This window comes from Podarcis liolepis (assembly GCF_965112155.1).
Source record: "Podarcis liolepis genome assembly, chromosome: 9".
NCBI lineage: Eukaryota > Metazoa > Chordata > Lepidosauria > Squamata > Lacertidae > Podarcis > Podarcis liolepis.
This window is the reverse complement of record NC_139564.1, coordinates 73,561,175-73,632,860: the sequence shown is the minus strand read 5'-3', so window position 1 is coordinate 73,632,860 and position 71,686 is coordinate 73,561,175. Positions and strand designations below refer to the sequence as shown.

General features: G+C 43.1%; 2 protein-coding genes across 18 annotated transcripts in view; one reads left to right on the top strand and one right to left on the bottom strand.

Annotated features, from left to right (window-relative positions):
- Positions 1-21,320, top strand: part of MFSD10 (major facilitator superfamily domain containing 10) — a 26,884-nt gene extending 5,564 nt beyond the window's left edge. For 4 of the 8 annotated variants that reach the window (XR_014516046.1, XR_014516047.1, XR_014516048.1 and 1 more), the window contains exons 6-15: positions 947-1,105; positions 3,733-3,921; positions 6,965-7,073; positions 8,706-8,808; positions 11,179-11,287; positions 12,268-12,358; positions 14,335-14,382; positions 16,729-16,818; positions 17,999-20,230; positions 20,385-21,320. Coding sequence is in view for 4 of the 8 variants with exons in the window: in XM_083460673.1 (XP_083316799.1) it covers positions 947-1,105; positions 3,733-3,921; positions 6,965-7,073; positions 8,706-8,808; positions 11,179-11,287; positions 12,268-12,358; positions 14,335-14,382; positions 16,729-16,818; positions 17,999-18,102 (1,002 nt within the window). In the remaining 4 variants the exon portion in view is untranslated. Of the gene's footprint in view, positions 1-946; positions 1,106-3,732; positions 3,922-6,964; positions 7,074-8,705; positions 8,809-11,178; positions 11,288-12,267; positions 12,359-14,334; positions 14,383-16,728; positions 16,819-17,998 lie in introns of all 8 variants that reach the window. The other 4 variants (XM_083460673.1, XM_083460674.1, XM_083460672.1 and 1 more) reach the window with 1 other exon arrangement.
- A 1,350-nt stretch (positions 21,321-22,670) lies between these two features.
- On the bottom strand, positions 22,671-71,045 carry ADD1 (adducin 1). Of its 10 annotated transcripts, none has more exons than XM_083460669.1 (17): positions 70,865-71,039; positions 59,548-59,757; positions 57,968-58,130; positions 57,384-57,535; positions 53,518-53,598; positions 49,221-49,370; positions 47,494-47,637; positions 47,292-47,390; positions 46,729-46,905; positions 45,298-45,642; positions 42,180-42,281; positions 40,930-41,019; positions 39,920-40,012; positions 33,251-33,404; positions 30,293-30,388; positions 28,184-28,217; positions 22,671-24,884 (listed from the first exon to the last, which is right to left on the bottom strand). In XM_083460669.1, coding segments are annotated over exons 2-17 (2,073 nt in total). In that variant the 5' UTR covers positions 59,740-59,757; positions 70,865-71,039; the 3' UTR covers positions 22,671-24,883. The 10 variants fall into 10 exon arrangements, with proteins under 10 accessions (XP_083316795.1, XP_083316796.1, XP_083316788.1 ...); XM_083460670.1 differs by having other exon boundaries at positions 45,391-45,642; XM_083460662.1 differs by lacking the exon at positions 28,184-28,217.
- Positions 71,046-71,686: the final 641 nt, after the last annotated feature.

Genomic DNA, 71,686 nt, shown 5'->3' with positions numbered 1-71,686 from the left:
AGCTTTGGATTCAAACATAAATCAAACATTGCTGTGACTCTCCCTCCACTTTGCTGCTTTGCTTCTAGCTCACATCACTCCAAAACTCTCTGCTGTCAATTCTGGGTTTGTGTTTCTATCTAACCGTGACTTGGGAGAGGAGGCCCCACCCATTTGCCATCTCACACAGATCCCGCCCCAAACTTATAACCATATATATTTCTGGGGCAGAATCCTACAAGACCTCGTCATCTTCTCCTCCCCGCTGCAGCCCTCTGCACATGCCACCAGAATCTGTGCTTTACTCTTCATTTAAAGAAAGGAGAAGGAATATATTTGTTCACACACAAGCGCGCACATGCACCCCCCCCCCAGTACATAGCAACTTTCCTGATTCCTTTTAATGAAGTGAAGAAAATGACTAATTTATCAAGTAGCAGGAAGGAAGGAGATGGGGATGAGAGCAAGTATTGGGGGTAGGATGAGTGAGTGGTCCAAAGGGCGGGGGGGGGGGCTCTCAAAGGCATCTTTCCCTGGGCTCCCTTCAGCCTGGCAGTGCTGTTGATTCCATCTTACAATAAACAGCCGTGTATCGCCTTGCCTTTAGGCTAGAAGAGAAAAGTTTCCATGCCAGCTGAAAAAGCTGCAATTCTTTGCAGCATCAGAGATGTTTTAGATAACCTTCATGATTTCTGCTGCTTGAAGATTGCTGAATACACAAGCTTGGACAACCCCAATATGTGTGAAAATTCTCTTCAATACTGCTTTTATGTGCTTATGAATTGGTCTGCATATGGCCAGTAATTGTACTAGGGGTTTTTACCTCATCAAACTTTTATTCTGAATAAGTAACCTGGAATTTCTCTTTAGCTTCCCAAATAAAGAATCCAATAACAGTATTATTTTGAGAAAGAATCCAATAACAGTATTATTTTGAGAAAACGTATGTACCTTTTTATTTCTGTAGATTGGTATGATAGCATCATATTCCTTGTGGGCCATTTCCAGGAGCTTTGAGCTATTCATTTTCTCCAGAATTCTCGGTGGAATAAGCAAAGGGAATGTCAGCCTCTCCACTGCAGTAATTGCTGACTTGCAGAGTCCAAAAGCTCGAAGCAAAGGCATGGTGAGTTAACGGCCTGGTGTGAGCCTTTGATCAGGATCTTTGCTGTTTAATTTTTGATCAGCCACATGGATGTGAATGTGTTCCGCATACAGTGGGATGGGATGAGAAGCAACAGTGACATGAACATGGCCATTCCCCAGTTTTGTTTGCCCAATACTAGGCTAGGAATATTAGGTGCCATTTCCCCCAGAATCCCAAGGGGTGGTGGTGGTTAGAATTCTCCAGTCGCAGTCCAACCTGACTTCAGCCTAAACTTCATGCTTCTTTCTATCCAGTAGAAAAATTGCAGATTCCAGGTGGTATCCAGTGCAGTGCAAGGACTTCTGCCTGCACAACGGAACGCCCTCTCCCTCTTCTCCCTCTGCCTAAATGTGTTCTGGAGTTTTGCCCCCGACCCTCTGGAGCAAGTTTGGGGACTGTGGGAGGGGAGTATGGGGAGGCACAGGTAGTGGCCGTGGTGGCAGCCCTGGCTCTGTCTCAGGGAAGAAGACGCAGCTCCCCTTCACGCCCCACACCAAGAAACTGGGCCCAGCTCGGCATTCGGCCTCCTCCGCTCCCCCAATATTAGGGGAGCTGAGCCCCCTGCTAAACAATGTTGAGGGGGCTGAAGTGTCTTCAGCCCTAAGGAGCTGGTGCCTTTGCTCTCAAGACAGCTTACACAATATACAGTGGCATCGTAGGTTACAGATGCTTCAGGTTACAGACTCTGCTAACCCAGAAATATTACCTCAGGTTAAGAACTTTGCTTCAGGATGAGAACAGAAATTGTGCTCTGGCGGCGCGGTGGCAGCGGGAGGCCCCATTAGCTAAAGTGGTACCTCAGGTTAAGAACAGTTTCAGGTTAAGAACGGACCTCCAGAACAAATTAAGTTCTTAATCCAAGGTACCACTTTATAAGCTTTACAGTACAACTTAAAACATCTTAATATGTGTTGCATTTGTGCAAAGTGCATACTTTCCCCAATGAAACCAGCAAAATATTAAGAACAAATTCCTCAGGAAAGTGCTCTTGTTCCCCAACGGGACCCCAGCTGCTCTTCTTCGTGCTGAAGCTGACGTGACATCAATGCAGGCTAGAATTGATTACCTGTGCCTAAATTATGTGAAAAGACTTCAATCTCTTTCGAAGGAGAGATGCCCCGCTATGTCTTACACCAGGGGTGGCCAACTCCTGAGGGACTGCAATCTACTTTCAGAATTAAAATCTGACAGTTATCTACCCCCCTTTTTAGGAGCTCAGGTCAAAGTTGTTGAACTTTGTTTAGGGAGGTGAAATGCTCCATTTTAAGCCCGTTTTTGGGGTCCCATTTTTGGGGGGGACTTTTAAGGGGGGATGGACGCGGGTGGCGCTGTGGGTAAAACCTCAGTGCCTAGGGCTTGCCGATCGTATGGTCGGCGGTTCGAATCCCCGCGGCAGGGTGAGCTCCCGTCGTTCGGTCCCAGCTCCTGCCCACCTAGCAGTTCGAAAGCACCCCTAAGTGCAAGTAGATAAATAGGTACCGCTTTCTAGCGGGAAGGTAAACGGCGTTTCCGTGTGCTGCGCTGGTGCTGGATCGCCAGAGCAGCTTCGTCACGCTGGCCACGTGACCCGGAAGTGTCTCCGGACAGCGCTGGCTCCCTGCCTCTTAAGTGAGATCAGCGCACAACCCTAGAGTTGGACACAACTGGCCCGTATGGGCAGGGGTACCTTTACCTTTAAGGGGGGAGGGGATTAGTCACTCTCCATCTTCCATTACAGATATCAGGAGAAAATACAGGCAAGAGGAAGGGGGTGGGGGCTGGGTGCTCTTGGGCAAAAGCAAAGGAGAATGAGCCCGCGATCAACAGCGATCGACTGCAACCTCCCGGGGATCAACCAGTCGATCCCGATTGACCTGTTGGACACCCCTGTCTTACACAGAACGGGAACAGACCAAATGCTGGAAGGCTGGCGTCCAACGCCTCTTGTCCCAATATCAATTACAAGATCTTCAGGTGACCCTGAAGATGGATAAGAGGCACTTAAGAGACTGTCTCTTTAGGTCTGATGCAGAAAGGGATCTAGCCATGGTTGCTTCTACCAAGAGCTCACCATGGTTCCTGCTTATCAAAACGGAGCATGCCTGAGCCAGATACCTGACAAAGCTCCCACTTGCCATACTAAGAATTGCTTTTACAGAACTACGATTCCAGTCGATGCCCTCGGCGGTGTTTGATGGACAGTACGGCAAAGTACATTATGAAGAGAGACTCTGTCTGTGTGGACAACCCTGCGTCGAGGACCTGTGCCATTTATTGCAGTGCCCGTTATATATAGACTCAACAGACCGATTTATAAATGCAACAAATAATTTTAGTAGCTGTGACCGTGGTTTTATTGTATGTCTGTGCCCAGTGATTTTTATGGTTATTGTTGTTGTTGTTTTTTGTTCTCCTTCTGAATGATGCCATGGCCTATGGCTAGGGCAATAAAAAGTTTAATTGGTATTGGTAACAAAATATTAAGTTATTATTGAGAAAGATGAATGTGTAATTATGGGTATCTATGTTTCAAATAGTAAATGTGCGTATTTGCTGCTCTGGAAGCTCTAGTAGAGTTGAAGGAGGAGAGAAATGCTACTAAATAAGTATTCCCCTTGTTTCCCTAGGCAATGATTGGCGTTGCTTTCTCCCTGGGCTTTACCTTTGGGCCTATGCTTGGAGCATACCTCTCCATGGAAAAAGAGAAGGGAGAAATCTTCTATGTTCGGTCTGCTATGTTTGCTGTCATGTTTGCAGTGATTGACCTGGCTTTCGTCTTCATGTTGTTGCCAGAGACACTCCCCAAAGAAAAACGGGTAACATGTTCTAGAGATAGATAGTCGCCATCTTGCTCTTAACAGAACATCAGGAAACCAGTTCCTCCATTTTTAAGCAGAATCTGGCCCAAATAAATTGTCTCACTCTGCTCTGTAGTTTCAAAACAGGTCTGGAGCTCCATGTATGCTTGTTACTGGCAAGTGGCAAGTTATCTTCCTTATGTTCCATTAAGTGGAATTGCACAAGAAATGCAGAAGAACACATAGTCCTCAAGGGCAGAATTTATGTACTGCATTCAAGTCCCATCTCCCCTCCAAAGAGTACAGTCCCCCCCCTTCCCATTTAATCACCACAACAAAACTTGAGATAGGTTAGGCTAAGAGAGAGCAAGCCCACGGTCACCCCATGAGCTTCATGGCAGAGAAGGGATCCAAACTCTGTTCTCCCAAGTTCTAGTCTAGCAGCCAAACCACCACGTAATGCTATCTTTATTGCCCTAGTTGGAGCATGGGATATGGATGGCAAAGGCGGACTGGGTTAAGTGGTCCAAGTCACTAAAGTCAAAGTAGCAAATACGATTTTAATGGTTCTCCATTAATTTTGCAAATGCTTAAGATAGTTTTTTCATTAATCTTGATCCTTCCAAGAGCTGCCTTGAGCTACTTGGCTTTTTAGTGCTAATAAATTATCAAGTGTCATGTTACTTTAATTCTGGACAGAAAAGCCGCACGTTGAGAGAAATGATTAACAAACATGGTTTAGGCCTTGGAAGTGCGCGAGTGGCTGTGTGTGAGTGTGTGTTTGTGTGGTGTCAGATGGCGGGCGTCAGCTCTAACCATTAGCAAAGTGAAGCAGCTGCCAGATGGATGGTGTATTGCCTACTGTTAGGGAGGAAGACAGAGGACTGTGGGATTTTTCTGCTTCAGGTGTCAAAGTTGGTTGACCTTGGTCACTATGCACCTTCTTTTGCCGAGGGACCCTTTGCTGCTCTGACATTTCGTCAGCCCTGGTGTAGATACAGGAAAAGGAAAGCTAGACTAATTCCAAAAAGCCATTGCTAGAGAAGTACAGTCACTTGAATCTGGAATCTCTGAGCCACCACAACCCCTGAATCTGGGATATTAACAGCACATTTACATGGTCCACTCCGGAACAAGTCCCTCAAATCCAGTGGGGCTTATTCCCAGGTAAGAGGGTATAACATTGTACCCTAAAGACTCCTTAAACCTGCTTTATAGCACAATTTTGTGCAGGGATACTTTGACATAAGTCCCATTGGGTTCAGTGGACTCAGAATTGCACCGGAGGCCCAGAGAACTCTACATGCATAGTTGTTTGTTTCAGATCTCTTGGCTATCATGCAGAAGCTGGAAGAGTCTCTCTCCCTTGCTATTCCTTTCCTCTACATATGATGAAAATAACTGGATGTAGCTATAGTGTCATTTTAAAACAAATACCGTATTTTTCGCACCATAGGATGCACTTTCCCCCCTTCAAAAATGAAGGGGGAATGTGTGTGCGTCCCATGGAGCGAAGACAGCATAGCCCCGCGACCCTCTCCCAGCTGGAGAGGTGACACGCAGCTATTGCAGCAGCCTCTTTAGCTGCGCGCCATCTCTCCAGCCGGGAGAGCGCGCACGGGGCTAAAGAAGCCATAGCCCCGCGACCCTCTCCCGGCTGGAGAGGTGACATGCGGCTATGGCAGGAACCTCTATAGCCGCGCACCTTTGCGCTGCTCCCCGACCTGCTCTTTGGGGTTGGTGGTGGGCTTCCCCCCGCCAGCCCCAAAGAGCAGGTCGAAAGGAACCTGAAGCCTGGAGAGTGAGAGGGGTCGGTGCGCACCGACCCCTCTCGCTCTCCAGGCTTCCAAGGTAGCCTCCTGAAGGTGGCTGAACGCACCTTAAACGGCACCTTGTTTTAGAGGGGGGGGGACAAGAGGGGGGAAATTCTCCCCCTCTCTGCGCAGCGCCTCCTGCCACTTCGCTGAAGGGGCACTGGGCAGAGAGAGAGAGAATTTTTTTTTTCTTGTTCTCCCCCCTCTAAAACAAGGTGCATCCTATTGTCCGGTGCGTCCTATGGTGCGAAAAATACGGTACTTAGAGTGCATTGTACAAGCAGAATTGGGAAATGGTTGTTTGAGATCACCAACTGAACTTAGAACAATGTGGGTAACAGATAAAATTCTGATTTGGTCTATGCAACTTTAAAAGAAAAATGTGTGAAAATAAATATCAAATGTTATACTATCACAAACTAGATCTATAAACCAGGACAAAATGGGAGAGAGATTTTTCAAAATAAAAATGAAGCTTTCTGCACCGTTGGTGGGGTTGTCCCAAAGTGGAAAACTATTAAAGGACATAAAATAAAATTTAAAAGTAAAAATTGCTTTAAGACCCAAGCTTTTAAAAAATCTTTTTATTGTTTCATTAACCAGTACACTCAAAACAATAAATGATAGCAAGAATTATATAGCATAATAGAATACCAAGGAATAAATGAAACGAAACTGGTTATCTAAATTAGTCCCTATATAACTCTCAATTAGTATGAGGCAGCCTTCTCTCTTTCCCAGTACTCTTTATGTGTTAGATAAATTTCCTTTTATTTATACCTGTACAACCCAGGACTTTCAAAATTTGGCCCCCAAGATTCCCAGCCAGAGCACACTCCCGCAGTCTGCGTTTGCAGCAACATGGGGTGGAAGTGTCGGTCTTGCTCAGGGGTCAGCAACCTTTTTCAGCTGTGGGCCGGTCCACTGTCCCTCAGACCATGTGGTGGGCAGGACTATATTTTGAGGGGGGGGGGGAATGAACGAATTCCTATGCCCCACAAATAACCCAGAGATGCATTTTAAATAAAAGGACACATTCTCCTTATGTAAAAACATGCTGATTTCCAGACTGTCCATGGGCCGAATTGCGAAGGCGATTGGGCCACATCCGGCCCCTGGGCTTTAGGTTGCCTACCCCTGGTCTTGCTCATGCAGGTAGCACTAAAGTCCTGGTTGTGTGTGGCATGCAAAGCAGCTCAGTCACGGCCCCTTCAGACTCAATTCTTTCCTTCTCCTTGTTTTGTTAGGTGTCCTCCATTATGTCGGGATTCCAGTCAGCAGCTGGCCTGATTAGTCCTCGGGCTCTGTTCCAGTTCTCTGCCGTCAGCCAAAATATGGAAACCTCTTCGAAAGAGAGCAAGTCCTTGAGCTTTTTGTTCTTCCTTTTATTATGAAGTTGCCTGCGCATGTCAAAATCCACTACCTTTTTCTCCTTTGCGCCACCCCTGATGTTGCAAAATGTTGTGTTGTCTTTCTTCACAATGAGGCTTAGCCCTTTCCTGAATATATTTGCATATCTGCACTTTTGCTTGAGATTTGGCAGTCCTCCCAGTGAGCAAACTGACTTGAGTTTATGCAGCACATAGCATGAAAGAATGATTGCAGAGATATGCTTTGAGTGCGTAAGGCCTCTGCGTGCATCAGCTTCTGTTAGTAACATGAAAATATACTCTCTGACATGTGGAATGAAACATGGAGTGCAATAGAAATAGTTTTTTTTCAAAAAAAAAAACACACACAACACAATTCCAGGAAAAAGCACATTTACTCTGAACTAGTAATCACACCGGTATTTTTCTTACCACACCTGCATAGTAGGATTAGTCAAGTACTGAAGCTTTCAATACTTTTGCAGATAAAGCATCTTATCTCACCATCTTTTAAAATGTATTTGTTTAAAACATATTTATGCCATTTCTAAGACATATCAAGGTACAGCATCTAATGAATATCCTCTTACGCAGGGGTTATGTTCCAGGGATAGTGCATGACACCAAAATCACATATAGTCAAAACGCAGGAGTGGGTGCCTGTCCAGTGGGCCAGCAGAGATGACCTAAGGCAGTGTTTTTCAACCACTGTTCCGCGGCACTAGTGTGCCGCGAGATGTTGCCTGGTGTGCCGTGGGAAAAATTAAAAAATTCGAAAGACTTTTTTTTTTTTAAGTCAAATTTTCGTTTGGGGCGCCGTCCCCGGAGGGAGGCGGGCGAGTCGGGAGGCGGGGCGGCGGCGGCAAGGAGAGGCCGCCCAGCGCGGGGCTCTTGCCGTCTGCCTGCCTGGCTGCCTGCGAGCTCGGCGGGCAGCGCCTCCGTCCGCCTCCGTCCGCAGCACCCACCTCGCGGCTCTCATTCCCTGCCCCTGCCAAAGCTCACCCAGCCAAGCCGCGCTCTCCTTCCTGCCTTGCTTTGCTGCCTCCTCCCCTCCCCACCCCCAAAGCTTGGAGGTTCCCCGGCGCCGACCCGCAGGTTTGACCCCCTTCTCACACCTGTTCACACCTGTTCGCGCTCCTTGCACGGAATGGGGCGGAATGGGGCTCGCCGCTGCCTCCGCTCGCCCTCCCCCCCTCTGGGAGGGAAAAAATTGAAACTTACACTTTCGTGCGTCCCTCCCGGCGTGACGCTGCGCGCTGACGTCACGGGGCTGTAATGGTGGTGTGCCTCGAGATTTTTTTCATGAAACAAGTGTGCCTTTGCCCAAAAAAGGTTGGGAAACACTGACCTAAGGCATGGAAAGGTCAGGAAGGGGACAGAGGAGGAAGGGGCTGGAAACTGTGTATATGCAAGGAGCCAGTATTACATCTGCACTGGATTTGGGTGTTGTAACAGCTTTTAGTCTTCCACAGCTGGAGCCAGAGCCCCATCTGAGATTTGCAAAGTCTAGAGCTGCTTTTTTGAAGGCTTTGATTCTATTGGTATGGCCATTCTGTTGGTATGTTTACTTTTGTACTTGTTCTTAAGAATGGAATTTGATGGTAGTGTTTTGTAACAGATCTCAAGATCCTCGGCCTGGTATATTTCCTGTATCTTTTCCTGTTTTCTGGTCTGGAATACACTCTGAGCTTTCTTGTCCATCAACACTTCCAATTCAGCAGGTATTTCGCATGATATTTATTTTATTTGTCAAAATAGTGAGCCTCACGAGACATCAGTATAAAAAAAGTTCTGTCATGGTGTTTACTCAGATGACCTCTGTGTTTAATTACAGTATAAGATGTCATTCGCACTCCAGTCCACCCCCATAATGTAGGCTCTGGTTGAGAAAACTCATCTAGTGTTGCAGGCCATTTTCTCTGGAAATATTTGTCCCGTTAGCTTGCATAAATCACCCAAAGTGGGAACTCAGTCGGCAGTCCTCTCTCATATGAGTGAACATTCCTATAACCATTTTACTTACCTATTTCCTTGATTTAAATCATGCTCTTCCATCAAGGATATGTCTGACAATTTAGCTCAGGCATAGGCAAGCTTGGCCCTCCAGATGTTTTGGGACTACAACTCCCATCATCCCTAGCTAACAGGACCAGTGGTCAGGGATGATGGGAATTGTAGTCTCAAAACATCTGGAGGGCCGAGTTTGCCTGTGCCTGATTTAGCCTCTCTGCACCTCTGTTAGGCTGAGAGAGTTGCTCCCAAAGGCCAGTCACCAAGTTTCGTGACTGAGCAGGGATTTGAACTCAGGCTTGCGCTCTTTTGGAACGTAGAGACGTCATTCACCAGGTCTGAGAGATCTCCTGTCCAGGTGCTCTGCTGTGGACCCAGGTGTATGTGGCAGCTAAGTCTGGGAGGCTGTCTGCCTCTCCAATTCCCTACAGTGTGCTAGTGCAACACTGCGTCATGCATTGTGTTAAATTATAACATGGCAGGCACTTTCCCAACACAGGCCCTGATCCCAGATAAGTCCACTCCTGGCGGGGCGGGGGGGGGGCAGGCAGCTGCCGGTGCTCATGGGCCCTGCTAGGGAACGTGGGGCCTGGCAACTGCTCAGTTCTAACACTGGTTCTCTCATATCTTTTGTTTCCCTCCATTTCTATCATATGATTACAATTTTTTATTTTTATTTTTTATAATATTTATTAAAAATTTTAAACATTAAGTTCACATATAACGTCCTCACCCAAATACAACACACAAAAAAACAACAGAAAAAAAACAACAAAGGTAACATATAATAACAAACACACCGCAAAATCAAATGTCCAACATCCATCTTTTCTTAAGCTTTTGGACTTCCTCACATCTCCCATTTCTGCGTTCCCAGTTATAAAGTTATAAACAGCAATTTATCACCTTATTTCAACACTTATTTTGTAGTTTTCAAATATTATGTCCCCGACTTTAAGCATTGTTTTCAAAATAGTTAAATACTTAATTTAGACATAATGTTATTCCAAAGTTTATCTTATTTCTCAAATCTTACTTATTCTCATGTTTCTTTCAACTAAGTTGCTGGTGCCATGTTGTTTTCAGTCCTGCATCTTTCTTAACACTCATACAGTTTACAATGTTTATGGTTATGATTACAATTTTTTAATTGATTTTTGCATATTTTAACAATGTCAGCAAACATATGAACATACAAACGGAACCCCCTCCCAAAGACAAGAATATTCCCAGACTGTCCTCATCACTGTATGATTTTTGAGAGCTTAGTTTTTTAGGATTCATTGTTGGTAACTGATTCCGTGTCGTTAGTGGTAAGGCTGCCCAAGAAGCCTTCCCTTTTGCAGGGACACCAGGAGCTGGAGGCAGCTTTTCATTTCTGAATGTGGAGATGTTTTGGTGACCAGAGGTCATTCCTGAGAGGCAATTTGGTTTGTAATGATCAAGAGTTGCCCAGACACTTAAATGTTTTTCATTATAAAAATGTGAATGGAGTCAGATTTCATCCACCATCACCCCTGGCAACACATAGGTGTTGCCAGGTACTTAAGGACTCAGCCCATTAAATAAATTTGCATTTGCTCATTTATATGTAGAAATGCCCCTGAGAAATTAAGATGGTGCCTGGTTGGCCAGGTGTGTGACTTAGCAGCAGTACACCTTGCAGGGCAGCTGGCTATCCTAATATATTTAAGATTACAAAGGAGAGGAAGGGCAAAAGAACTGAGGTATGCTGTCAAAGTCCTGGGAATTGGACCCCCTGGGCCACCCCTCCAACATCCCTTTATGTTCCTGTAATAATTTTAGAAGCCTCCTGTAGAGGGGAGATTGAATGCTTTATGTCAAAGTTTCTTCTAGTTACTGACTGGGTAGAACTAACTATTACTAACAAACATAATTGCAAATCAAGCTAAACTACTTTGCCCCTAAGAGGGCTGTGTCAGAACTACTAAACTGGTTAGTTAAGGAACATGCCCAAATATCCACAGTATATATTCCTTAAAATATAACAGCTGCCAACCATGTTAATTTTTGGAGTTTAGACATGGAGAAGAAAGTAACTTTTTCCTGTTTTCTCTTAGTCTGGAACAAGGGAAGATGTTTTTCTTCATTGGAATTACGATGGCTGTGATCCAAGGAGGTTACACTCGCCAAATTGAGCCAGGAAACGAAGTGAAGACTGTAAAAAGGGTGGGGCTTGTTTTCCATTTGAAGTAGTCTTTTTTGTACTTTCTTTTGCTTCATGCATATTTGAAGAATTTTCAGGAAATGTGTCTTCTGTCATTTAACTTGTAATAGATCCTGTTGATATCTCTCCTTTTGTGAGAGAGTACACAAAGCATTTGTTCATGTTGGAGAAGGTCAGTGTTCAGTAGACCATAATAATGAGAGAGAAAGAGAGAGAGGGAGATTGGCTTTGGGGCTATGAAGTGGATAGAAAATTGTCTTTAAAGTGCAGTTTCTGTTGGTGATGGTGCCCAATTCCACCATCAAACAAATCATTCCAAACCAACTATTTTGTTCCTAGCATAAAATTTCTTGTCAGTTCGCCAAATGAGAAAAGAAAACCAATAAAATAAAGGCTCGTTATCCTATTCTCTATTTGCTTGCAGAGATCTTTAGGGGAGGGGAAACCTAGAGAAATTCTGAGTCATCTTGCATGCCACACTTCTGGTCATTTTACTCACATGTAAAATGCCATTTTGAAAAACTGTTAAACTTGAGGAAATTATCTTTGAAATGATATAGAGCACGTTAGCTATATATGAAAATGAAAAATGGGTCTATAGGTTGACATTGTCATGGAATCATCCTTACTACATAGCTCTTTGGTTTTCCTTCCCCTTAAGGCAGGAGAGCTCTTGAATTTCTCAGTGCAAGGGGCTTTTGTGGCAGGCAGGGGGGGCAAGAAAGGAGAAGGGAAAGGATGAAGGTGGCCATTGACTCCCCACTTGCCTCATCCGAATGTTGCCATGTTCCAGGGAACCAGCCAGGGCTGTTTCAAGGTGAGCAGATGCCTGCATCTCAATAGTTGAAGCAGAAGACAGAGCGGGAGCCCAACTGCTCTCAAAGTAGGGCAGGCCCAGGAGAAGAAGATTTGGGTTTTCACTAGAGTTTGTGTACTGTAAAACCATGAACCTTCTCACTTTGCCCCCTTTTCTTTTCGACAGGCAATAATGGTGTCGGCTCTTGGTTTCCTTTTTGTTGGCTGGAGTTCTAATATGATCCTCCTGGGCACGGGACTGTTGTTTTACTCCTTTGGTGAGCTTCTCAAACAAATCTTTTCAGGCGCTAAAGCAAAGCGAAATTGGCTCCATAGATTTCTTGAGTTCATTAATGCAGAATGGATTTAGGTTTCCAAACTGCCTTTGTTGCTTATCAATCTTGAAGGAGCTGTCCTTCCGAGTTTATTTTAATGCTAATGACATGATAGAAGTTGCCATGGTGATGTTTAAACACGTCATTAACTTGTGTTGCCTCAGCTTATGGTTGATCTTTCCAGCCTCCCTCTAGGGGCTGAAGAGGATATCTAAATTGTCAATAATCCTGCCTTAGCATGCTTTTCCAAAAAAGAAATGTGATGTCCCCGACTGCTGTTTAAATACAAAATAGACATCTACAGGCAGAGGAAAGTTGCATAGTCCAGGCTGTCCAATCAGAGTTCAGTTAAGCGCAGGGGTCAGCATACTTTTTCAGCAGGGGGCCGGTCCACTGTCCCTCAGACCTTGTGGAGGGCCGGACTATATTTTGAAAAAAATTAGAAATGAACGAATTCCTATGCCCCACAAATAGCCCACAGATGCATTTTAAATAAAATGACACATTCCACTCAGGTGAAAACACGCTGATTCCTGGACCGTCCGCAGGCAGGATTTAGAAGGCGATTGGGCTGGATCCGGCCCCCGGGCCTTAGTTTGCCTACCCATGAGTTAAGGCAAGGACTCTTGAACCTAGAGGATGCTCAGTTTCCCAGTTGACTGCTGAGGAGATGGACCAGTCCTTTCTTTGCAACTTAATCCCTGAATTGCAAATACTGCAAAGCTCTGCAAAAGACCAGCAAGGTATTTTCCAAAAGAAAGGCCTTACTGGAAATTTCTGTTCTCTGACTGGAAGGGATTCCATCACCTTTTGATGGCTCCTTCCTCTGGATCCTCATCTTTGGCTTCTTCTCCAGAGGAAGGCGGTGTGCTGACCTCATAGATCAGCCTGGAAAGCTTGAGGAGCCCCTCTGTTCCTTTGCTGCAAATACAGAAAGGCCATCTGGCAACAGGAGCTCTTTTATCGTGCTTGTGGAAAAATATTGCTGAGGGGAAGGTTTGAGCACTGGAAGTGCCCCAACAAACTCCTCCCCGTGTTCACTTAAAGGCAGAAGCCTGAAGGACCAGCCACCTCCCATTTCCTGCACCTCAGGGGGGGGGGTTGGACTGGATGACCCTCAGGGCCCCTTCCATTTGGACAATTCTGTGATTCCGTGATGCCAGTCCTGAAAAAGAGCAAGAGTTAGAATGCCCTCCGGGAGGCTTGCAGACAGAAAGCCACAGTATGGACATTCCTGTTTTCTCCTGAGGCTCCTGGAAGGCATTTCTTCGGGATCTACCAGCATGATCAACTAAGGCAGGCATCCCCAGACTCAGCCCTCCAGATGTTTTGGGACTACAATTCCCATCATCCCTGACCACTGGTCCTGCTAGCTAGGGGTGATGGGAGTTGTAGTCCCAAAACATCTGGAGGGCCAGGTTTGGGGATGCCTGAACTAAGGGATAGTTTTTGGTATGACTAGCATCTGCCTGACCAGCACTTTCAGGGGGAAAACCTCACCCTAAATTGTCATTAGGACTTAAATTCTGAATTCATCACTCCAGCAGTGTTTAAAGGGGGTGGGGGAGGCTGATTCAGAGAGCAGTTTGGCAGACTGCTTTAATTAAGACAGTCTCCGTGCTCCTGTATGAGCAAACAGGAGTGGAGGAGCTGTTTTAAAGCCTTTGCAAAAGCCTCTTTGTGCAGCGTGTGTATGAGAACGACTTCAAATGACACTTTTGCATAGGGTTTAATCCCCATTCAAGTGATGAGCAGGGATTCGATCCTGCTGTTTTGGCTATGGAATCTTGTTTCCCACTGGGAACTGGATCGTGGCCCATGCAGAATTAAACCTTCTCCTCCTCCTGCCATCCATTGTTAACACATTTGCATTCTCACTTGTTTAATCATTTTCTAACCTGTTATTCAATTACTTCCAGCTGCTGCTACGGTTGTTCCTTGTTTGTCTACGGTGGTGTCTGGATATGGTACGTGGCTGTTTACTCTTGTAACGAGCAGAGCCCTTCTCTAAGGAGTTTTTTGCTTGCTCTTTTAACTGTGTGTTGAATCTTTAAAGCCAGGCTGCTGTCAGATTCTTTTGCCTCATAGTTGGAGATAGATTAAACACAGAGTTGGAAATTGATTCCACTTGGCGTTGGCTCCTGCTCTGTTTTGTACAGCACACAGTAAGGACAGTAGGTGTGGTTCAGACAAATGCAAGCACTCAAAATACCATTACCGTATTTTTCGCTCTATAGGACACACTTTTCCCCCTCCAAAAATGAAGGGGAAATGTGTGTGCATCCTATGGAGCGAATGCAGGATCCTCGGCTTCGCCGCGAGGCACCTGTCCAGCGAAGCCGGAGAAGGAACAGAAGGGTCTCCTTCTGTTCCTTCTCCAGCTTCGCTGAAGGGCGCTGCGCCTTCTCCCTCTCTGCGCAGAGAGAGAAGGCGCAGTGCCCCTTCAGTGACACGCCTGTCCTGGCTTCTGCTTTAGCCCTGCGCAGCCTCTTTGGGCAGGGGGAGCCTTCATCCCGCTGCCCTGAAGAGGCTTGGCGCGGTTATCCCAGAAGCCAGAACAGCCACACGGTATCCCAGAAGAAAGTCCAGTCTCCAAATGCTTTTTGAACTTAGGAGCTTTAAAAATCAATTTGGGTATTCTTCCAGGGAAATTCTGAGAGGAAAATGTAAGATTTTTATCTCACTGTGGGCTTGCTGTAAATGTTTCTGTGTGTGCTTTGACTCAAACTAGCTCTGTTTTGGAAAAGGAAGCATTTGAGGCTCCCCCAGGAACTGACCTTCCTATAGCACTTGCTGACTAGAGAGAAGCAGAGTTTTGAACCCCGGTTACCTCACAGGAGCCTCCCTATAGCTTGCGCCAGGCACAGAGCCTCAGAAAAGCAAACAGACCTGCAGCAAAACGTTTGTGGAGCTGAGTCTGCGCAGAGAGAGAAGGCACAGTGCCCCTTCAGCGACGCATCTGTCCTGGCTTCTGCTTTAGCCCTGCGCAGCCTCTTTGGGCAGGGGGAACCTTCATCCCGCTGCCCTGAAGAGGCTTGGCGCGGTTACCCCAGAAGCCAGAACAGCCACACGGTATCCCAGAAGCCAGATCCCTCTTGCTGTTCTGGCTTCTGGGGTTCAGAATAAGTTTTTCTTGTTTTCTGCCTCTCAAAACTAGGTGCGCCCTATGGTCCGGTGCGCCCTATGGAGCTAAAAATACGGTAATTTTGGGGGAAATGAATGAAGGATCTGTTTAACTCTCCCATTAAGAAATGTGGGACTTTAAACGGCTTATTACTGACTGGGGCATGCCAAGTTTTTATAGACTGCTTATTCCTATATGGCGCTAGCGACTATAGATACCTTACACTGGAGCCCACAAAATGATCTCTAAATAAAATAATACATTTTTGCGGGTGGAAACTATTGCCCTATTTTCACATGTTGTAGGAGCACAAGGGAAGATAAAGACATTCAGTTCAAAGTAATGGTAGGAATGACCAAGAATGGCTAAGTAGAAACTCTGTCCTCTAACCCAAGGATTTGCTCAACATTCCTCTGCCGGTTAACTGGCGAATAAAATATACCTCAGGGAGGTATGGAAATGTAGTTTTGATGCTGAGTTTTAGCAGCGAAGTACAATCAAGATTGTGGGATTTAGGCCTCACATGCTGGTGGTAAACTTGCCTGAACAACTCTCCTTGTTTCTCATAACGGCAAAGTTGAGAAGAACTTCTAACACTATTACTCCGGTTGCACCTAAAAATACAAGATTAAAGGGACAAGAATGAAATGGAGATAGAACGCTCACTGGGTTTGACAGTGCAGACTTGTTCTCATTATTTGAATAACTGAAGGAGTTGGGTTATGTTGAAAGTGTTGCTTGGTAGCTGGGGTCGTTTCTTTTGTTTGTAAGCCATCCAGGGCATTGTCGTCAATGGACAACTGTCTAAATGTAAGAAGTAGATGAACTACAGCAGCTTTTTAGTCTGAGACATCATGGCAAACGCACAGCTGCTCCTGCTACCTCCCTGCTACGTAACTCCTTCCTTGACTCCACTACTTTGCAGCCATTTTGTTTGAGCTCTCAAATCTGGGTCTGCTGACCAATGCATAGTTCCAGCCTCAATAACTCTCTGGAGGTAGTGGACCTGGTCTTCCTAACTAGGGCCTCAGGATAAGGATGCACGGTTCCCTCTTAAAGACCCAATCCTTTATCATTTTATTTCTCAGATGTTTTATAGTGCTGGGCTCTAAGTGTTTTGCCTTGGTAGGGAAAGCCAAGAAGTAAAAAACTGACAAGTAGTAAATGATGATGGTTCTTTCTTTCATAGGGTTAGCCAGCCAAAAGGGAACCCTAATGGGAATCTTAAGGAGTCTGGGGGCCCTCGCAAGAGCTTTTGGACCAATTGTGTCAGCAACAGGTAATTGTGCATGTATGCGTGTGCTCACTATTACCCTTGTCGGTAATAGAAACAATATATTGTTCTAAATGGATTTCACCAGGGAGAAAATTGAACCTCACACTGCATATCATGGAAAGTGTTTCAGCTATGGTAGGATTCCTGTTTTCATGCTTTTGTCAGGAAAGGTTGCTATAGCAAGATGCATTTTCCTCGATACTACGAAGCGTGGCTGTGATACAGAGAAGTGCATCCATGCACCCCACATTTTGTTTGTAATTTGCATCACAAGATAGTCTTGGCAGCCAGCTAAAATTAGAAACTTGCATCTCTCCCTCTCCCTTCTAACGTCTAAAACTAGAAAAATGCCTTCAGCCTTCAGGTTGTTGCAGGTCGCTTTGCCCTTGCTCCAGTTTTTGTTTGTTGTGGGGACTCTTCAGCCCCTCACTCAACCTTCCCTTCCCACCATTAGGTTTAAGAAGCATCTTTTGGATAAGAGCTTTTTTAAAGGGGAAATGCTGCTGGTCAAAGTCCAGTCTCCAAATGTTTTTTGAACTTAGGAGCTTTAAAAATCAATTTGGGTATTCTTCCAGGGAAATTCTGAGAGGAAAAGGTAAGATTTTTATCTCACTGTGGGCTTGCTGTAGATGTTTCTGTGTGTGCTTTGACTCAAACTAGCTCTGTATTGGAAAAGGAAGCATTTGAGGCTCCCCCAGGAACTGACCTTCCTATAGCACTTGCTGACTAGAGAGAAGCAGAGTTTTGAACCCCGGTTACCTCGCAGGAGCCTCCCTATAGCTTGCGCCAGGCACAGAGCCTCAGAAAAGCAAACAGACCTGCAGCAAAACGTTTGTGGAGCTGAGTCACATCCTCGCCCCTTTCCCATCCATGAGGCTTTCCTCATGGCAGAGTTCCTGGAGCATTTTCTGACACCTGCCGTCTTGGGCAAATGTGGTTATTTTTTATTGGGCCCTGACTGCTGCCAGTCTGTTGATATCGTTGGATAGGAGCAGAGGGTTCTGCTTTCAGTTCGAAAATTCCAGCCCAGGTGATATTTAAAGCTGCATCTTCTGGGAATGGCAGAGCTCTTCTCACTCAGTTTGGTACAAACTGTTTTGTGGAGGCCACTTTAGGAAAGTTCTCGCTTTTTCCGGATTAACAATATCCTTAAATGTTGTTTTTCTTCTTCCTTTCTTTCCAGTATACTGGCTGGCAGGAGCTGAAGTGTGTTTCACGGTCTGTGCCTTTTCGTTCCTCCTTCCCTTCGCTCTCCTTGGATACATTCAAAAGCAAAGGAAAGAGTAACAAGCAACTCTGGCTACCATTTTCCAAGAAACATTGGAAATCGGGCCCTTAGGCGGCTGAGCTAAGAAACATTTTGTGGCACCTCCGGCCTTTGCATATGATGAAGTGCACAGATTTTGAGCACATGTTATTTCTGCTGCACTGTGGCAAAGAGCCCTAGAGAAGAAACCTCAGCTACTGCCTTTCAGCAAACAATACCTTTGCCATAAAAAATGGTCAGATACATTTCCTGTTCTGCAAGAGAGTGCACAGTGGTGGAAAAGCGTTGTTTGCTTTGGCAGAAAGCGTTTAAAGAAGGAAATGAAACAATATCTGCAGACTTGCACTAGACATGCTGCATAAATTTTGTTGAATGTGTTTTGTCTGTACGTGCACACACACATGCAAACGTATACTATCCTTGAAATACGTTTTCTAAATAATATATTTACTGTTGATTTGTCTGCCAGATTTGAAGCACACATAGGTCCCGCTATGGCAACAGTCATCTGCAAATTCAATTATCCAAACACAAAGAATTATGCCCAAACCATGGTACAAAAACAGCTGATTCAGATATCCAAACAGCCAGAGTTTGCCCACTTCCTTCTGTTTTGCTGGTTGGCTGCAGCCATTTCTGGAAAAAGCCCGGGGGGAGCAGAGACTGGACAAATCACAGATTATAAATGTTCCCGTAGGAAATAACGGAAATCATCAGCTCGCTATGCAAATGCTTGCAAATGATTTCCTGGTAATGCACTGTTTGGAAAGCAGGAACTACGTGTACAACATTTCCTTGATACTTTGCTATTGAGCTCAAGTAGATCTGTATGTTTTGTATATTGACGCCAAAACCTGAGTCTTAACAGGTTGCCAAGGGCAATAGTTGTTTCTTTAAACCAAAGGCTTAAGTTGCAAGCTGGAAAAGTGTGTACAGGTATATCCTACAGTAAGCTGAAACGCATCATGTTCATACCTTCATGTGCAAAAGATTGTGTAGTTAAGGCAGTATGTTTCTAACGTAACCAGGTTTATTTTGTTTTTTTGCATAATTATGATTCTGGCTCTGTTTACAAGAAGTGTATTTTATATTCTTTACATAAATATTCCAGATTAAGCTTCAGGGATAACGGGAAGACTTTTCATGCTTGCAACAAATCACTTGAAGGGAGGAACTTATGCCTTACCACATGGAATATGTGAACGTGAGGCACGCTTAGATTTGGTCGATCATTCAGTATGGTGTGAAAGCATGAGACACAGTGCAGCCTAAATCATTATCCACTCAGAAGTAATCTATTTAATTCTATTAATTCAGTGGGGCTTACTCCCAAGAAAGTGGTTAGAGAAGTCCCGTTTCCTGTTCTGTGAGGGAACTGTGCTGCCAGTTCTGTGAATTTAATCCTAGCAACAGTCATCCACCAATAGTTCTGATTATTCTGGATTAACACTCCTGTTTGGGGTTGGTTTGTTTTTTAAAAAAATATGTTCATCTTTTATTGGAATTTGATTTTTTTAAGAGTTAAAACTAGAGTAGAAAGTCAACCAGATTTTGGTCTACAGTTGCAATTTGATACAGGAAAACCTGAACAGGTTGACATTTAAGGTGGCTTCCTATTGTGCCTTGATGTTGCTTCATATTGTGCCAAAGCGTCAGCCTGCTACACCCAACAGTTACAATGTCTTAATAGGTTGGTTTTCAGGGGGGAAGGAACCTGAAAACATAAGAGTAATCTGGAACATACAAAGCTGCCTTATAGCAAGTATAATAGTTCAGTATTACTCAGAAGTCAGCACTAGCTAGTAATTGCTCTCCAGGGTCAAGGGCAGACAGGGTCTGCTTCCTGAACCTTTTTTGAATTCAGTTGTCTTAAGATTAAACCTGAGGTTTCTGTATGTAAATGAAGTGTTTGACCCCTGTGCCAAAAACTCCTACTGTAGTATCTGTGGAAACAATTGTAGCACTTAAATTACAGCTGTGCAAGACACGCCCATCCATCTAATTTGGGCCCTGATTCATTGATCTGGATCTGCCCCTAGTATAGACCTAATCTGGACCTCATTTGCATTGAGAAACCAAAACAGCCATCCTTTTCCCCCCCACTAAGTGCATGAAATTGGAGACATGGTAGCCCCTACAACCCTACAGGTGGCCCTAGGGCAGGCATAGGCAAACTCGGCCCTCCAGATGTTTTGGGACTACAATTCCCATCATTCCTGACCACTGGTCCTGTTAGCTAGGGATGATGGGAATTGTAGTCCCAAATATCTGGAGGGCCGGAGTTTGCCTATGCCTGCCCTAGGCTGTTGCTGCTAGCTACTTTTTGAAGTCCCATTTAGTTGAGTGAGGCTTACCCTTGAACCGAAATCCCATTCCCACTTAATGTAATTCCACTTTTCCTTGGCAATTCCTTGCAGCTGCTGTAATACTGAATCTTGGCTCTAAATAACGTTTTCTCTATAGCAGTCTAAAACATTAAGCATACTGTTTTTTGTGTTGTGCAGATTTTTTTTGTTTTCCCTGTATAAAACTTTTGAGAGACCAATTTTTCATTGAGTTATTAAAAGCACGCCTGTCTTTGTGCCTTATCCAGCCAGTTGGATCCCAGCTGGTTTATTCTCCTGAATTCTGTACAGCATCCCAGGGTTGTATCTGTTAGAGGAGGCAAATTTTATTCTCTTGTTTTTCCCCTCTCTTTTTCTTCTGCATACCAGCTGCCTCTGAATGTAATTGAAAAAGAGAGCAACAGGAAAATTAATAAAGCCAGGAATGCAGGAAGAGAAAAAAGCGGAGAGGAAAAGAAGAGATAGGAAAGTTGGGGAAATGAGAGGCAGCAAGAAAAACAAGAGATTCTTTGGAAAGCAGGAAAGGATGCTTCTCCTCCCCCAATTTATCTCCCTTCCTTAATCTATAGTTGGCTACTATGACCTCTGCCAAAAGCATAAGAGGAGCTGGCCCCTCTCTTTAAATTAGAACTCTATTTTCGCTCTGTGACAAAATGGTTATTTGTCTCTGTAAAATAGGCTAAAGGGTCTGTTTTTATATTTACTGCTCTGGTGTATGAGGGGTTAATTGTCATTGCAGCCTCTTAATTGGAGTCTCATGTAACAAAGGTCACCTAATTAAGACCTGCAGAGGCCATTCTCAACCAGGTCTGTTCTGTGTCTCCCACTGCATAGCAGATATCTATATTGTGTTTTGAAGATGTTGCTTTTTCAATAAACACTTTAAAATGGAATTTTTTATTCCAGTCTGTATCTGTATTGGATTTTGTTTGTATATATGAAATGGTTTTATCTATGTTTTTATGGTTATATCACTTTGCTATGTTTCTGAGAGTGATTTATGAATTGAGCTTAAAAAACATAATAAAAATTCCTTCCTTCCAGATAGTATTTATATTATATGTAAGATTCAGGGCACAAACTTTAATATCAACATACATCATAGTCCTTCAGTTTGGCTGCAGGCTGCCTACCTAGTTTTGTATAAATCATAGAATCAGAGTTGGAAGAGACAACAAGGGCCATCGAGTCCAACCCCCTGCCAAGCAGGAAATCATTCACGTCGAGAATAAATTGTAAGCGAGTTGGGTCAATGAGATTACCTTGGCCAAGGTAAGCTTGTGCTCAGGATCTAGAGAAAACAAAGACTATTTGCAGATGAATAGTGGAAGATAAGCACCTAACAGCTAGAACTAACCCACAGATAAATGAAATATGTGAAAAAATTGCCCAGTAGCACCTTAGAGACCAACTAAGTTCTTGGTATAAGCTTTCGTGTGCATGCACACTTCTTCAGATACATGTACACAAAAGCTTATACCAAGAACAAATTTAGTCGGTCTCTAAGTTTCTACTGAACAATTATATATATATATTTTGACTGCGTCAGACCAACACTGCTACCTACCTGAATCTAGAACCACAGATAAATATTGATGAAGGCTGTATGAGTGTTTTTTAAAGTTGCAAATTTACACTGTTGAAAGCCTATCTGTGGGTTAGGAGCAGTTATTGGGCTCATCACAGGTTTCACTGGTGATGTGTGATATTATTTGGCCTTGAATCTTTTTGTCAGGGGTCAATATATTGGCTTGCTGGATTCCTGTAGCCATATGCTATAGTTAGTGATTTTTGTCCCACTGCCCATGGGGGGAAACACGGATTCATCTGAAGACCTGAATCAGCATAGGAACATGTTTCTCACTTGTGTTGAGAATGCGCCACAGGCCTGCATCATCTGCCATGTCTCATCTGTGTTGGGGGAAGTGATAGTTATCATGGACATTAAATAATAGTGGATACACCGCTGCACAGATTGGCTGTATAGTCCAGCAGATTTGGAGTGTTGTCTCTACTCCAGGCAGCCACCAGCCACTGAAGGCCTGGCTGCAATTTTTACTCTCTTGTTTCTGAAAGTGGTGTGTGCGCCCGCCCCTCCTCTTCTGGGTTTGGAAAGTATAGCAGACACAGCAGTGCTGTAGCCCCAGCATATTCTAGCTTCCCCATGAATGTGCTATGAGTCTTGCAACAACATGAGCTCAAGAATACCTGGATCTCAGAAACAAGGCACAAGGACACACAACTCCTTTAAAGAATTTTATTTGTGTAGAATTGAATTAAACAACAAAAGAAGAAGAAAAAATACAGGACTCTTCCCTTTCCCTCCCTGTCCCACTGAAGTGTGTTCTCATACAATACACAACTAGATTTCATTATGTAATAGAAAGAATTGAGAACTACAAAACTGGAACTTAAAAATCATTGCATATGTGGTCAAAGATTAGAGTCCCTACGTTTTATAACAGAAACACTAAAGCAATGGCTTTTGTAATGCAATTTCAATCCTGGCAATGAGACACGGTTAAGCTTTTAGTGTTCACAGGACACACAGTTAGGAAACAAGCTCAAAGCCATTAGTGCCATGCAGTCCATATGAAAAATTCCTTTCTCTCTCTCTCTGTCATCAGCACTTCTGCTTTTCCATTAGTGATGGTTTTAGTACCACCAACCCTCCCCCCAATCTCCCTGTAACCCTTCTGCACGGGTGTTATTTATTTATTTTACCATTTTAAAGTGATTTGCTTCAAACTGGTTTCCAAGGTATCTATTTGGAACCTAACATAGGCATAACGTTTAGAATAAAGCTGCACCAGTCACTGAATTCTTTCTAATCTTACGTGCTTTTTTAAAGCACGAATTGTAAGGCATTCAATACTAGCTATTTCACCAAACTTCAATTAAAAACCTACACAATCAGCCCCCCCCCCGCAGTGGTGCATTATTCATTACCGAAGTTAATCAATAAAAATCAGCATCTTCGTTCCCAACTGACCTTAAAGAGTGAGTCTTTTCTTTTGTTATAACCAGAACTCAGTCAACTTGAAGGGTTTAGAAGAAATACCAATTGTTTCAGAAACATTGCCTTGCACAACTCAAAAGTTTAGTCTCTGCACTGTAGCTTAAATCAGTGAATCCAGAGCAGCAGAAGAGATTAGCAAGCTGTGCCAAGGCAGTGCCAGAATATGACAAACCTTCCAAGGGTTCTCGGAAATGAGCCACATGGCCTTGGAAATGACTGGGGCAGCTCACGCTGTAGTACAGCTCCTGTTGCATCCGCAAGTGGCGCAACGTACTGGAGCAATTGAGTGAGGTCATGATCTGACTTAATAAAGGCAGTAGGTATGTGCCTGCTACTAGGAAATTTTATTTTCAAAGGCTTGAAATTAACTTCCGAATTATCAGGTGAGGTTGGATATAAACTTTTGGTAGAAAAGAAATTAGTAAAATAACTGGTTGTTCTGTCAGTTTATTAGAACACAGGCAGAGGGGTCAGCAGGAAACACCACAAATCACTTCATTCTTCTTACACATAACAAAGAGATTTAAATTTCAGCTATGCTACAATACAGAATAAGGGAAGGGAAAAGACAGCTTTCTTCAAAGCCTCAGTGTAACGTTATTTCTAATTACACAGTGCGAAAAGCAGGTGCTCAGTTCCATAATACAACCTCTCAAAATATAACTGCAATCATATCCAAGTTGTCAGTATTTAAGAAGCCACTTGGTAACAACAGTAGGCTCTGGGACAAGAACAAATGTTAGAGTGAGCAGACAGCAACACCCCGTGGAGCAAGACCTTGCAAAAATCCATTGACTGCATATATATATCAGCATGGGCTCTCAACGTGACACATGGGGTTCCATGGAAGTCATTTAGCTTTGTTTGCGTACTAGGGATAAACCCTGGTTAGCTGCTGTTGAATATGCAGGATTAGCACCTTCTGCTCATTAATTTTCCGTTATAATCTTAAGCAATCAAGCTATAGCTTGAGGGTGTTGCTTGTTCTGCTTGTTACGAAAGACAAAAGAAAACACTCAGTAAGAACTGATACATTCTAGTGGTTAATAAACTTAGACTCTAAACCATGACAGTATATTTGAAGGTATTTAGGAGTCAGTCTTCTTTTTGTTTTTCTTCAGGAAGGAAGGTGTACGGAACTTCTTCTTCTTCTTGGACGGAGACTTCCCAGGAGACTCATCACCGCCGGCTTCGGCTGCTGCCCCCTCCTCAGCCAGTGGGGTCATGGCCTCTTCACCCGGCTGAGATTGGGGTTCTGGATTTTCAGGAGGTAACTCAGTCTGGCTTTGGGCGAGATCTTTGTCACTTTTATCATCCTCTTTTCCAAAGGTTGGGAAGCCGAGATGCTCTGAAGGCTCATCAGGGGTGAGATCTGGGAGGCTTTGCTTGAAGGTTGCAGCATCACTGTCATCGTTGCAAGTCTGGTTAGGCTGCCTCTCTAGTGGAGCAAGCAACAGGAAACATCTGTTAATGTGTGCCTGTTGCTGAAATGAGGGCTAACAGAAATTAACTGTGGAAAACAGAGCCAGGAGTTTTGAGTCTCTTTGTAAATGGCCTTTGGGCAGAGAGATGCAACTGAAATATTTATTTGAATTCTGTCTTCTCCACAATGCTTTAAAGTCAAAAATCAAAGTGTCAGAAGTTTACATACTAAAAATTCTGCTGACCTCTTACATTTATTTATGAAATATTGTTCACTCTTCTCTATAAGCACACAGGTTAAAGGGACCCCTGACCGTTAGGTCCAGTCGTGGCCGACTCTGGGGTTGCAGTGCTCATCTCGCTTTATTGGCCGAGGGAGCCGGCATACAGCTTCCGGGTCATGTGGCCTGCAGGACTAAGCCGCTTCTGGTGAACCAGAGCAGCGCATGGAAACGCCGTTTACCTTCCCGCCAGAGTGGTTCCTATTTATCTACTTGCACTTTGACGTGCTTTTGAACTGCTAGGTTGGCAGGAGCAGGGACCGAGCATAAATGGAAGATGCATATGCTTGTTTCTCCTTATTTTGCAAAATAATAATAATTGGACTCAGTATTCAGACGGAGTAGCACTGATGACTTAATGAGATTTTATGTTAGCCTCTCGCAGTGGCCCAAAAGACTGGCTTACATGAAGGCATTCAGTATGAAAAATGAAGCCACACTCTCTGCAGATGAAGGAGCTTTTATACAAAGCTCAGCAATGCTAACTATTGCTCCCTTATCCTCAAAAGACATCTCACCTGTATCTTCAAGTGGGCCAGAGTTTTGTGTGACTTGGAATCTTAAATTCTGCATTCTTTGCAACCTGATTCTCCATTTGTTCAAATATTACAGAGACACAGGGAAAGCAGAGGCATGAACTACCCCCGCTTCTGTTTCCCCTCTCGCACTGCAATGCAATAGAAGAAAGGAAACACGGACGTATATGGGTGATTCGCCTTCTGTTCCCCTCACTTTTGCATAATGCATGAATTGGCTTTCAGGATGGAAAAGCATGTTGTACTTTGCCACGTCTCATCTGTTTTTTAGACACAGTCCAAAAATTTAATCATCATTAAGAAGGTGCCTCTATCTCTGACCTTACAGAAAGTGAGAAAACACTATTGTGAAGAGCATCCCGGACATAAACAACAGGAGATGATCTTATGTAGATCAAATCTTAGCTAGCTCCTTGAATTACTAAGGATGTTAGGATCCACTGCACATGCTCTCTTCACATAAACACAGGGAAGCGCAAACCACAGCAAAGTTGCAACAGCAAACATATCACTTTATTTCTGAGGCACTGGAGGTTTATGGGCATGGTTCTTGGCCCAATTTGAATTGCAGTGACTTTAGGTACCTGGTTCATTTCAGTACTGCACTGAAAATACCATGCTGTGGTTTGTATTCTTTTAAGGTTAATTTAATTTTGCATTCACCTTCTTTGTATTTGTATTTAACAATTCTCTGTTTCATCTTTATTTGAAGCTTGGAACAGGAAAAACCTGGGATTTGTTAGCTTAGTGATGATAACCACTTCAAACTCAGCAAACCAAAACATTAGAAGTTTTAAAATGGGTTAGGATAATTTAAAAGCAGGGGGAAATGAAAAAGCTATTTGGAAAGTTAAAAGCTGCAATTAATTTCTTTTATTTAAATATAGCTCTTTAAATGTAGTTCAACTATCCTTCTGTTTTCATTGCTGCTGTTACAGCAATTAATTGCTGCCTTCACATGGAAGGAAGTCAGATGAAAATGGAGTCAGACCAACAGTCCCGCTAGCTCAGCAATGTTTACACCTGACTTCACCACGCGGGCACCCTCCAGAAGTTTTGGACTACAATTCCCATCAGCCCCAGCCAGTATGGTCATGCTCCCATCAGCCCTGGCAACATACAGCTGTGCTGGTGGGGGGTGTAATCCAAACTGTAGTCCAAAAACATCTGAAGGGAACCAGACTGGCAAAGGTTGGTGAGTAGCAGTGGCTCTCAAGAGTTTCAGACAGTATATTCCCAGCCCTACATAGAGATTGCTGGAAACTGAAGCTGGGACCTTCTCCATGCAAGGCAGATGCCATATTAGAGTTATGGCTCTTCAGCAAACTTTATTGGTTTCCCTTTCCATTGTAACCAGAGAACATGGTTTGTTTTTCTGTAACAAACCACAATCTCTAGTCTACATGAAGCCATGATTTGTGGCTGGCTTGCTGATTATGGCTTGTTAGGGAATCCCAATCCCAATCTCTGGTTCAGATGCAACAGAAAAGTAGGTCTTCCCAGTTTAACCCCTCATACGCCAGGAGAGGAGTGAAGTGGGAGCAATCAAGCAGCATGTGCCAGCACACTGCCCATTCATGCTAAATTGGTAAGTCTGGCCTTTTGTTACGTGCAAACATGGCAAAGAAATGTATGGATATGGCTTTAAGGAACAACAACAAAAACTTTAAACATTTGTTCAGCTCAGCAAATTAAATGCACCTTTCCAATGGGACTTACAGTTAGATTTTACTTGAAAGAATTTCAGGGTCAAAAACAAATTGAAAATGTAAAGCTTAGTGGATGCCCATGAAGAAGCACAGTAAATGCTATATAAAACAATGCAACTGGTACAACCATGTGCTGAAAATGGCACTATAAAGCCACTCTCTAACATATGATTATAGTCTGGTTTGACATGAGGAGGAGAGGGGACTTTCCCGTCCCACAGAAATGTATGTGGAGTGCTGTTATGGAGGCATCTTAAGAGAAATACAGGCTACCAGATTTTGCACTGTCTACCGTCTTCTCTTCTTTGTGCTCCTCAGCTTGAAGAGAGGGGCTCAGGCTCCCTTCTCACAACAGGCAACGCGCCACTAAGAACACTTAGGAAAACACACAATCATAAAGAGATGAGCCTCTCTGAAACATCCTTTTATCTCTTAAGGTGATTTTAGTTTGTTGTCATTGATATAAGGAGCAATGCCACGCTACCTTATTCTCTGCTTTACAGGATAAATCAATGGTTTGGGGTCAAAATCAGTATGTGAACACCTGGAGTGTTTTATACATATGGCTACCAAGTCACACTCAAGTCTAATACAGACTGTATTTTTCTTAATGTACCTCTGATCTCTTTGTTCTGGTAAAGCAACTGAAATAGTTAAGCAGACTTCAAACTATGTAAAGGCTGACCAAACCAACATAGGGAGGAAACACCACAAAATATGCAAGAGAATGAAGCACAGCACAGAGAAGTCAGGATAAAGCAGCAGGAACAGGGATGGGATGATACTTACTATGGCAACAGGTACTCTTTAGCATATCCACCTCCTGTTTGTAACGCAGCCACAAGAAGAAAAAAGCACAAGTAGAGAATCTATACATCCATCACAGCCATTGTGTTATATTAAAAGAATGGTCATTACCATTCTTATAAAATACAGAATGAGGTGGTGTGAAGAGACAACTTTGTAACAGACAAGTGATAAAATCCAGGGTAAAAGGGAAACACTGAACACATCTTAGATTACACCTGGTTTGAGTACTCAACTTATTTTCACCAATTCACTGCAACAATAGGTCTGGTCTTGCTCTCATTAAGCAGAGACCTTAAAGAAATCAAATCTTTTAACTTTGAAACCTATGAGTAGAGGTGTAATCCAATTACAATAATGCTTAAGAAATGTGCAACCACCAAGCAGAATTTGTTAAAAAAATTTGCATGATCCAAAAACCCATTTGGGCAGGAAGATTTCCCCTTGCATTTCAAGAATGGAAACAGCTCTAGACAGCAGTCCATATATCCAAGACCTGCGTCCCTCTGGAAGTGAAATCTCCTTTTGTTGGTAGGTGGGTCTCAGGTGCAGCAGTGGTTGGTGTGGCATTGCCAGTTACCGAAAGGAAGGGAGACAAAGCTGTGGGGAGCTTGGTGCAGCAGTTTTTGAGTGGTTCTGCCACTGCACTTGCACTGCGCTTCCTGCAACTTGCCCCTCCCCAATTTGATAACTGGCAGTGATGGGCAGTGTTGGGAAGCCAGATCAGCAAAGCAGTGGTGCCTACTACTGCTCAGGGGTACATAAGAGTTGCTGAGCACAGTGATCCTGCTCACTGACGCACATTGGAACATTAGCTTCACTAATATCCTGATGGATGGCATTCTACAACTTGTGCCTGGTTTGGTAGGCAGCTACTATTTGGTAGCACAGATATTTCCTAGTAGCCAGCTGTGAGATCAAATCCTAAAACAAAAGGTTCAAGATCAACTGCTGACGAGCATTTCTGCCAATGAACGTTTCAATGAAGAGGAGAACTGGAGAGGGGAGAGATAATGGCAGGGTGGCTGGCTATTAATGATCAAGAGTCTTTCAGTACTGCTGAAAGGACACTCTGGGAACCCTCACTGCAAAGAAATAATTTCAAAATTCTCTAGCATCATTTTAATTTCAGCAAATTTGTAAATTCTACTCTTGTGATTTTGTTAATTTGACTATCCAAAAAGCTATTATGTGATTTCCCATTCAGTCTCCCTTTTCTATTTAGCTATGTTAAGTTTTTTAACAGCATGATCCTGTGCCAATTTACTTGGAAGTAAATCTCACAAACAGCAGTTACTCCCAAGTTAACTGGGAACAGGATATTAAAAGGGGCTCTGAAGTTGACTCTTCCTGATCCCACAAGCAATGAAAAAGTTACACTCGGAGCTGGAAATGATCCAAAGGAAGTTTCTATTGCCATTATGGAATAGAGAATTTGGAAATACTGTGTAGAGTTTTGGGAGACCACCGCTTGAAGAGAGTGCCAAAGAGGTGAGAAAGTTGCATAAGAGTGCAACCAAAGAGATCCAGTGCTGGAACATCTTCCCTATGAAGAAAGCTTAAAGCACTAGTGGCTTTTCCGTTGAAAAAAACTTAACAGAAACAGGACAGAGGTTTACAAAGTTGTGTACAGTGCAGATATAAAGAAAAACCTCCTTCCTTCACAACACAAGAACTCAGGATCACTCGATGACACTACTGGCAGCAGATAAAGGACAAAATGTGTAAATAATCCACAAATTAAAAGTTGATATTGCTAGCTAGCTAAGATGGCTTTTTAAAAGAATAAAGCAATTCATGAAAGAAAACTACTGATAACTCTATTGGACGGTATGCCACTTAATCAGGAGCTAACAAAAGGAGATGGCCATCACTTTCCATGTCACATGAGACAGAGCGTGGTCTTGCCCAATCAGGCAGTCCTTGTGTTCTCAAGTGCACATTTCTTTATTATTGCGAACACAACCACTAGCACATTTAGCTATATGTTGCTCTACAGAATAAAATAGATGAACACATTTTTATCTGCTATCAACCGAAACATGAACACAGAGGTGCAGCTACACATACTCTTAGCTCCAGGGGACATACCTTCCTCCAGTTTCACTGGAGTGCTGGGTGGAGTGCAAGCAGCAGGGTGCTCCAGAGAGCTCCTCTCCCTCTGCTGTCTGGCATCGTCTGAATCTTCTACAAAATGTAAGAGTACAGACCAGGTTAAACAGATCACTCTCACAATTCACATAACTGTGCATAAAGGATCTTTTAATGAAGAACTCTGTTCAGAAGCTGTTTCAAATGTAAATGAAAACACGAGTGAAACTGAGCAAAAATGTGCTACTAATTGTGCCCTATGTTAAAATAGATAGGGAAGTTTGAGGTTTCATTTTAGAATTTACTGTGGCTGATGACATCTGAAATTCACAGGAGGCAATGAATGGAACACTATACAAATTATAAACACAAACTGTTAAGGATTCCAGATTAGTCCAGCTACTACAGATCACAGAAAAAACCCATAAATGACCATTGCAAGGAACTTTGTTCAGCGGAAGCCTCTCTAGCAGGAAGCAATTAAGGAACATGGCCAACCATAAACTAAAGCGAAGATATTCACAAACTGGACTGGTCTTGCCCAGTTGGCAGCTTCATTGCCTGCCACATTGAGCAGTAAGATTTTTGTCAACGTTAGTTCAACTGTGTGTAGCTGCTGCTGAAAAGCTATGTAATGACGTGCAATTCTCCATCCTCTTTCTACCCAACTAGTCAACTAAGAACAATCAGCCTGGGGTTACAGTTGCCTTGGCAATGCAAATATGTTCATTTTCTCACCCTCAACCACCCTGCAAACTGAATCCCATTGTTTCTTAAAGGTAAAAGTACCCCCGACCGTTAGGTCCAGTCGCAGACGACTCTGGAGTTGCGACACTCATCTCACTTTACTGGCCAAGGGAGCCAACGTTTGTCCGCAGACAGTTTTTCCAGGTCATGTGGCCAGCATGACTAAGCCGCTTTTGGCGAACCAGAGCAGCACATGGAAACGCTGTTTACCTTTCCGCCAGAGCGGTACCTATTTATCTACTTGCACTCTGACGTGTTTTCAAACTGCTAGGTTGACAGGAGCTGGGACCCAACAACGGGAGCTCACCCCATTGCAGGGATTTGAACCGCCGACCTTCTGATTGGCAAGCCCTAGGCTCTGTGCTTTAGACCACAGCACCACCTGCGTCCCTTATAGTAATGCAAGAGAAAAAAATCATCCTAAAGGAGAGGCAATTTTTGTTCAAAGCTCAAATGCAAGGAAGGGAACGACTGTTGTGTAGTGGCAAGCATTTCATGCTTGGGAGACTGATCACTACGCAGCCACGAAAATGACTGACTGGCCTTGGGCTCAGTCTCTCTCAGCCTAATCTGCTTCACAAAGTTGCACTGAAAATAAAGTAGGCAAAGAGAGAACATATGTGCCACCCTCGGCTCCAAGAAGGCCTGGATAAAAATGCAATCAGTAACCATTATAAAGACAATCAGTTTAAGCTGATGTATCTCATGCATTAAACACACAAGAATAACAGAGTCTTCAATTGCTGGGTCAACTTGTTCAAAATTTCTGGATGTCCCAATAATGTTAAGTCGTATGATTTTTAACGTATACTAAATTATTATGCTTTACTACCTGAAGTTTCTAAACTCCATCCATTTTGTCTGAAAAACATTTTTCACAAGGGATGCCAGAATGTTATATCCAGTAAGTGTACTATTTTATACCTGTGTACACAATAGCTGAGCTTCACAAATCAACAAATGTACACTCTTACACAAACATCTGTACATGCACTGAGATTGCTTGTACCCGTATTCAGTGCAATGTGTGAGTACGTCTAGAGTTACTGAAAACATAGAACAATGGGCAGTACTAGGCTCAGCAGGATATTCTCCCCCCCCCCCCCGCCCTTGTCGCTGCTTTGTGGGTTCAAAAAACTTTTCTGTATATGTTTTATTGTATTGGGAAATAGCTTTGAGATGCTTTATAGCAGGGGTGGGGAATTTTTGGCCCTGAATGCCAGATTTCTTTCTAACCTCCAAGCCATGGGGCAGTTTTGACAGCTGGTCTAGGCCATTCAGCTGTCAGAATTAACCCACATGGTGGAGTGAGGAAGCCTGCTTCCCCAACTCCATTCATCGGCTTCATGGAGAATTCAATTCTGCCCTCTGCAGGGGTCTGCCTCACCAGTGCATTCCCCGCAGATTCCACATGGCAGGATTGAAGCCTCCACTCACCAGCTGATGAGCGTAGAGTTCAATCCTGTTCTCTGTAGGAGTCTCCTCTGCCAGCCCAGTCCCTGCAGGGAACCTGCTGATGTGCTGGTGAAGCAATACCCATCAGGACTGAACTCTGCTCCCAGTAACATCACCAAGTGACTTCATTGATTGACAGGTGGGTGTGATTTGGGATGAGTCAAACTGGAATGGCCCAGATTGGCTGGAGGTAACGAACCCCTGCTTCGTAAGAAGCAATTCATAAATGAAATAACAGAATTGCAATGGAATTTGATTATGTTTTAAGATCACAGTTCTATTATTTTTTGCTTGTCAAGCTCAGCAATATCATCAAGTAAGGAAATCTATACAAAAACCATTTCAACTTCAACATGAAAGAGCAACCAAGTCTCCAAACTCTGTGCTTCCAGCAGAAAAAATGAACTACAGTAGCAGCAATAAATGAGTGTGTAGTTTAACATTGCTTGTTTCTTATCACTGAAGTTGTCTGCAAGATAATGTGTTGCTTGCCCTAGCCAACAAGAAGCCCACCGTCAACACTCCTCCTTTGTCTCAAGCAAGAAGCACAGCAGCAATACAGAATGTTTCTGCCAGGGCCACTCCTGTAACTGCTTGGTACATTGTGCAGGTTGGGCAAATGTCACAGTACAACCACCAAGGTATGATGAGAATCAACACAAAGGAAACTTATAAGGGAAGCCTGGCACATTAAACTACATATCCAAAGTCTATTGACACCATGGTAAGGCAAGTTAGAGTTAGGTAGACACAAACCTGACTGCCTCTGTTTCCTTTCTACTTCTCTGCGATACTCTTCTAGTTCTTGATCTGTGAACTTGTTGAAGGGGTTTGGTCCTGTTGTGCTTACGATTACTCGTGGTTGGTACTCCTTCTCAATTATTGCCTTTGATGCTGTCACCAATTCTCCCTAGTTAGAAGAAAATAAATGTTTCTCATGAAATAATATACAGTGCGCTAACAATGCCTGAGGGCTAAAACAATGGAAGAAATTATTCAAAATCTGATTAAAAAAACCAAGACTGAAAAGATTTTCATTTAGAGAAAGTAAGAATATCCATTTTATCACATGGTTATTGCATCATGACTCGCAATAGAGCGAGACTAATGAGTTCCAAACAAATTACTAATGGTAACAATAATAATACAAGTTCCAAACTTGTGAAGAGTTTTCAGGTGAAAGACTGCCTACACACATAACAAATTAAGAATGGTAATAATAATAATACTCATTTAACCCACTACATGAGAACAGGCATTTCAGGGATAGCATCACACAAACATCAGTGTTTCTGCCACACTATATCCACTCTTAAGCAGCACAACAAAATACAGCATCACTACACAATATTTAAAAGCACCCCTTGGGAAGCAGTGGGAACCAAACTGTTAAAAGGTTCAGCTACTACAAGTCCAAATTAACCTTCTCCAGAACATTCAAAAGTGGGGACAGGCCTTCAGGGAAGGCTTTCCTCTTGTGCAATACTGACCAGAAATTCCCTTTTACACTTCCACTGGGTGAAAAATCTTGACAAGGCCCACAGCCACGTTTTAAATGTGTGCTATAGAATGACATCTTTGTCATAATTTGCACTGGAGGCACAAGAACATTTAACGTCAGTGACCACAGGTATCTTTATTTGGAAGAGCACTCCCTCATTCTTCTTTATTCTTACCCTGTGGGGAACAGAACCCATAGTCCTGCAGGACGTGGACTCAAATAACACACAAGCCGGGCTATATTGTTCTTTCACTCTTTCAGGTACTTTTAAACTCACAGAAAGAGCGAGGCAGTAGTGTGGAGCTCACCAAATCATGTGGGAAAATATGTCAGTCTCAGCCATTGAAGGACAACATATTAACACCCCACACAGAAGGAAATCATTCCCAGGAAGAAACAAGATACTCAGTTCCCCCAGGAAAGATGGCAGATAAATCTTGTCAGCACCTAATACTCCATGAAGGGCATATATCAGATGAGTTAGAGAATTTCAGACTCTTCTGATGAGATTTCAAAGGCTCATTTCTGGCCCATATTCCTGAGTGCCCAAACCTTGTTGGAAGATACTAGAGGATGCTCTTGTTGACCGGTAGAGAACTCCGATGTCTGTTCCCTGAGCTTAGATTCCAGCAGTAAAAAAGGTGGATGAGCAGGAGAGGGAAAATAAATAAACTGTGAAAGGAGTCAGATATCGGAGGATGCTCTAATTCTGAGACACTTCCTATGGCAGTCAACTATATTTTTGTCACTTTTAATATTTTATTTTATTTCAATATTTGAGGTTACACTTTGCCACTCAACAGATGTAACCCTATTCTACAATACTAATAACTAACCCAACCTTGATTTTTATAAATTATGATTACAGTGGTGCCTCGCAAGACGAAAAGAATCCGTTCTGTGATTCTCTTCGTCTAGTGGTTTTTTCGTCTTGCGAAGCAAGCCCATTGATGGATTAGCGGCTTTTAGCGGCTTATCTGCTGATCGGATCAGCTGATAAGCAGCTTAGCGGCTTAGAAAAAGGGGGGGAGGGGGAAAAACCAGCAGGAACTCGCAAGACATTGTCATCTTGCGAAGCAAGCCCATAGGAAATTTGTTTTGCGAAGCACCTCCAAAATGGAAAACTCTTTCGTCTAGCGAGTTTTTCGTCTTGCGAGGCATTCGTCTTGCGGGGCACCACTGTACATACAATTGTGTTTTAAATAATAATAATAATAATAATAATAATAATAATAATAATAATAATAATAATAATAATTTATTATTTATACCCCGCCCATCTGGCTGAGTTTCCCCAGCCACTCTGGGTAGCTCCCAATAGAGTGTTAAAAACAATACAGCATTAAATATTAAAAACTTCTCTAAACAGGGCTGCCTTCAGATGTCTTTTAAAGATAGGATAGCTGCCTATTTCCTTCACATCTGAAGGGAGGGTGTTCCACAGGGCGGGTGCCACTACCAAGAAGGCCCTCTGTCTGGTTCCCTGTAACCTCACTTCTCGCAATGAGGGAACCGCCAGAAGGCCCTCAGCGCTGGACCTCAGTGCCTGGGCTGAACAATGGGGTGGAGACGCTCCTTCAGGTATACAGGACCAAGGCCGTTCAGGGCTTTAAAGGTCAGCACCAACACTTTGAATTGTGCTCGGAAATTCATATTCAGTTTCATCCTTTTAAACAAATTTCTTACTATGTTCTGCTATTCTTTTTCTGTGGACTTCACATATGAAAAGTTACTTTTTAAGTAGGCTAGAGACATTGCACATACCTTTGTAAACCAAGAAAACTTTAATAAAAATATCAACTGGGGGGGAAAGGTAGGCTAGAAAAGGCAGTCAACTATATTGATCAATACTACTATCAATGAAGCACTGGAAACTGGCCAGTTCATCTTGGGATAAGACCAATTCCAATGTCTTAGCTCAGCCCGGTCATAAATTGAAGTACTTGTAACCTGTAGACCAATGTTGGGACAGTGAACTGACTTCATCAATGAACCTTTAAAAACTCTAAAAAGTCAATGGCCAAGTCTGAGGAGAAGAGCCAGGACAATGTAATTCAATGTAAAAAGATGCAAAGTAATGCCAGAAAATTCCACATATATCCTCATGGGGACTGAACTGGCAGTGACTGATCAGGAACGAGACCCTGGGGTTGTAGGGGAGAGCTTGAGGAAGACGTTGACCCAGTGTGAAGCAGCTGTGAAAAAGGAGAATTCCATGCTACGGATCATTAGAAAAGGAACTAAAAACAAATCCATCAATATCATAAAGCGGTTATATAAATCTATGGCGTGACAGAATTTGGAATACTGTGTACAGTTCTGGTCACCTCAAAAGGGATATTGTAGAGGTGGAAAGGGTTCAGAAAAGGGCAGCCAAAATGATCAAGGGGATGAAGCAAATCGCATATGAAGAAAGGCGGGGAGTGTGGTCAGCTTAGAGAGAAAACAAGCAAGAGGTGACATGATAGTAGGGTATGAAATTACACGTGGCATGGAGCAAGTGGCTAGAGAAGTTTTTCTCCCTCTCTCATAACACTAGAACTCAAGAACATCCAATGAAACAATGTTGGAGGATTTGGGACCCAGAAACAAGAGTACTTCTTCACGCAGCGCATAGTTGAAACTATGGAACATGCCCCAGCAGGAGATAGTGATGGCCAGCAACTTGGATGGCTTTTATTAATGGCCACGAGACATGATGGTTAGTTACACTCTGCCTCCATGGTTAGAGGCTGTATGATTCTGAATATAAGTTGCTGGAAAGCCTAGCAGGGGGAAATGCTTTGCACTTGGTCCTACATGCCAACTTTCCATAGGCATCTGGCCAGCCACTGTGAGAACAAGTTGCTGGTCCACATTTAGCAAGACTTGGTTGGGGTTTTTAACCCAACTATAAGCATTTTACATAAAAGAACAAAAAAGTTGTAATACAAACAACTTTTTAAAACTGTAAACTTAATAAAATTATCAAGGCATAAATAAAATTAAGTTTTTATAATTGCTGGCATCCATTTTTCTTGGGAGGCAATGGAAGAATGAACCTATGGGGGTAAACCACTGGAGAGTTACAGTGCCTGCTGTGGCTGTATCAGAGACTGATACAGGAAAGTCATGTCTCTGGTTTCGCTGCTATAGGTGCACCATGATGTTTCTTCTCTCTGCTCTCCTCCCAGCAGTCGCTGCTGTGGATATACTACCTGTCTGCCACTGGGCAATAGTATTGCCTGCAAGGGATTCCCACACAGTGGGGTTAAGGTTCCCAGCCTTCATGTCACATTTGCGGACAACTTTGTAACAGGTCTAGTGCCCGAAGTCAGATTCCAATAGAACACGTTCTTATGGATTCCTGCCATCTTCCATTCTGTGGATATGACCAAGTCAGTCCAGACGTCACTGAGACAGAAGTGCAAACAGGTTGTGAATGTGGTCTTAGGAGAGCACATCTTTGTTTGAGACTCTGTCCTGCCATGTGATGTCCAAATCTTCCTGACCCACTGCATGTTGCCCATAAAGCTCAACACACAAGCCTGGCAGACCTTCATCTTGGTATTGGTCACTAGCATCACATTCTCCATACCCTTTTGGAGAGGCAAGCCATTGTCATAGTTGCCTTACCAATACGTTTGTCCAGCTCAGTGTTGATGGAAAGGTTACTGGTTATGGTGGAGCCTAGGTAGACAAAATTGTCTACCACCTTAGGCATTTGGTTACCAATGCTGACATGTGGAGTGCTTGTTGCCTCCTGAGCAAAAATGTTGGTCTTTGTCCAGGCTTTGTCCAGGCTTTGTCAGGCTGATGACAAGACCAAATGGACAAAATGGTTGACGAGTAGCATTTCCTCAGAGTGCACTGTCAAGACTAAGTCATCTGCAAACAACATCTCTCTGATAGGAGCCCACCACACTTTTCTTTGTGAAACGTGGAGATGTTTAGCCAGCTGAAGTATGTCAGAGCTCAGTACCCTGTGTCATAACAATCAGAGCCAAAATATCACTTTCAGAGACACAATATGGAACGCTTCAGTGATTCAGCTGTGGTTTCTGGAGTGCTAGAAGCACTTTGTTGAGACCCCAGATCTTTGCTGGACGGGTGGACTAAGGAGAGTTGCTCCCTATAAAAATGGAGGATACTAGAGCTGATAGGTTTGCTGGAACATTTAGAAAGCCCTGAGGATTCTGCAGGCTATTAGGCTGAAGATCTATGCAGAGTCCATCTTGTAGGGATGAGAGAAGCTGTGTAAGTCCTGTGGTGTTCAGTTGCTGATTCTTCTCACACTATCTCAGGAATGCCACCCAGGTGGACTGGCAAATTCTAGGGATATTTGGCCACCCAAATGGTGCATGGGACTTCCTCTGGCAGCCGAAACCTGAGGAACTTCTCAATCTCCAGGCTGTCAGTTGAAACCACTGAGGACTGGGTTGCTACAGAGAGCCTTAGGACAGCAGATCTGCTCTGTGAAAAAGATTCTATTCTGTGTGTGGTACAGAATTTTGGGCGTTTAGAGTTGCCAAGACTAGTTGAGGGCCACCAGGGACCTTATTTGTGTGCCTGTTTTTAGCAGGCAGAACAAGAGCAGAGTTTGAAAAGCACACAGAGAAGGCTGTCGAGGGCATTTCTGTGTCTGCAGAAGAAACAAGCCATCTTGTAGCTGGTGGCTAACACAGAGGTCCACTTCACTTTGCTGAATGCTCTAATTGACACTCTCCTAGCATGTGGAAGGCCTCTAGAAATTCTGTGAAATTAGTGTATGGCTAAAGATGTCCTCAAAAATTATGCCTACTTCTTAAATTAGCAGACTGCTATCAAGCTGTAGCACAAAGCTATCCCAAAGCAAGCAGCCCTTGACTCCACTGCAAGAGGAAGAACAAGGCTAACTAATACTTTACAACTCAACTGTCCTTCATAATATTCTATACAAATACAAACTAATAGAATCATGAAGATATCGGAAAAGCTGACAAATAAGGCACAACGAATGCATGGAACTGACTGCTTTTATTTTTCAATTTCTAGTATGATCTACTCTTGTGGCACCAGACACCTTAAAGACGAACAAATTGTAAGTCTTCATGCAATACAGTCTACTTTATGATACAACAAATGTTATCCCAGATTGGCAGGGCATGCACATGAGTGTAAACTCTGTGGAGAGAAATTTAAGCAGGAAGGCCTAATATTTCCCTTTCTCCACATTCATGTAGCAGAGGAGAAGAGCACAACAGGGCCACGTCAGAGATGTCCAAAGTGATGCTATTAGTTTGAGAAGAGTAACTTAGGGCTGATTCATATATGTGTAAATGTCTGATGTGATGTAGTCCTGGACTACCTAATATAGGGGTGTGTTTGTAAAAGATTGTCCCATATGGTTACATGACAGAAACGAGACTACTTTAAAGCTTACTGCCATGTTACATTTTATGATTTTTCACAATTTCAGATACATGGGTTCTCATGTGAAATTTGGCCAGTACAATCTGAAAAATGACTTTAGGTAGCCAACAAATGGCTCAATCTTCAGAGGCAGTACCACTTGAGATTCATCCATATACAACACCCATGACATGAAAACAGCTACAATCGTGCTTTACGTATTTGTGCTGCTTTAATTTTTGGCTAAGCCTGTGGATATTTTGGGTATTACACTGATGTAACCAGGTTACTTAACAAAGACCATGCATAAACAAAACTACACTGAGAACCGTACAATTTTCCATATGCTATCCATGATCATAAAAGGAATAAGACTGACTTTATTTCTTAAAAAAATAATAATGTATCAAACATAAACGCATGCATAATTTGTAGAATTGTATAACCTTCTTAACATTTACAAAGAAATATAAGCTACAACCCAGGGCAAGAAAGAGGTAAAAGTGAAAGGTAAACAACAGAACTTAGATCAGTTATGACATGGCAGTAAGTACCTTTCTAACAGAGACAGATTTAGCGGGATTAAAGGCCTGCTCTGTGGGATCGAGCCCTTCAATTGTTTCCGTACAGTCTGAGAGGGGAGCATCCTGCAACAGTAAATTGAGTGAACAGAGCAAACCAAGCTCGGGCTTTAGATCATCAGCGTAAAGCATTATGGCATGGGATAAATAGCATGCAGAAAAACAGTAAATTGTGATACAGAAGCAAAGGCAATGAAGCAACATGCACCAGTATACACTAACCCAAACTTGAAAAATTCCCTGGCCATGATGGTGACTAGTCAAACTGCATAAAAGTACAATAAAAAAAATAATTGGGCTACCTTTTGCATCTCTAAAATCTACTGAGTGAAGTCATTTGGTTCTATGCTTTCTCTGAAAAAGCATACATTAAACCTATTTAAAAACTATAAAGGTAAGACAGTATCTTCAAATGAATATGTCCTAAAAAGAAAGTTTGCAATACAGTGGTGCCTCGCAAGACGAAAAGAATCCGTTCTGTGATTCTCTTCGTCTAGCGTTTTTTTCGTCTTGCGAAGCAAGCCCATTGACAGATTAGCGGATTAGCGCTATTAGCGGCTTTTAGCGGCTTATCTGCTGATCGGAGGCATTCGTCTTGCGGGGCACCACTGTACAGAGTTCATTGCTGATTAAATGTACTGTAGCAATAATGGCTTTGGACTCAGCAGCTTTTTCAATACAGCTGCAACACAAAGTCTGACTAGTCAAGAGTGGGTTTTTAGCCCACAGAGAAGCAGCCTTGGTGTCTCTCATGCACTGCAACCAGCACCAATGGCAGTATACTTGCTAATAACATGCTTCCCACTGAGTTTCTGACCCTAAACATGGTTGCAAAGACAGCAAAATGTTACCTCTAAAACTTACCTTATAAACAGTTAACTTCTGCCGATTAAAGAATAATTTCATAGTGATACATTAGGTGACAGCAGGAATGTACTATAAAGTAACTCTAAGTTTGTATTTTAAGCAGGCTATGGGCTCACCTGAACGAGGCTCCTGTCCACAACAACCCCAGAAAGAACCTGTGACTGTGGGCCAGCAGTTTTAATGTCTTGCAGGTTTTGCTCTCGGATCTGTAAACAATAAAATACATTAATTGCATATGAATAACAGAGAGAACGTAACTCACCTGCCTGTGTGCACCACAATATGAGCTCCTGCATATGAACCTCGGTCAAGTTGGTCTGGATATATACGGTATCAGTTCCATCAATTACCACTGCAGGATACTATTTTATATTTTATTACACGTTTGGGACCACAAGCATCAGTCTCTCAGAAGCTTCCAGGGGTAAAAGGTAAAGAGGACCCCTGGACAGTTAAGTCCAGTCAAACTTGACTATAGAGTGTGGCAGACATCTCGCTTCAGGCCGAGGGAGATGGCATTTGCTGCAAACAGTTTTCTGGGTCATGTGGCCAGAATGACTAAACAGCCTCTAGGATCCTGCACTAAACCCCAAATTTTGTGACTGCAAATTGGCATATTTCTTTCTTTCCATAGGCTTAGTTTGAATACATTGTTCTTGTTTTGCAAAAGGAAATCTTACGAGCAATGCAATGGAGTACGTTCTTTGCTACACCCACAACAATAAGCAAATTGCATCAAAAATTCCAAAGATCAATTCTTAAAAATAGTGCACACAAATAATATCTACCTACCTTTCTAAAATGCAAAATTATGACTTTAGGGACAGTGTGAACGGCAACATGGTTAGATTCTTAAATATGCATTCAAAAGTAATCAGTGTTGACTTGGAAAGCCAAGGGAAGTATGAAGACATGATTAGGGCGTGGGAGGGAGGGGGTTGTTTGAAAAACCAATCACTATCTAATCAATATATTTGGCACACTTAATATATGCCACCCTTCCCAAGCTGGAGCCCTCCAGAGGTTTTGGGCTCCAACATCAGCCCTAGCTATCAATCCAAACTACCAGTAGGGGACCAGAAAGGCTGGCTTACACCAACAGCCGCTGTGCTATTCTGACCAGTTCTTGCCAACTTGAGGAGAGGGATAGGAGACTGTTTAGCAAATGTGGCCTGTAAGTTACTTATTACAAACTGAAAAGTCAAATCCCACATAGGAGAAATGTTTCGTCTAATTAGCACTCATATTTTTAAGGCATTTTGTCTTTATTTTTGATTCTCTTGAGATTTCAGCTATGATATAGGCGTACTTTCAATGTGGACTATAAAAAACATTCAGAGATTACAGATAGATTGCCAGTACAAACCTTGTTCCTCATTTCTTGGACTTCCTTTGGGTTAGTGTTCAATGGAACAAATAGATTTTGGACAGCAGAGGTGGCAGTTCTATGTCCATCCTCTTTAGTCCACTGTAATATCAAGAACAATTACATAAAATCAAAATTGCTGTAATGGCTAGAACATTCATAGAAGCAAGTTTACAGCACAGTAAATCATGCATGTACAAAACAGAGAAATGAATCAATGACTGCATTCCAGTATTTGTAAAGACATAACCATCTCTCAGCTTTGAAACAGCTGTTAAGCTAATTTTTTGTAATTCAGAGCAAATATTTCAAAAAACTAAATATGAAAAGGAGTGAAGTATATCACAAGGTCCTGAAAAATGCGTCAAAAGATCTTGTTGATTTTTCTGATTGTCTATATTAACAATACTTCAAGAAATGTGAACTAGCTAAAAATGTTACTTTGCTATTTGTATTAACCACAGAAGGCTGCAATTCTTTGCACTTTCCTGGAAGTAAGTCTAACCATACTCGGGCCCCAGCTGCACTACACATTTAAAGCTGTATCATACTACTTTCAACACTTTTAGCTTCCTCCAAACAATCATGGGAAATGTAGTTTGCTATGGTGCTAAGAGTTAAGGGTGCTAAGAGGCCACCTATTCCCCCTTCCAGAGCTGCAGTTTACAGAGTTCCCTGGGGAAAGTGATTGACTCTTAAAGCACTCTGGAAATTGTAACAAACTCTAGTTCCCAGGATTCTTTGGGAGAAACCATAGCTGTTTAAAGTGGCATGATACTGCTTTAAATGTATAGTGCAGATGGAGGCTCAGTACAGGACTGAGCCATTAAAATATAAATCTATCAACAATGCCAAACTTCCTTGACTGTCTTTTAATTTCCACATCATTGATTCATTTCCCTGATATTTAGACACATCAAAGCCAACAGAAAGCACAAGATGACAGGAATATGAAAAGCAGTGTGATGTCAATAACCAGGTTGAGTGAACGATTCTCTACTATGAGGAAAGAGTGGGCATCACCAAAGTTTGGATTCAAAACAAAACTCAATGTAGTTTTCAGAATTGTTTTTGCACAGGCAAATAGATGGATCAGCCTAAGGAAGGAGTTTGGTGATGTCAAAATATTTTGTATAAAGCTTACAGATTCAAAGATTACAAAAAATAAAAACCCATACACAAAGCACTTCCATGATTCCTTTACAGAAGGTTGTTTCATATGGCCAGTACATTTAGTATGTTGGAAGGCGACTTTGTGCCACAACGATCTCTTAAGCGCTCAGTCTCATAAATTATACACCAATTATTGCACAGAAAATGTACTGAACATTGAAACAAACCCGTTTAAAGATGCTGTTCCCCCCAAATAATTTTAAGACAAAAGATAGCCAGAAATAGAACTGTTAAAAAAAGCAACAGAATTTAAAAAAATGTTTTGCAAATATGAAGTAAAAAAATGGAATGAACATGGAGCTATGGATACTCACTGATTCTTATCTTTTCACATAAAAATAACTCCAGGTTTTTATTAAAGATATTTAACAACAGTATTAAGAACCTTAGTATAACTGGTACTTTAAAAATATTTAAGAGCATTAAAAATCAAATACACAAACTGAGTAAGATTACATTGTTCTAGCAAAATATTAAAACAAGTTTATGGTTTCAAGTGATTCTTTCATTTTATACTTATTTCAGATATTCACTTCATTACATGTGTTCAAAACACACAAACTCTCATCAATATTTTTACAACATAGGGCACTAACTCTTTCTAGAATAAAAGAAGGGTTTGACAGTACTAGATATAGGATAGCAAAAGGGGAGGGAGTCACCACACAAAGAATCTCTCCTTTGGATTCCATTTTCTCCGTGGATTTTTAGATGGCACTACCTTGACTAAGAGCAACTACATTCCCCATTAATCATTCTGAAAGGGAGAAAAAAGCAACCAAGATTTAGGGGGGTTTCCACTGACAGCAAATGAAAGTATTCAAAGGAGAACAGGAGAAAGTTAACAACTTTTGAACAATATGATTTTTCATGCTCGACACTGATCTGTACTATCACTAGAATGGCTATGAAGGACTCTATGTTCTTGTCTCAAGTTCCTACATTGTCAGCTAATGTATCAATCAGCCACTTTAAAGCCGGCATCATGCACAAATCTGGATTTGAGAATAGAATAGTATACAATATCACAATAAGCATTTCCAAACAGCTATCCACACGATAGCATTTGAAAACCTTTAGTCAAGACTGAAGTGCATATTTTAACTTTGTAAACAGCAATGTTAAACGAAGTTTCCCCGAACAGTGCCTGGTGGTTGCCTGAGCAGCACTTTAGTCATGCCACACCCAGCTGGTACTAGAGGAAAGATTTTCAAATTATGGCCATCTACTTGCATGCAACAATTCATGCAGAAGGCTGTGAACACTGGGAGGCTTTAGGACAGACAGAAGCATAGGGGGTAGAGCAGCAAAAGAGGTCAATTTATTAGGAAGCAAAAGGGCTTAAGAGGAAATAAAGCCTGTGGGGTTAAAACTCTTGTCATTTTTGGTAATCCACAGATCAGATAAAAGGCTTCAATACGATCCAAATCAGGCCCACGGACTTAACTAAAATGTGGTAATTGGCCAAGTACTTAAAACAAATACCACAAACTACGAGAAGGCAGCCTGGATACAGATTTGTAGACCAGCTAATTTCTGTGCTGAGAAGTGTAACATAATTTAGACAAAAATTTTAAAAACTAATTTACTTTAAGTTTTAACTAGGATATTTCCCAGAAAGTACAACCAAAACTTCTCTGATAAAAAACCATTTAAGTAACTCGAATATATAAAACAGAACCAGTAAGACATTGGCTTGTTCATTTATTGCTGGCTTAGCAGTCTTAACTGCGCTCTGCACCCTTCCATTCAAATTGCAATGAGAACGCAGGTTTAAATTTCATTACTAGAGCATATTAGAAAGGAATGTTTCAAGTGAAGCCAGATTAGACAGTCAGGAAAGAGGGAGGAGTTAATGTTGTATTTTATTCCCAAAGCCTCACAGTGCCTGCCACCCAAAGTTGCTCTACATCATCTAACTATGAACAGTAAGGTAGGCACAGACCAAGCAGTTGGTAATACAGCTTGGCACGCAGACACCGGACGAGAGAGACTGCAGCAAGGGTTTCACGTGATCGTGTGTAATGTTCGTCCACACCTTAGTCTTCGACTTGGGGCTGCCGCCATTCTGCCCTTCTTCAGAAGCATCATCTCCTCGGCCAGAATTCAACCACCTTGTCTTCTCTCGCTGCTGTTTCTGAAAACTATGCCGCAGAGGAGAACAAGTGCCCGAGTCCCCATCGCTAGCAAAAGAATACCCCGTGACACTAGCAGGGATTTCCACATCACTGTATTTTTTAGATTTCTCTCTCAAAGCAGGGCATCGATAGGGGTAGCCAGTTCTGTAACCCTGAGGAAACACCATAGCAGAACACTGTCAACATGGCCTCAAAACCTACCCGTTAAACAAATTTACTGACAGCCATTATGGAAACATTTATACATGCATGCCAAGTTCTGCCCTTGAGTATCTTTGCCATTTTGGTGATCTGAGTTCACACAAATACATCAAATTACGAAACATGCTTTGAAGCACTTTAATTATATTGGCATGCCCATGAGTGAATCAGTATTATGTCAGTCTAAAGCTCCTTTGAACGAAACAAGTACAATTTGCATTTAAGAGTAATAAATATGTAGTAGAACATATGTCCAAGTCTCAGTTCTTCTCTTCTATGATGTAAAAACACAAGGCATCCAAGTGACCACTTGTAAACTGGGCAATGCCAATTGAAAAAAACAGATCAGGAGGAGGGCTGGGACTATCAGACTCCGTTAAAGAACACTTGTGCCTGCCCACCTTCAGTAGACTCTTCTCCAGATGCCCCTGTCACCTGAGGTGCAGTAGGTGGCTACCACGGAAAAGGGCCTCTTTGGTGGTGACCCTCTAATTATTATCTACTTGCATACCATCACCAGTGTGCATTACTGAATCCTCCCACTAGGGAAGTTCATCTGGTGTGTATGCTAATGTCATTTCAGAAACAGGAGAAAACCTTATTTGTCGAAGCTTTTTAGTTGTTTAAATTTAATCTGGTTTATTTTTTTCTCTTTTAGAATTATATTGCTTTGTTTCTGTTGTGTTTTTAAATAATCACCCTGGAATATTGTTTGAAGGGTGTGTTAGACATTTAAAAAACCCATAAATAATAATAATGCTGAATTACTGCAAGTCTACAGCCATCTTGTTTTGTTCTTGCTATAAAGGAGATCAGGGTACAGTACAGTTAAGGACGAGCCTCTTGGCAGCTGCCATTGGAAATGGAGCTCCACAACCGACTCCTGGCATTCTCAGAAAGTGCTTTTCTTCCTAGACTTATTTGTCCTTTAATTATGTACATTGTCTAAACAGAAATGAAACCCTTGAGACCATTAGCATATGTTACAAGATCTTTCTGATGTTAAAAATCAGTTGAATAGTAGATTTTTCTCTTACCAAATTATCAAGCATTCGCATAAGAGCTTCAAATTCCTGCTCTCCAGTCTGCCATTTTGGGTAAGATGCTGTGCCCTCCCCTGCTAGAGGCTCATGACCACGAGACTTAGCCTTGTATTTTCCAGGGTCCAAGAGCACTAAGTTGTCTGCCCCCCCTGCACTGGCCAGAGTACGTACCTTTAAATAATCAAAACAGATAAAAGTTTCTGTGATAAGGAATAAATCAAACATATTTCAATGTCCAATCAATAATTATGCTAAATGTTTCATTACAATGTCTCTAATCAAAGTGCCATTTAATAATAGCAATAATATTTTTTTTATTTATATGCCACATCTGGCTGGGTTTTAAAGATAAAACTACTAATCCAATAAATTTAATTCAACATTACCATTCATTTACAGTGCTAAAATAAAAACCTGCCATATAGTTTCAGCAAATAAATCTTTTCATTACACTGTCTGCTATATGCATTACCAGCCTGAGTTTTTTAAAACTGATGAAGATAAATAAATAAATAATAAGGTTAAAAAATAAAAAAAAAACAATTTAGCATGCTTACTTGGATCTCACAAGCAACGACCAAATTATGAATATAGTAGAAAGCCTCTTCCACGCTTTCTCCAACAGATACCAAACCATGATTTCTGAGTATGAGAACCTTGGAGAAGAGATAAAGAAAGAAAGTGATGCACAAGTAAGAAGAAAAACAAAACAGACTTTCTGCTTGCCTTTTGCGCCTTAGATGATGTTTGGAGACTGACCTTGCTTTTGGGGCCCAGATTCTTCTGAATCAACACTTTCTCCTCCTCATCTACAAGAATCCCATGGTAATCATGATAGGTTACTTCCCCAAGGGACAGTGCCTCTGGAGAGATTGGCAAGAGACCACTTTTCATTGCTGACACCTAAGAAGATGACAACAGGTTTCATAAATAGACATTTACGAAGAAAAAGAAATTCTTGGCAGAAGGATGGCAGTATGGAGAAAGGCTCCTCCTTCAGGGCTAGGAAGGCAGTCTCCAAATTTCACTGCCAGAAGAGGCACTGCTCTCATCAACCCCTAAACCAGGTTTGGGGAATCTTTGGCCCTCCAGATGTTGAAGAACTACAACTCCAATCACCCCTTGCTATTGGCCATACTTACTAGGGTTGATGGGAGTTATAGTTAACAAAATCTGGAGGGTCAAGGTTCCCCATGCCTACCTTAGACAAACTCTAAAAATGAACAAAACCTGACCTAAGGAGGCAAAATATGAAACTGAAGAACCTCCAGTGGGATGAAATAGAAATACCGCAAACTTTGCAGGCCCACGCACAATGAAGCAGAGAGAGGAAGTAGGAAATAGACAGGAGCTAGTTCCTCAGATAAAATAAGATCAAAACTTTGTCTATTACAAGAAAGGGGCACCAATTTGAAGCCATGCTGATTTGGATAGGGATCAGGTTCCACACCTTACATGTGCACCTGCTATGTTAGCTGTGCAGCTACATACACCTGCCAATGAGACCTGCAAAGGGCTGGCCACTTCTGGATCTGGCTCTCTGCCCCAAAGTGGTTCCTCACCCTTGTCCTAATGGAATAAAACATATCTGTGGTAGACAGAACACACAGAGAGACTCTGTTCCACTTAATTATGTAAGCAGACAACTCCATTTACCGACCTACAGAAAGTTGGTAAGGTACAGGGCAGCATACCTGCCCTCCTGAATAACAGAAATTAAGCAGTTAGTATAGATCAGGCATGTCCAACAGGTAGATCACTGGATGTCTGTGGTAGATCACTGGTAGATCCCCCAAACCCCCCAAAAATGGGCCTTCCTCCTTCCTAAAAAAAAGCTCAACAGCTTTGACCTGAACCCTCAAAAAGGGGGTAGTTCACTGCCAGTTTTTAACTCTGTGAGTAGATCGCAGTCTCTTGGGAGTTGGCCACCCCGGTATAGATTTTCCATTTCTCTCCTCAGATAGAAGAGGACAGCTAACATAGGAATGTAAAAAACAAATGCACCCCAGGATGTAAACCCTAATTTCATTAATCCTCTAAGACAGATTCTTTTGAGGTGCATTGTCCTCTGCAGAACACAACTTCCAAAGGCCCCACCGGATGAAGCAAATGTGTCAATTTTTCCTAGAAGGCTGTTGTGTTGAAGATTAGGGTGATCTGTTCTTCCCACCCAGGACTGACCAAGAAGACACAGTGTCCTATGCTGGGTGATGCCGTCTTGACCTTCCTACACAGTGCTTTCAAGTTTATCTCCAGAGTAAATGCAAAGAATTTTAAATATGAAAATTTATTTCTCTGAGATACATTTAAGGTTTCTTTTCTCTATTTTAAAAAGGTTTGTAATTTCTACCCCTCAATGCCCCTACTTTTCTGGATTGGGAAATAAGTACCACACATGTTCTTTCTCCTCCTGGACTGGTGCAGTGCAGTACTTTACATGAAATTTCCCCACCACTACACAGCTAGAGGAAGAAGGAACTTCTTACCGCTGCTCCTGCCGGTGTGTGAATATGAACGATGCACTTAATGTCAGGTCGAGCTGCATAAATAGCCGAGTGCAATGTGAAGCCAGCCTGATTAACTCCCAAATTAGTGCTTCCACGATCAACAACATCACCTTGAATATTTATTTTAACCTGGTAACATAAAATAGCATTAATTCTAGAAATGAGCCTACCGTCCTATAGCAGGAGAGAAACAGGCTCAGTATTTTCAAATCTCCCTCAGTGAAAACAAATATAAGATGGATACAAAAGCAGCAGTCACATCAAATAAGGAGAGGAAGAAACCAGTTGATCAGTCGCTCACCAGAGCACCCTACCCACTCTGGGAAGTACCCCCAGGCAAGGGGCTTCTTTCCCTTTGCATTGGGCTTTCACAAGGGGTGAAAGCAGCAGGGAGATGCTGCTGGCAGTTTCTCTTCTTATGGGGAAAACGGCAGGGGGGAGCGTGCCCCTCACTCCCACTGAAAAGGCTTTTACAGGGGTTTATTTTATGCTACTCTTCGAAGGTGTTTACACAAATACATTAGAAATAGTTTGCACTGCAAGCATAGTTCTTTATTATGGTGGAATAGTGGGGGAGGGAAACGAATACCTAATTTTAATCATCAAAATATTTGGGGACAGATAATGAAAAATCACCACCTTCTCCCAATATATCTGAGTGGCTGTGCTGAGCTTGTAGAAAGGTTTGTTAAGATTAGAGGGTTTTTTTAAGAGGCTCAAGATCCATGGAATGACTACAGCCAACTGGAGACTTTACAGACAGATAATATGCTTTTCAGAATTATTTGCATCTTTACAGGTTTTCACATATTCTTTTATTTGATGATGAAAAGAACAGTAATCATGTTGAAAGCAGGATTAAAATGTCATTCATAACACCTCAAACATTTGTGCAATTCAACATTAGAAGGATTTTGCAATTTTTTTAGGAGTTCTTACCATTTTCATATTAACATTATTGGAAAGTTTATTTTTTTTAAAAAAGAAATGTTTAAAAAAACATGTCTTAGGCTGCATTCATGCATGGGGTGTGTATTGCATTAGTGCTTCCGTCCTGACTTCCTAATGTTCTTCTCACACTGCACTTCTCACAGTGCTTATTAAGTTAAATTCACATGAGTTGGTGATGCTGGCTCATGCCCCACAATGCACCTGGATGAATCTGGTCCCTCTCTCAGGCATGTTACTGGACAGATTTGGCAAGTAAGTTCATGTATGAAAAGGCTCAGGTTACTGCACACAGTGAGAGTCGTGGTAAGAGATTGCAGGACTTGAAGGATATCTGCTGGAACTGTGTTTTTGTGTGAAGACTTTTTGAAGAGCTCATCTGAGAAGAAGTTGGAGAACTGCCAGACTTCAGAACTCAGAGAATTCAGTCAAGTTGTTCAGGTCTCCGAACAACTGAACTTAGAACTTGCTAGCGGACTTTGGTTCAAAAGGACTTTGAAGTACAGAACCCTCTCTGGGACCAGAGAGAGAAACGCCTTTGTGTAACCTGTATATAGAATGTGCGTGCCAAGTAAAACAACTCTGCTAAGAACAGCTGTTTTGTGTTGAAGAGCTTAACTGCTTTGCTGAAGCTTCTACGGCACACATACACAGAACAAGATCTATAGGAGGAAGATAAATACACCCCGCATACCACCACGTTGCACTAAATTTCATTCAAGTCAGTAGGTAATGCAGTGTGAAAGGTAGGAAAAATAATCAGGATTCCACCTCTGCTCAACAGCTGATGAGCAGAGATATCAATGCTGGGCTATGCGTGATCAAAAGGGAAAGCTCTTTGCTCAGTATCACACCCACACACCCCAATTCAACCCAACTGTTGAGCAGTTGTGTGTGTTGATGCCCCACAAGCAGCTATCTTTTAAGGAAACAGCTTCTGGTGCATCACCCAGAACCTGCAGGATTGCAGTTGATCCCTGGGATGGGTAGCTGAGGAAAGCCACTAGTGGAACCTCACCCCTATTATCTTGCAGGATCACAGCTGTTATGGGGAGCGGGCAATCCTTGGGGGGGGGGAGATGAGGCTCCACAACTGACCTACTTTAAGGGAAAACCAGTTTCAGAGCCTCTCCTGTAGAGGGGAGGGGCAACGGGGGGGCACAAGGCTTTGCAACCCTTTCCTAAATGAAAGCCCCTTGCAGAGCATCCTGCAGGGCCTCAGTCAGTGCAGAAATTCCACGCTTGCAAGCTGATTGTGTTCTGGAAGCAAGTAACGCTAAAATGAATGCTGAACCTGTGCCGTATTCCACTAGATTTCTAAAAGTGGCTTTTATGTAATATAATGTGTATATAATGTGTATATTAACATTTAGAGAAATGCCAGTAATGAACTGCTGTGTGAATGCAGCACAAATAATTTACCAGCAAAACCAGCACTCTTTGCGTGATCTTATTTGCTGTCTAATATACAGGTTCTGGTCTGTGCAAACTAACATCTTGAAAACTTCCAGAACTTTAGAAACCGGGTTCTCACACTTCCCCATTCCTGTGATGGGGGTGGGGACGGACCCTGAGCTACATAGGAAAGGATGCAGCATCTAGATCTCAAGTGTTCAGCAAACAAGAAAAAGGAATGAGTATAATTTACAAGGAGGTGATCCTAACTCTCTACTTAACTAATTTTAGCTCCCAAAAACACAGGTGGTGAGATGCTGTTCAGGCAGTGGTCAAAGGAAGACTACAGGGTAGTAAAGTGCTTACCGTATTTTTCGCCCCATAGGATGCACTTTTTCCCCTCCAAAAATGAAGGGGAAATGTGTGTGCGTCCTATGGGGAGAATGCAGGCTTTCGCTGAAGCCTGGAGAGCGAGAGGGGTCGGTGCGCACCGACCCCTCTCCCTCTCCAGGCTTCAGGAAGCTATCCGCAAGCCTTGCAAGCCCGGTAGGAGTTCCCGCGGGCTCACAAGGCTTGCGGGCAGCAGCCTGCAGCCCCCGCGAGTGTCCACAAGCCTTGCTCGCCCGGCAGGAGGTCCCGCCGAGCGCGCGAGGCTTGGGGCGGCAGCCTGTCGCCCGAAGCACAAGGAGCCCTCCGGAGGGCTCCCCCTGCTTCGGTCGAGTGTCTGCAAGCCTTGCGCGCCCGGCAGGAGGTCCTGCCGGGTGCGCGAGGCTTGGGGCGGCAGCCTGTCGCCCGAAGCACGAGGAGCCCTCCGGAGGGCTCCCCCTGCTTCGGGCGAGTGTCTGCAAGCCTTGCGCGCCCGGCAGGAGGTCCTGCCGGGTGCGCGAGGCTTGGGGCAGCAGCCCATCGCCCGAAGCACGGGGAGCCCTCCGGAGTGCTCCCCGTGCTTCGGGCAAGTGTCCGCAAGCCTTGTGCGCCCGGCAGGAGGTCCCGCCCGGTGCGCAAGGCTTGGGGCGGCAGCCTGTCGCCCAAAGCACAGGGAGCCCTCCGGAGTGCTCCCCGTGCTTCGGGCGAGTGTCCGCAAGCCTTGCGTGCCCGGCAGGAGGTCCCGCCAAGTGAGCGAGGCTTGGGGCAGCAGCCTGTCGCCCGAAGCACGGGGAGCCCTCCGGAGGGTGCCCCGTGCTTCGGGCAGGTGAGTGCAAGGCTTGGGGTGGCAGCCAGGGCGGGGGGGGGGGAGGAAATATTTTTTTTTATTCATTTCCCCCCCCAAAAAACGAGGTGCGTCCTATGGGCCGGTGCGCCCTATAGGACGAAAAATACGGTACTTGCTCTTACCACATGGGGTCTGCCCACTCAAAGGAAGGGACAAGTGCTATTTCCTAAAGTACTAGAAGTTTTAGATGCTTCTTTGCACAGGCGCACAACTCACTGATATGACTACATAAATAAATACTACAAAGAAATAGCTTCCAAACTGACTATAGGGAAGAACTTGTTACAAATTCAACTTCATTATTATTATTATTATTATTATTATTATTATTTTGAAGATACAGGAAAAAGGAAACATTGTCAAGTCAGCTCATATTAATAATAAAATTATCCCATCGATCTTGATTTAAACATATATATTAATATAAGCAGTCCATTTGTCCAAATGGATGCTCAAACAAGACGGATGATTATAAGATTAAAAGTTTAAAAGTAGAAAGGGCAGAATACCCTTGCACATAAGAGATGGAGTGATTAAATACTACAGTCCCAATCCAAGGTCAGTTGTGACCAAATTATATTGATAGCAACTGGCCTTAAGTTACTAATGACTAACTTGTTCCATTGCCTTTAATAGTGCTTGGTCACATCTAAATGGAGCTGTATTGTGATCCGATGTTCAGGATTCTGATTTGTTTGAACAAAAGAGTCTTTCACTTACCAGACTGGATGCAGTAACTTCACTATAGAGAAGCCCAAAAGGCACAATGAGAAAGTGTTCCTGCTCTGAATTTACTCTGACCTACAAAAAAGACAAAGAAAAAAGAATGAAAACTGAGTATGTAGAAACAAAAAAACATCACTTTAAATAACTGATTTACAAAAAAGACAAAATCTAGAAATTGCAAAATGCATATAATTCAGATGCACTGGAAAAAGTCATTATTACACATATAGTAGTAGTAGTATGTAAAAGTGTATTACCTGCCCTTCACCAACAGCTCTCGGGGCTTGTTACAATTAGAACAGTTAAAACAGATTACAGTTGGGGGAATAGTTTGGGCCCTGACAACACATCTCTTAGATGTGAAAGAGCTTGGGTAAAGAGATGTGTCTTCCGCATTTATACAGTATTATACAGAATAAAAACCATATAAAGAAGCCAGATGCACCACTGTGCAGAGGGCCTTCCATAACTTAGGGTCTCTCCTGGGCTCCCTCCCTCAAGTGAACTTCGGAGAAAGGCAGAACCGCAAGAGGGCCCCCTTTGCTGATCTTAACACCTGGGAGTGTCTGTAAGGAAGGAGGTTGTCTTCCAGATATATGGAGCCTTAGTCATTCAAGATTTTAAAAACGAGTGGGAGCACCTGAAATTAGGCCCAGAAAAGAACTAGCACTGAATGCAACTGTTTTAGAACAGGAGTTGTAAGAATTGTACAAGCGACTTCGGCCAGTAATCTGGTTGCTGCATTTTGGACCAGTTGAGGTTTCAGAATAGCGTTCAAGGGCTGCCCTATGTAGAGTGCATTGCAATAATCCAATCTGGATGTAGCACGGAGTACTATGACCAAGACACCTCTGTCCAAAAAGGGCAGTAGCTGGTGAACCAGCTGTACCTGGAAATAGCCACTCCTAGCCACTGAGGCCACCAGGGCCTCAAGTGACTATGTTGGATCCAGGAGTCTCCCCAAGCAACAAACCTGCTTCTTCCAGGGGAGTGTAACCCCATCTAGAACAGACTGTCTTCCCACCTCCTGGACTTGAGAACTTGGAACATAAGTACATGTAAGAATACAGATACTTTGTTTTCATGATACATGTTGGAACGTCAATGCTTTCACACTCAGACTACCAACATTAGTGACAGTTTAGACCAGACTTTCCCAACCTGGTGCCCTCCAGATGTTAGATTACAGTTCCCATCATCTCTAACCATTGGGTCACACTGGTCTGGCTAATAGAAGTTGTCATCTCTGGGCCATAATGCCTATAGCACAATGACAATTACCAGCTCTGAGAATGAAGGACAGTGAGATTCACGAGAACTGCTCTTAACTCAATTCATAATTCCTATGAAGTTCTAATGAGAAGTGAAGGGACTACAGAAGGGTCCAGAATAGACATGTCACTTAATTTTGAACCTATGAACATTCCCAAAGCAGCCACTATTTACATTTATCCTGCAGTCTCAAATCTAATCAGCAAAACTGGTGTGAACAAGAAGAAAAAACTCTTTGCACACAAGAGAACTCTAACTTCATTCATGAAGGCTGCTGACCCAGTTTCCATCTTCTTCTCTACCTCAATGCCAAGTGGCTAGTTAAGAGATTTCACACAGCCTTTCAGGAGAGTAATTCCAGTTTGTAGGAATTGGGGTAATGGCCAAGTTTCGAAAAACATGCCCAACCCAGCTCCCTTCCTTCACCTGCAGCAATAGACTTAATGAACATGTGGGGGTGAATATGGCTGTGAACTGGAATTCGAGGACCAGCTCATTCTTCCCCCATCAAAGCAGATGGCTTTTAGCCAGCCTTAAATGAAGAGGAAGAGTACTTCTAACTAAATGAACATTTCTAACATACACATCTACCCCCTGCAATACCCCTGAAAAAACATCTATTTCCTGGAATACCCCTGGAAACTAAGTGTCCAGGGTGGGAGACTTTCACCTCCAGGCAATGGACAGGAGTGATTTCATATAAGTATGAAATAGCCTGGGAGGAAAGACACTGGAGAATGTGACAGATCCTCTAAAGTTATCTCCTGTGAGGTAACCCTTGAGGCTTTCACCTTTGAAGTGTTATACCCCTCTCTTACATTTTACACTTAGTTGAGATCAGGGCAGGGTGTGGGTCTGTCACTCACTTGGCCCAGAGGATGAGCCAACAACAAACAGCATCAAGCATATGGTAAAGGACTGCAAGCTTATGCTCTGTCTGGCCAACTAGGAGAAGTCAACGGTGGGAAAGACAAAACTGAACTGCAGCCCCCTCTCAAAGCCTCGTTTCTTTCTAGTTGGGACACTGCCTCCCTCCATCTCTCTCTGTTGCTGGCTCCAGCAGACAGGCCCAAGAAGGGAAAAGTGCCAAACACTTTCCCCATGAATTGCTTCACAAATCACATCTAAGGTATGCTCACAAAAATGTAAAGTGTGAGTAAGACAAATCTGTTTTTGAAAACATGCACATCCTAATATGTTTGGTATTCAGACAGCAGATTTGAGAAAACAATGGTTTGATCAAGAGCAGTCTTTGTGTAGGGACTGCTATTTGTGGAAGGGCTGGCAACCTAGCAAAATTTGCTTCTCACAGAACAGGGAGAAAAAGCTATTTTCACCAATTTTCACCTCCTCCATCACTGTTTGGAGGGCTTCAACTGTTAAGAAAAACCACGAGAGAAAATCAGAAGTCTGGAAACCTCTTCACAATTAAGCTTTATAATAAAATACAAGAGTGACTTCAATTCTTACTACAGCTGTAGCTTAATGCTTATTTGGCACATGAGTAAGCTCATTGTGATGCTATTCATTCTTCTCAAGCATTAATGACATGGGTGCCAATAAATTACTCACAGTATAGACATCTGGAGCACACAGGCCAAATGGTTTCACTTAAGATGTGAAGTTCCAACAGTTATACTAGATTTTTAAAGAGATACAGTAGATGTCCCACTACTTTGTCAATGGAGCATAAAAAAATTGCTTATAGTAAGATAAATACTGTTACTGTTTATTAAATTTCATTTCTATCTAAGGAAACAAGGGTAAACTTTTCCAAAATCTTATTTTAGTATGAAGACTTTTCAAATCTCCATTTTATTGAATTAGTTGGGACATATCAGCAGGCAACCAATATTTCCAAACTGCGGTGTGAATTTCAGTATTAGCATCTTTACCATTTCATCTGTTCTCTTAACCATGAACAGACAACTTCTTAATTTTGGGAAGTGGTGTTAGGGTTATTCTATGGGCACAACTCCAGGACCTAAAGCAATTCAATCCCTTCACGGTCACCCATGGTTTTTAATAAAAACTAGCACTAAAATCATCGCTAGTACAGTATTTAGTATTTATAACCAGGAGCTAGAACATTCACCAACTAAGTAATTTTCTTTAACATAATTTGTATATCCCTTAACTGTAAATAAAACTTCTAAACAGATTACAAAAATATACAACATACAATAAAATAGTTAATAAAGGTCAAAATTAAAACAAGTTTTTTAAACTGCAAAAAAGGTCTCTGAAAGATCCCCTCCCTTCAAGAAGCAATGATATTTTGCCTTCCAAAACATAAATATACAGCAACACACGAAGTTATATGAACTGCATGCAGAAACCCATTTCCCTATCTCCCGCAAATGAAATGAAGACAATTTTCTATTACACCCAGACCCAAAATTGATAAGGGCCACTAGGGGCCAGATAAAAGTTTTGTAAACTGCTATGAGGTATTTTAAAATCAAGCGTTGTATGAAATAAATTAAGTTGTTTCAAACGACTGGACTCCTCCAAAGTTGGTTATTCCTATTCTACCCTAAACAACAAATAAAAAGGAAAAATATAGATATAGATGATTTAATACTCACTGTTATGTGATTGTAAATAAGCTGTGACCACCCAAAGAGGTCAGCTAGTCTGTAGAAGGCTGCCAACTTGCATCTCAACAGTTTCTCGCCCTTGTCGTAAGCAATTGAATCTGAACCCCTGAGATCATTCACAGGGGTCACCATGCCAAGACCTGGGGAAAAGGAAAGACATGCCCAATATGGTTTACATCTCTTAATAACAATGTCTAAATGGTGTGGCCATACTCTCATTCCAACAGGAGGCTAGCACCATATCAAGTCAATTCACAATATGAAATCTGAATCCTTTCAGCTGATGCAAGGCACCACACCCGTTTAATGAGGAACTTCTCTTTTAAAACTGAAATCTACATCTGTTCTCTTTCACTGAAGCATAACAAAACCATTCCAGCACTTATTACAACATCTCCTAATTTCCGAATCTTAATACAATAAATTCTTAAAACAAAATTAGAGCCAGTTCTCACTAAAAGAGTTCTTTCAAAACTGCACTGTTTACATTCAATTTTGGATTAGTCCACACTTAGCTTTGAATTCACCAGCTGCAATCCCTATCCACTCCCAAAATATCTGCTGGAACTCACTCATGTTGAGGGCAGCCATTCCACCGTGAGGTGCTGCTGGGTAGACATTTGGAACGTTTGTCGTCATGAAATCTGCAATCTGCTGTAAAGCCAATAGACCTGTTGGGTTCTTTCCTTTCTTAAATTGTTCCTGGATCATCGATTCCAATTCTTCACAAAATGCCTAACAACAGAATACCATGTTAGACACCGAAATACTGGAGCGCCTCAAGCAAATTGGATTCTCTTAATTCCTCCCTTCCACATCTCTTGTCATTAATGCTTCTCACAGACAGAAGCATCTCTCTAGGAATAATTATTGAGCCTGCTGCTGCTTTTTTGGTGCACTGTCTGAATAAGGGACTTGAGGCAGACGAGACAGACACACAAGTTCTTATCAACATTGTGCCCCATATACTACTGTTATTTAAACCCAGTAGCTTCATAGCAGCTTGACTGCATCCTGGGATCGGGTACTCTCATGGTGAGAAGTGAGGTGTCTGGAAGAGGACTCTCCCTTTGTTTAGGGAAGTGTTCCTCCAGAGAGGCTCACCTTGTGTTTATTTCACTGTATTTTAAGGTGCTAAGCAAAGACTTTTTATTCTCTGAAGTTTTTCAACAGTTAACTATGATTCTTTTTATTGTTGTTGCCAGTTTTATCCAAATTTTGAAATTTTGTTAGTTTCTTGTTCTATTTTATTACTATTGCTTAAGCAGCCCTGAGAATATTTATATTGAAGGATGGCAGAAATATTTCAAAAATAAATAATACATTTCATCGAGAAGCTTTAACCAACTTATTCAACTGAGAATTACTCTTACTGCAAGTTGGCAGCTCAACACAACTGAGGACTGCTTCACACAGAGCAATTTTACTACAGAGACCAAACCTGTGTGCAACGAACGGCACAGATACAGCATTAAGAAGTAAAGTTTACATTTCGATTTGGCTAGATCTTTGTGCTACAAGAACTTGGGGCTTTCTTCTGTATCACCAGATGCTTTTGTCACAGGGTACTGTGTAACCTGTCATTTTCTACATGGAAATTATATTGTACAAGAAAATAATTTTGTATAAAGCAGCCTAGAATTGCTGAAATTCCTGATACCTTAATGACACCAGAGCTAAATGGTTTCACTCCCCCCCCCCCCAGTTTCAGCGGCAATATACTCAGAAAACATGGATGCTTGCTGGAATGAGACCATAGCTGGGATTTATTTATGTCATTCACTAGATTTCTTAGTTGCCTGGGCAATACACAGGATAATTTAAAAATACAATAGAACTGTAAAATGCAAAAGGCTGTTATGATGCTTTCACCAACAGGAAGCCTTTCCCAAGAATATTTAATCGTCAACTGTAATAAATCAGCCTGAACTTGATTGAAACTTGGGATTTGGAGGACTCCAGGGCAACAAAAGTACCTGCCACTGCAAAAAACAAATGAGGAGCTCCTGTGTGCCACAAACATACATAATGTACCTTAAGACACTTTGAATTCTACCACACAACTTAATGCTGCCTTTTTGAGGAAATGTTTAAAAAACTGATTTTTTTTGTTAGCTCTCTTCTAAAGTCATGCCTAAGTATTTATCCTTACTGGGCTTTGAAGGATCATGGAGACTCTCTTCTTCTGTTCCATCATATTGAAATCCTGGCGAAGGTCAGGAGCCATGTTCCTCTCTCGCAAGTACTCTGGGTTATTTTCATCCACTCGATCAAAATACCTCTCTTTATGAGGGGCTGCTGGAGGTGGTGAGGTTACCACCTCTGCTCTAGATTCACCATTCATAGCACCTTTTCAGTGGTTCTATGGCATAAAAATAAATCAAAAGTATTCCAATTAATTCATCTGCTAACGTTTAAATGATTACACTGGCCCCTACCCCTTTTCTCCACTTTATCCTTCAGTGGACATGGAGAGAAATAAAAGTTGTTGAATAAGGAAGCAAAATCAGAACATAAGCATGATCACTGCAGATGGTGACAGCAGCCACAAAATTAAAAGAAGCCTGCTTCTTGGGAGAAAAGCAATGACAAACCTAAACAGCATCTTAAAAAGCAGAGACATCACCTTGCCAACAAAGGTCCGTATAGCTAAAGCTATGGTTTTCCCAGTAGTGATGCATGGAAGTGAGAGCTGGACCATAAAGAAGGCTGATCGCCAAAGAATTTATGCTTTTGAATTCTGGTGCTGGAGGAGACTCTTGAGAGTCCCATGGACTGCAAGAAGATCAACCCTATCCATTCTGAAGGGAATCAGCCCTGAGTGCTCACTGGAGGAACAGAACCTGAAGCTGAGGCTCCAAGACTTTGGCCACCTCATGAGAAGAGAGGACTCCCTGGAAATGACCATGATGTTGGGAAAGATGGAGGGCACAAGGAGAAGGGGATGACAGAGGATGAGATGGTTGGACAGTCTTCTCGAAGCTACCAGCATGAGTTTGACCAAACTGCGGCAGGCAGTGGAAGGCAGGAGTGCCCGGCGTGCTCTGGTCCATGGGGTCACAAAGAGTTGGACACGACTAAACAACAACAACAACAACAACAATACTGGTGTTAAATTGTTTCTATGGTTCAGAGCCCAGCTCCTGCTCTTGAATTCAGCAGGGCTTCTCTCGTTTCCCTCATTCTTAACTATCAAGTCACAGAGGACACAGCTGAATCTCTTTATTAACTTCATTAGACCTATAGGTTTTGTGTTTCATATGTTTATGTTGTAACCCGCCCTGTGATGGTTGCCAGCCTTTGAACAAGTTAGGATTCAAAGCCAATTCAAACAGGGATTTAGGATACTACGTTGCTCCAATATTTCCTGGGCAATTCTTTTCATAACTGCTTATTAAGCCAATAGAATTGTTCAAATTGAGCAATTAACTTTTATGGGTCTTGCAAGGTTCTAGTCTTAGATGTCTAAGAGGCACAGAACAGCTGATACTCCAGAGCAGGGTTTCCCAAACTTGGGTCTCCAGCTGTTTTTGGACTACAGCACCCATCATCCCTGACCACTGGTCCTCCTGCTAGCTTGGGATGATGGGAGTTGTAGTCCAAAAACAGCTAGAGACCCAAGTTGGGAAACCCTGCTCCAGAGCATCAGAGATCCTGCTGGCTTCTGCCAGGTAGAAGGTTGAAAGTGTTTTCCTTTCAACCTTCTGCCTGGCAGAAGCCAGCAGGACCAAAGATGGGGCTTTAAGATGCCATGGATTCAAAGCCTACACAACACCATAAAACATTGTGGCTTACTTCCGGTGGTAGCTTCCAACCTGCTAGGGCAGATTTTGGTGTCTCCAGCACAGCAGGGCTACATACCTCCCACCAGCAGTTCTTCTACCACCCCTCCCCATCAACTTCGGAGGTTTGAGGACTGTGTCCTTAGAACATAGCCACAACACATTACACACTATCATCAGAGTGCACCAGTATCTGAAGAGGGCTTAGAATATGGCTTCTACTTCAGTATTAGAGAAGTTCACAGTGATCAGTGTTATGTAAAACTATGTTGCTGTTACATTTCGAATGGGTTTTTTTTGGTTGTTGTATATATATTGCTGGGGGCGAGGGGTTGAACAGTTTCCTTATTGTCTATCCTTATCATGCTTTCATTTCACTGTGTTCTTTCCATTTTGGACATTTGCAGCTAAATTGAAGGGGAAGCTGGCACCATAACAGGAAGCCAGCAGTCAATAAAAGAAATCAGTTTGTTAGCAGACTGTTCAAAGATCAGAACACGCTCCAATTTAATGAATGGGGTTGGCACCACTGGAGTGCTTTGCGAGGATTAATGCAGACAACCCAGTTCTCAAAGCTCTTATACTGGCAGGAACTGCAAGAAAAAAACCATCACAGAAATATGCAGTGCAGTTGTTTTAAAGATGACATCTCTGTTTTAAATCTGGGACTCAGTTAATTACCAATCCTATTTAAGAGGGTCCTTGTAGATGAGGAAGCCACCATATTAAAATAAAGATGGGAATCCTTGCTTTATTGGCAGAGAACCCATAGGAAAATTAACATAGGAGGGTGTGAGAAATGAGGAATTATGAAAACTTCAGTAATAGCAATATTTTTATTATTTGCACCCTGTCCATCTGACTGGATTGCCCCGGCCACTCGGGCTGCCTTCCGATGTTTTCTAAAAGTCATGTAGTTTTTAATGTCTTTGATATCTGATGAGAGGGTGTTCCACAGGGTGGGCACCACAACTGAAAAGGCTCTCTCCCTGGTTCCCCTGTAACTACTTTTTGCAGTGGGGTAACCTCCAGAAGGCCCTGGGAGCTTGACCTCAGTGTCTAAATGGTGGGGGCGGAGACGCACCTTCAGGTATACATGGCTGAGGCCCTTTAGGGTTTTGAAGGTCAACTCCAACACTTTGAATTGTACTCAGAAATGTTCTGGGAGCCAATGTACATCTTTTAGGACCAGTGTCCCAGCAGCTGCTCCCAGTCACCAGTCCAGTTAGTTGTAGATGGTATCATCCACATACTGATGAACACCCAGCCCAAACCCCAATGATCTTTCCCAGTGGTTTCATAGATATTAAAAATCAAGGGAGAGACAATGGAGCCCTGAGGCACCCCACAAGTGAGCACCCAGGGGTTTGAACACTCATCTCACCCCACCACTTTTTGGACATGGTCCAGGAGGAAGGAGCAGGACCACTGTTTAACAGTGCCCCCCAACTCCCAACCTTCTGAGACGATCCAGGAGGATACTGTGGTCAATAGTTCTGATTAGAAAATGTAATTGGTCTCTCCTATCTGCCCACCCCACCCCACGGTCTTTCAGAGAAACTCCCTAGCTTCCTGTATTTCCAAACCTTTGGAATGTAAGGTAATTAGCACAACCAATTTTAAAGCCTTACTGATCCTCATATTATTGGCTCATTCGTGTTTGCCAGAAATGGAGGAAGTAACACTTTCCAGAACAGAGAGGGGCCGTAACCATAGTGACCTTGGCAAGGGCTGTTGTGGACTGCTATCAATGGAGTTTACTCCCACATTAGTGTGCAAAGGGCTGCAGTGCTAAAAGGAATGTGGTGAGGAGTCAACACTTGTAGCCAGAAACATCTGAAAGAACATTTTAGGACCGAGAGTCTCAAGTGAAGAAAATCTGGCTACATGACTGAGTATCAAACCCTGATTATTAAAAAAAACAGTTTCTCCAAGACCTATTGGCAGAGCACTACAGTGCTTTAGGCTGAAAAACTACTTGACTTACTCCCAGGTAAGTAGATATAAGACTGCAGCTAAAGTGGACTCCAAAGCTTATGAAAATGCACAACAAAAGGACTGTTAATTTTATAATGTGACAGATAATTCCTGCTTAAAAAAAACTTGCCATTCTTCTTTCACATTTGCAATGATTGACAGCGAATTAAAATAGATATGTTACTGGACAAAATACATAAATTAAAAAACTGGAGTTTTAATAAAACTCTTTACCACTATCCCTAAAAAACGTGAAAGAAAAAAAACCACTGAATCACAACTAATTTTGTTTTAAAATATGTTCACATATTCATTAAACTAGAAACATCTGAATACATAACTTCATTAAATCGAATGAATGTATATCTATAAAATACACTGGTGGACAACACAATACCAGTATATACTAGAAATTGATGGTATAATGCTGGAGATTGTTACCCACTCAGTATTTCCTCAGCTGGTGGTAAAAAAGGTAAAGGACCCCTGACAGTTAAGTCCAGTCACAAACGACTCTGGGGTTGTGGTGCTCATCTCACTTTACAGGTCGTGGGAGCCGTTTTCCGGGTCATGTGGCCAGCATGACTAAAACGCTTCTGGCGAAACCAGAGCAGCGCATGGAAACGCCATTTACCTCCCTGCCGGAGCGGCACCTATTCATCTGCTTGCACTTCTGGCGTGCTTTCGAACTGCTAGGTTGGCAGGAGCTGGGACTGAGCAACGGGAACTCACCCCGTTGCAGGGATTTGAACCGCCGACCTTCTGATCAGCAAGCCCAAGAGGCTCAGTTAGACCACAACACCACCTGCGTCCCTTCCTCAGCTGGTAGATGTGTCCTAACATAGTTTTCTGGCAAATAACTTTGGGCTTCATTAGCCAAATTATGGACACATTTTTTATGAATCCCTGCTATTGTATTAATTGGTTATTTGATGGATTCAGATGTCTAATTAGAACATTGATTAGTAGTTCTACCAACACAATTTGTTTTTCTAATGAAGTATTTCTGCCATCACTGCCAGGTGCCTCATTGCAATCCTGGATTTGCATCATGTCAGGGTGGGGGAAGAAGCAAAATAGAAGGCAGGTTTGTAAATGGTGGCTCTAAACAACAGCAGAGGCATGAATAATGGAGAAAATGTAGTGATTTTAAACAATGGCAGAAATGTGAATAGAGTGAGCCGGGGGTGACACCGAGCGTGAAAGTGGGATTGTGCCTTCCCACAATCATGTATTTCACTCTTAGTACAGTATGTTGTCTTCAACATGAAATTCCAGATTCAATGAATTTAGAAATTATTTTATTAACAAGCAAACGTCCATACAAACACAACATCCAGCAACTTCTCTAACTGAACATGCTAGCCGACAGGCTTGCTATTAAGATTCACCTGAAAGATACAATAAAGTACAGTACAGTGGTACCTCAGGTTAAGTACTTAATTCCTTCTGGAGGTCTGTTCTTAACCTGAAACTGTTTTTACCTGAAGCACCACTTTAGCTAAAGGGGCCTCCCGCTGCCGCCGGAGCACAATTTCTGTTCTCATCCTGAAGCAAAGTTCTTAACCTGAGGTACTATTTCTGGGTTAGCGGAGTCTGTAACCTGAAGCGTATGTAACCCGAGGTACCACTGTATATGAGAATGAGGGGGTCAGAAAGAAGGCTACAGAATAGAAAAGAGGCAGTGGCATAGAAATGAAGGCAACCTGTGAGCAAGGCAGAGTTGATAAAAGGGGGAAGGAGGAGTGTGAGTGCAGAGTGGTTGCGGTCTCCACAACGGAATGTCTATGCACTTTTTTGTGCAGTAACATTATTTTTGTTGTTCATTTCTATACCACTTTATATATTAACGAAAAATCTCAAAGCCATTTACAACACACTAAAACATCAAATAAAACAATCCAGAATGAAATAAATTCGAGCTTCAAGGAAAATATGGCAGATCCTTCTCTTAGTGACATTTTGCCTTCCCCATATTTCCTTACCTACTTAATTTATAGAGCTGCCCCACAGAAGAACTATTCTAGGTAGCCAGTGTGGTGAAGTGGTCAGTGTCGGAATAGGACCTGGGAGATCAGGGTCCAAAACCCCACTAAGTCATGAAGCTCACTGAGTGGCTGTGGCCAGTCACAGCCTTATAACCTATCTCACAGGGTCATCGTAGGGATTCACTGAGGAGGGGAATGAACCATGTACTCCTTGGAGAAAAAGGTGGGATATAGATGCATATAAACTCTTATAGAAATGGATCTAAGCTCTTCGGCTCACCTGCTTAAGAAAACTGGAGGGGCCAGCCAGATGGAGATGTCAGCCGCCAATCTGGCATCCAGAGATCTCCACATGTTTACATGCGTGCACATGTATGATTGGCAATAAAATAAGAAAAACCTCTTTTAAGAAAGCCTCTGAATTAAAGAGCATTTGCCCTTCTAAACCAACAGCGTAGATAAAATTTATGCCTTAAGGAGAAAGATCTTCAATTTCTGTAGCATTCTACTTAGGCGTTTTACTTTCAACAAGAGACTGTTTGAAATGCAGCCTCCCTGCGCCTTCAAGCCAAAAGCTCCACCCTGAATGAAGGCCAAGAAAATGATATATTTAAAAACTGACAAAGAAAGAGAAAAGATTACGTTACAAGGCTTATGTTCTTTCCAGACATGGAACATGCATTTTAACACAATACAGATGTGTCAAAGCATTAAGTGTGTACAGTAACATGTAGCCGAAGTTAAGGACAATTATAAAAGTTTCAATTTGAAAAGAACATGGAAAAGTTTCAAGAAAGTAGCCACTGCAATTTTCAAATGGTACTGTGATGAGTATGAAGAGCTGTGTTAAAAAGATCAGAGTCGATAAGTGTATTTGGGGAGGGAGAAGGCTTTTAAACAACCAGTCTAACTTATAGAATAATAAAATAATAAAATTCCTTCCAGTAGCACCTTAGAGACCAACTAAGTTTGTTACTGGTATGAGCTTTTGTGTGCATGCATAAGCTCATACCAATAAGAAGGTGCTCTCTAAGGTGCTACTGAAAGTAATTTTTTTATTTTGTTTCGACTATGGCAGACCAACACGGCTACCTACCTGTAACTTATGCAATAATAGTTTAAACCTGTTAAAGGAGATAGTAATGGAAGACACAGGCCATGTTTGGATAGCACACAAAGCACAGGTTCTCAAGTTCTCCCAACCCCTCCTCCTGTGCAGTAAGGAAGAGGAGTCTGAATTAGGACTGCCATATGTCCAGTTTTTCCTGGACACTTCCTCTTTTTCAGGGGTAAATTTTCTGTCTGGGTAGATTTTTAGAATTTGGCAAAATGTTCAGAATTTTTGTTGCTGTTGTTGAAGTGTGAGAAAGGAGGGAAACACCAGGAATCCGCACCAGCACCTTGCTGTTGTGGGTGGGCAGCGCAGCCCCCACTAAGTCCCCTCCCAGTCTCACACGCGAGCAAGAAAGGTGGGCAGAGGGTAGGTGGAGAACAATGAAGCTGGTGGGCCTCATCCCACCTCACGTTGACTCAGCCAGTTCCTTCCCTTCCCATAATTGGTTCTGCTGCTCTGCCAGTTGTGCCTCACACCTCAATTTACCCTCTCTTCCTGCCATCTCTTTCTCTCCCCACCCCCCAGCTACTGTTAGGATGGAGGTGTGCAAGGCAGTTGGGTAGGAAGGAAAGGGGGGCCATGGACACGGAGCAATGGATCCAAACTACAAGAAAGAAGATTCCACCTAAACATTAGGAAGAACTTCCTGACAGTAAGAGCTGTTCGACAGTGGAATTTGCTGCCAAGGAGTGTGGTGGAGTCTCCTTCTTGGGAGGCCTTTAAGCAGAGGCTTGGCAACCATATGTCAGGAGTGCTCTGATGGTGTTTCCTGCTTGGCAGGGGGTTGGACTCGATGGCCCTTGTGGTCTCTTCCAACTCTACGATTCTATGATACCATCCACTGCTCTATCTGATGGCATTCAAGTTAAAACGAAGAGCGCCCCTGAGCCTCAGGCAACAGATGAGCAGCTGCCTGCTGCAAGACCGCATGCAATCTTATGCAGAGGGGGCTACATGGTGCAAAAGTAACTGCTCCATTGTCTATTGTCTGGGCGCTATAATAGTGCACTAAAGTGGCAGTGTAGAAGTGGCTGTCAAATGTATCAGATGACTTGCAGCCTTTTTGAATAAGCTCTGCTGTTTTTTAGCCCGGGGTGCGGTGAAAACAAATAGTTGTGGCCTCTTAAGCAATAAGCAGTTGTTCAACAAGATCTTATCTACAAAGTGCATCTGAAAGTGACACACCATGAGGTATTTGCTAATATTTGTACCAATATAGGAGTTTCATATAGGGTACCAATTGTTTGTATTATTTTATTGTTGAAAGTTAAGAACATTGCTATTAGCAATATATCACAGCTTCTATAGCCTACGTATAGTAGGGGCATTTAAAATGAGAGTAGTCATAGCAATCCATAGTTAAAAGTATAAGCCGGCAAATGTGTCCTTTGTTTTGCTCTTCAAAATATGACAACCCAAAATGCTTTCATGCTTTGTTAACTACAGCTTGCCATGCCATCCACACCTGCAACTAGTAACAAACTCAGTTTAAACAAGCCAGCTTTAGAAGTCATCATTAGCTAGTTTCAAATTAAACTGTTACTGTTCAGGTTTTGCAAAATCACATGTCAATGTGGTGTCAGGCCCTGAATGCTCTGGCAGGGGAATGAGGTGAAAGGAGGTTTTTAAGTTTTGCTATTGATAGTTCAAATTTTTAAAAAGCTGTGGACATAGGAGAAACAGAGCCTTTCACTCTGTTGAACAGGAATACCCAACATGCTGCCCTTCAGATGTTGCTGGACTACAACACCTATCACACCTGGCCACAGAGCAGACGGGCCAATCCAGTCAGATGGGTGGGGTACAATAAATAAATAATTATTATTACTGGCCTCTGCTGGGGTGGATGGGAGTTGCAGTCCAATGGAGGAAACACACTGGCAACCCTTACTGTAGGATAATGCTTGCTCAGTTCTCTTAGCTATTAATTGAAGCAAGCAAGCATCCAAAGCTTAAAAACAAGGCTTCTTTCTAAGGACACCACACCCAGGGCCCTGCCTAAAGATTTTAATTTTTTTTAATGGAACATCTGGCTGTACAATGAAGCAAAGTGCCTAATCTCAAGCTGACCGCCACCTAGAACGCCTTTGCTGTGGGTGCTCCTGCAAAGTGAACTAAAACAGGTGGCTACTAGGAAGAGGGCCTCCTTGGTGCTGACATTCTGGTAAAAAAAACAAACCACACACATAAAAACCCTCCCCAGAAAGGCTCATCTACCGCCTTCTTTTGGCCACAGATGAAGATTTCATTCCCCCACTGTAAATGCTAACTACCAAAAGCCTGGTGCCCAAAAGCTAATAATGGTGCCAGTTTACTACATACAGGAAAGAATAATTGCTGTAAGTTATTTTAGTTAATTATTCTAATCAAATATGTTTCAAAGATTACTATAGTTAAAAAGCAGACTACACATTAAAAAGAAAACACTTAAGAATGCTAATACAGGTTGGGTATAAACCACAAACTAACCCAGTTCAATTAGGAACCAAGAGATTTCCTCCACTAATCCAGGGGATAGCAGAGTTGATCTATGCTGGTGTTACCGGCTAATAGCTTCTTTGTACGCTGAGCAGTCTCTCCACTCAGTTTCTGCATGTCAGCCACCTATGGTCAGGTCCACTCTCTTACCTTCTGTAGGGCAGAATGCAGTATTATGCATGAAATATTTGAAAAATAGAGTAGTTATGTTATTCAGGGGCCCTTTTCTAAATGTCCCCCATTTTAGAGATATAACAGTTGGCTATTAATATCATTTGGCTATCTCCACATAGAAATAACTGCAGCCCTAGGATTCGTTTAGCTTCTGGCAGTGCAACATCAACTGCCCAACACCTAAAGGAGCTCCTGTTCCTCTCCCTGGAAATAAACCCAATAAGCCATTTTCCAGCTTCACAACTGCCAGGGTCCCTGCCTTCAGTTCCACAAGTTTCATTTGGGAGGTATGTGTGCCTGTGCAGAAAACATACCAATTGAATTATATGGAATTCAAACTGCAACGCAATTAAAAAGCAACAAAAAGACAATTAAAAACCTCACCACATATAGCACAGCACATTACAACTGATACAACAGGCAGAAAAACCAGTTCAAGTCTTTAAAGTGTCTATGTTTATGCAGCTAAACACCACCGCTTATAAGCAACCAGAAGGAACCTGAAGCCTCAGAGTCGAGGAACGAAGTATTCGACTGGGTGGTGGTGGAAAGAAACAGCCCCAAAGTAACTCAAAGACCAAAATGTTCAGAGTCTGAGAAGTGGAGGAATCCTTAAAAGTGGGAAAGGGAGAAGATAAAAATATAAACTAGTACAGTACATGGAACAAGAAGACGAGTTCTGTACGTGCAGAGGAATGTGAGTACACAGTACAGACAAGCATCTCATTCTCTAGATGGAACACTTCCATTATTTTTAAAATGTCCTCGGGCATAGATGCATTGCAAGCAGTCATCAGTGGACAAATAAAGCAGTTAATGTTCTGGGCTTGGGGACAAGCGCAGTCACCCACTCCCCCACTAAATAAAAGGAGAGGTAAGAGATGCACCTGGAGAGAAGCACCGGAAACGAAGCATGCCTCAGTGAGCACTGGATGCTGAGCAACTGTGGGAGGCGGGAAAGGGGGGGAATGGAACAATTGAAGGGCCCGATCCCTAATTCCAAGGTTCGGGGGGGGGGTGTCCACCACCGTTTCTAACATAGCATGCTACAATGCATCCAAAGCAGGCCCACCCATGCAGTGTTGCCACGCTGACTTGGGAGACCCCCGAGATCTGCAGAAGCACACAAATTCTTTTAGCAAACGGGGGGGGGGGGGGAGAGGCTGTAGCTGCTGCCGCCGCCGCTTGATCCAGGAGTGCAGGGCCTGCTCTGCAGGCACTTAAGCAGTTTCCCAACCATAAGGGCCCAGTGGGGGCCCCAGCTCTGGGGAAACGGACGCGGGACACAGCTGCGGAAAGTGGCGGGCCAGCCCCCTCCTCCTCCTCTTCCTGCGGGGAGGCTCCCCCCCCTCTCGCCTGAAAACACGCCAGCTGGAAGAAATCCCCACCCCCACGGCAGAGTATTCAATCTGCTGCTGGGGGGGGGGGGACGGACAAAAGAAGGGGTTGGGCAGGGGGCCGCGCCACGGAAAAGGCGGGCTACAAACATAACGGCAATAACGGCGCCCGGACTCTAGAGCATCTGCCGCCGCCAGAAGGGCTTCGCTCGTCGAGCGGCGGCGGCCCCGTCTTGAGGGGGGGGTCGCTGCAGAAGAGAGGCCGCTCCACCCCCTGCATTGGACGCGACCCGAGCCTGCGGGGCTCCCTCGGCGCGCCGGGGGGGGGGCAGAGATCCCGCACAGACAACGAGCATTTCTTGGTGGGGAGGGAGGGAGGGAGGCTGGGAGGAGTCACCTGTCGAGCAGCGGAGCGGGCGCCCCCCCCTCACCACAAGCCCCGGACGAGGCGACGCCGGAGAAGGGTCGGCACGGGGCAAGGGGAGGGGGCGCCCCCCCTCACCACAAGCCCCGGCCGGGGGGGCGGCAGCTCGCTCCCTCCCTCCCTCCCTGAGGGGCCGCCCCCTCCCGAGCCCCAGGGGAGGCGAGGACGCGGCGAGGCCGGCGGGCTCTTCTTTACCTCCCTCCCCTGAAGACGAGGAAGCGGCCGCAGCCCCGGACGGATCCGCCACAGACGCGCCTTTCGCAGCCGAGCCGAGCCGACCCCAGACGCCGCCGCCGCCGCCTCCCCTCCGCCGCGCCAGGGTGCGGCTTTGAAGGGTCCGCAGGCCAATAAGCGCGGCAATCATTGGAGCGCGCCCGCGTCCCGAGCAAGCCGCCTGCTCATTGGCCGCTCCTGCGGGGAAAAGGCCCGCCCACCCGCCTTCTGGGATCGTAGACTTAGAAAGGAAGACTAGGGAGTCCGCGCTCTGCTGCGGAGATGCCCCGGGTCCTTTCGGGGGCCATTTCCCAGAGCGGGAGGCGACAAAGGGAAGAACCCGGGATTTTTAATCCGGCGCAGCAGCTTCTCGCCCACGCCTTCAGACGAAATGTTGACGTGAAGGCGGAATTTTATTTTATTTTATTTAAAGAAACGAACTACCTCCTTAAACGTTGTTTTTTCAAAGTAATACCCAGCAATTAAAGTGCAAGCACAGGCGGTGGGTGGGTAACACTCTGCAGCCTAATGCAGTGCCGTGGAAGCTGTGTCTAAAAATGGATTTTACAAAGCCAAACACAAAAACAATAAAGGAGGCATACTAACAGAAAAGAAACACCTCGTATTCCCTATGCAGTGGAAGTTAGTAACAGTAGCAGAATTTATTACCCTCTCTTCACCCTAAGGTCCCAGGGGTTACAACAATCAATCAATTAATGTTATTTTCATTGTTATTATTAGAAACAACTTTAAAACAATTTACGATCACAGAATAAGGTGTGTCTTACAAAATATACACCCTAA

Bases quoted from the DNA above. Each gene is read 5' to 3' on its own strand.
- ADD1 (XM_083460662.1), bottom strand. From the start codon at position 59,739: ATGAATGGTGAATCTAGAGCAGAGGTGGTAACCTCACCACCTCCAGCA. The intron at 58,131-59,547 runs GTAAGGATAAAT...TTCTGTTGTTAG, and splicing joins CCATGATCCTTCAAAGCCCA to GCATTTTGTGAAGAATTGGA. The intron at 49,371-53,517 runs GTAAGTGAAAGA...TTATGTTACCAG, and splicing joins AAGTTACTGCATCCAGTCTG to GTTAAAATAAATATTCAAGG.